Source organism: Alexandromys fortis, unplaced genomic scaffold, assembly GCF_014885135.2.
Source record: "Alexandromys fortis isolate MF-2015 unplaced genomic scaffold, M_Fortis_MF-2015_v1.1 scaffold_40, whole genome shotgun sequence".
In the NCBI taxonomy this organism is placed as follows: Eukaryota; Metazoa; Chordata; class Mammalia; order Rodentia; family Cricetidae; genus Alexandromys; species Alexandromys fortis.
This window is the reverse complement of record NW_026067966.1, coordinates 7,062,209-7,134,297: the sequence shown is the minus strand read 5'-3', so window position 1 is coordinate 7,134,297 and position 72,089 is coordinate 7,062,209. Positions and strand designations below refer to the sequence as shown.

General features: G+C 44.1%; 1 protein-coding gene across 3 annotated transcripts; it reads right to left on the bottom strand.

Annotated features, from left to right (window-relative positions):
* Positions 1-18,542: 18,542 nt before the first annotated feature.
* Lancl1 (LanC like glutathione S-transferase 1) lies at positions 18,543-56,518 on the bottom strand. Of its 3 annotated transcripts, none has more exons than XM_050154240.1 (10): positions 56,398-56,518; positions 56,108-56,204; positions 51,567-51,684; positions 38,137-38,344; positions 28,293-28,428; positions 27,582-27,728; positions 25,293-25,475; positions 23,317-23,493; positions 22,867-22,939; positions 18,543-22,160 (listed from the first exon to the last, which is right to left on the bottom strand). In XM_050154240.1, the coding sequence occupies exons 2-10, from the start codon at positions 56,186-56,188 to the stop codon at positions 22,084-22,086; spliced, it is 1,200 nt and encodes a 399-aa protein (XP_050010197.1). In that variant the 5' UTR covers positions 56,189-56,204; positions 56,398-56,518; the 3' UTR covers positions 18,543-22,083. The 3 variants fall into 3 exon arrangements, with proteins under 3 accessions (XP_050010197.1, XP_050010196.1, XP_050010195.1); XM_050154239.1 differs by having other exon boundaries at positions 56,335-56,500; XM_050154238.1 differs by having other exon boundaries at positions 56,108-56,500.
* Between the last annotated feature and the right edge of the window lie 15,571 nt (positions 56,519-72,089).

Here is a 72,089-nt window from a genome sequence, read left to right as displayed (position 1 = left end):
CAGCTAGAGGAGGCTTCCTAATAAGCTCAGAATAAGATCTTTGGCAGCTATTGTGGTTATGGGATGTCTTCTGCCAGTAGAGGGATATCTACAGGGAAGTAAAAAAAGAGAGAGCCGAACCAGTTATCTGAAGATAATATTTGCTTCAGTCATGCAAAATTGCAGCACATGTGGGTCAAAGTCAGTTTACAGTCAGAAAAATAGTAAGACTTAGATAGATAGCAAGTGCTGCATTGGAAAAAAATATGACTTGTGGAGTCCTTATCTTTGGAGTTGATGTTACATATTTTTCTTTAACTCTAAGTCCTATGCTGTTTCTATAAGTGAATAAGTTTTTATTTACGTAAGTTTTTAAGTCCTGTTATATTTAGGGCCTTTTATGCTACTAACGTTCACTTATCTTACTCTCTGGGATAATTCCTCTATCTCCTCCCTCCCTCCCTCCCTCCCTCCCTCCCTCCCTCCCTCCCTCCCTCCCTCCTTCCTTTCTTCCTTCCTTCCTTTTCTTTTTATCTTTTCTTGAGGAAGAGTCTTACTGTATGGTCTTGGCTTGTTAGCTGGCCTTGAACTTGGTATTTAAACCAGGCTGGGCTCCAAATCAGAGAGATCGTCCAACATCCGCCTCCCAAATGCTGGGATCAAAGCCCCATGAGAACCCATATCCTTTTGAAGGAGAGTGGGATGAAGCATGTCCAGTGAGACAAAGAGGTGGCCTTTGAGAGAGCAAAGTGCAGCTGTCAAGGGGTCTGCTGGAAATAGTGCATGTCAAGATGGCTAAGACATGTGATGCTTTTGCTTGAGGAAGCTTTTTCTGTGATAAAGCAGTGTGGCCTCCACAGTGAGAAAATGCCAGCCTTGAAATGGGAGCAAAGGGACTTGGGGACGAAAATAAAGCTAAACCAAATGGTGGAAACATGCTCGACTCCTTAATTCAACTGATTAGAGCCAACAGGCGCCACCGTGTAGAACATTTGCTCCTGTCCCAGATGCCATTAAGGCAGCGGCAGAGCTATTTCTAGGCTTGGCTCCAGACTGATGGGGGATGAACTCACAGTGGAGTCAGTTTCAGCCTGGAGCCACCGTGTAATGGTGCAGACTGCAGTCACTGCAAAGTCTTCAGGCATCGAGTGTTCTCGGGAGCACATGCCTGCTTCGAAGAGTTGTCCTAGCCCTGAGGGAACATTACTTCAACCCAATACCAACAGAGTCCGAGTTCCTACCTATATCTCTCTGCCTTACTCTGCAATAAGCATGATTGCTTAGACTTAAAAGCTCTTAGAAACTGTTTATGTATACCAAGCTGGGATAGTATTAATCATTGTCCTTTTAAAAATTACACTCATTACTGTATTATGTATACAGAAGGAAAAAGCTTTCTGTTGCTATTCTAGGCTCTGGAACAGTAGTTGCCAATAAGAAAAAAAAAAGATTAAAAAAGTTTTATTCTAGGTCAGTGTATAGACCATCTGATAACCCTCCACTGACCTATTCCAAATAGGTCAGACACTCTGCCTGAGTTCCAGTCCTTAATTATTCTGCCTCCTAGAAATGAATTCTTAAATTTTAGATGTGTCTTACCTCATAAAGGGAGATGACATCCTGATAAACGCAGTGTAAGTTAAAACTATTCTAAGTAAAGAATGCATTCACTCCATCTGACAGAGCTCCGTCACTACTTGACAACACAGGACACTATAGAGTACGTGTGGTGTGCTCTCCTGACTGACAGCTGGATGCCCTCACGGCAGTTCCCCAGCACCAGGAGAGAGTATGGTGCAAGGAGTGGTTCATTGGCTCAGGCAACGAGCCAGACTCAAAACATAAAACATGGTTTCTGCTGAATGGGTATCAGTGGGACTACATGGTAAAGCCCCAAAGTCCTATGCAACAATGTCAAAACCCAAGGGTCATTGCCTGAGAAGAGGGAGTGTGTGGAAGGTCTCCAAGAGTCCTGAGTGCCAACAACATCCTTTCTGTAGATGTGGAGAGAACACTTACGTATTAAAGGTGCCATTGATAGAACCGTCCCAAAATTAGCATGGTCAAACTCTGCTGTTTGTGACTAAAGAGTCTCAACCCTGTTTTAGAGTCTGGAATGGTTTTTCTAGCAATTTCACTGAAACTTTTGTTGAACATTGTGCTCAGTTCTGCAGGTGAGATGGACACTAATCTGTACAGTTCTGAGTGGGGGCCCTTTAGAAAATAATTGCAAATGTAAAACCAAGGGCAAAGAGAACAGTTAGCAAATATATCTTGAATGGAAAAGGAAGTAACAAATGACTGGAGGCTTAGAGATTTAAATCCATTCTTATCAGAATGGTTGACATAAACACGTTTCCCTTCATAACCTGGCTTCTCCTCACAGAGGCAGACCATTCTATAGTTCCCAGCAGCTTTCACCATTCAGTGGGGACCATAAAAGGGGGACAACTCTGAACCTCACGCTTCATAGATCTTTAATATAAATGTCTCTCTTCAAGTTCTTTAGAGAATCAAGATGCATACAGAACAATTCCAAGACCCAAGTGAATTATAATAATGGTGGTCACTAGATCACCCACTAGAAGCAGTTGCGTGGAAGCAGGACGTTTCCTATGATGATGATTGATTTCTTTTGAAATTTTATTCTGAAATGAAATTACGCTTATAGAAAAACATCAAAAAATATTTATTCAAAGTGTCTCTACTTTACGCAGCTTGCCATAATGTCATCACCTACCAATGTATATCACCGATGCGTAGAGATGAGCATGCTTACACCACTATTAATTATATCACAGTCTTTATTTCACATTTCCTGCAGCTGTTACAGGTAATGAATAGGGTTCTATTCTTAGTGCCCGGACTTCATCAGTGATAGAAATCATCTGCACTTGTGTACCATGCTCCAGTTTATTTCAAGGTGCTGGAGAGCTGGCTCAGAGCAGCACTTGCTGCTCCTGCCGAGGACCCAGGTTTGGTTTCACATGGCAGCTCACCACCATTTTTTACTCCAGTGCCAGGGCTTCCGGTGCCCTTTTCTGGCATCCATGGTACTGCACACACGGCGCATATACGTTTACCCCTACACATACATACACATAAAATAGAACAAATACTTGAAACATTATTTCAAAATGACAATAGTTACAAAACACACTATTATATTTTGGTATTAGATAAACAAGTAAGAGGCACATATACTTTATCACATTTGTCTGAAATTTCAACAAAGGTATTTTACATTTCTACATGTTAAAGATGTTATGTGTTTGTCGAAAACAAAAGTCATGTGCATTTTATTTTGCGAGTTTAAAATATTGTTCCCAAAGGGGTCCACGAGTTCAGTGTGATCTGTAACACTAGGCTCTCCTCTTAGAATACAAAGTTAAGGCAGAATTTACTCTGTAATATAAATTTGGGAGGAGAATTTTTTAGAAGAAGTTGAAAACTATCCAAGCTGTATTTTATTTAAAGAGCTCATGAAATAACAAGGTGGCTACTGAACTGCATCAGAACATTTGCTTCTCCCGTTGTGTACAAACTGCAAAGGAAGCATGCTTTTGTTCTGTGGGCTACATGCTCCCCGTGCTGCAATGGTTAAATTCATTTCTAATGTGTCTCATCTCATTATGGATCTGTGCAACAGTCTCTTTCAATTTTAAATTGAGCTTCAGGGAAGATTAAATACTTAGGCATCCAAGTTTATATAAAATTTCTAGATCCATACAAATTAAACTTCCCCTGTCTAAATGACCCTAATCATTCTAATTTAACTAGATGCAGCTTATTTCCTTGTGACAGTGCTTGTCATGTTCAGTCGTAGCCGTGGAGACGGACGGCATGCCACATGGGGAGTCAGCATTCCAGGTGTTGCCTTGCCGCTTTCCAGCAGTGTTATTAATAAAAGTCGGCTACTTCTAGTCTTCTTTGTAACCCTGTAACATTACTGAGTACAAACGTTCTTTCTCCCCTTTATCATACAGCAGTGGTGATGTAAAAGCACAGCAAATGTCTGCTCCAGAGGGAGATGAACTTTGGGAAAATACTGTGCACTGCGCAAGGTGCACCAGGGACTCCTGGCTGCTCCGTGGCCCTTGCAGCCAGGTGAGACTGTGGCTGTGGAGAACTTAGGAAGGCATGAAGATTGGGTCAGATTTCTGAGTCTTTGTGTTTGTGTGTGTGTGCACGTGCATGTGTGCGTGCATGTGTGCATGTGTGTGTGCGTGTGTGTGTGTAAATTTCCTCTCAATTGAAAAAAGTTAGGCTTCCCTTTTACTTTGTGCTCTCTTCTTTTTTAACTTAAGATTGTGGAGAGGCCTTTGAACCTCTAAACATAAAGGATATTATTCTAGAGCAGTGGTTCTCAACCTTCCTAATGCTGCGGCCCTTTAATATAGTTCTTCATGTTGTGGTGACCCCAACCATAAAATGATTTTGTTGCTATTTCATAACTGTAATTCTGCTACTGTTATGAATCATAATGTATCTTGTTTTCTAATGGTCGTAGGCGACCCCTGTGAAAGGATCATCTGACCCCAAAAGGGTCGTGATTCACAGGTTGAAAACCACTGCTCTAGAAAAAAAACATTAAAAAATTGGTAAAGTAATATTGTGGCCTCCAGAAAATTGTCTAAGAAGCTGGGCGAATGTTTTAGTGCATAAAATGTTTTGCCATATAAACATGACATGTAACTAGAGGTTTCTTTCCCGCCTGCCAGTATCCAAATAAATACTCAGAGGCTTATCTTCATTATAAAAGTTGGCTGATGGCTCAGGCTTATTATTTACTAGCTCTGACTTTTAAATAACTCATTTCTATTATTTTATATTTTACCAAGCAGCTTGTGGCTTCTTACCTCACATCTTGCTTCTCCGGCAGCTGCTGGCAATTCCTTTGACTCCACTTTCTTTCTCCCTGTATTCAATTTGACTCTCCTGCCTAGCTATATTCTGCCCTTCCATTGGTCAAAGCAGCTTCTTTATTAACCAATGGCAATAAAGCATATTCACAGCATACAGCATGGCATCCCACACCAACTCCTCTTTACTGTCTAATCAAAAAGGAAGGTTTTAACTTTAATATAGTAAAATTACATATAACAAAACGGTTATCAAGCAAGAATTACAGTTATGATATTTGGCAAAATTAAAGAAAATACTCTATCATCTATTCTATCTTTGTAAGTTTAAAGTTTTATATATAATTTATCTTTTATCATGACCAAAGCAAACAATTATAACTATCTAGTCTTCTACTCCAGCAAAGGCTTCAGAAGAATATACTATTATCTAAGTAAACAGGAAGTGCCTTGTAAGAAACTTCCAAAACTCTAGAAATAACAGAAATCCCTGGCTGCCTGGATAGTCGCCCAAAGTTCTGTAACATTGGGGCATCCATATTCAGCCTACAGGCCTAGAGTATCTTGCAGACTGCTCAGTGAAGCAGGAAATTTGAAGGACTGTTTCACCTATTTTGGCAAAATTCTTCAACTGCTTTCTACTGTGTTCTGTAGAATGCCTGGCAGACTCTTTCATGAAGCAGGAACCCTGAAGGATTGTCTCACCTTGTTTGGGCAAGTTCAGCAGTCATTTTCCTGTGGCTCCTGCATGTACAGTTTATAGAGCATATTGTCAAGCAGTCCAGGCAAGAGCAGTTTCTTGCCCAAAAAGTAGTCTTGCTACATTGAAAGCAAACTCCATAAGGAGCTTCTTTGCTCATTATCCTCTTGAAATAATTAGTGTTGCCAGGAGCAGATGTGTCTCACTGTAGAGAAAAGTCTAAGTTCTTAAAACATTTTAAAATGTTATATTCTTTATGTCTTTGAAGTGTTTGAAGATTACTTATCTATTTGAAATGTATCTCTGCATATCTAGAAAACCTAACATGACTATAAGTTTGACTATCATAAATGACTATTAATTTGTATTTCTTAACTATATGTTACATTTTAAATGAACTGCATAAACATAATACCCTAAACAAGAGCAGAAATATACGTATATATATAAAATAATAATAAAATTTATCTTACATTTGTATCAATAAACCAAAATCCATACCAATGTAAAATATTTTGAGATTAACCTGTTTTTTTGGATTAGATTTAATAATCTACCTTCTTTTCATCATTTCTATATCATAGCTCCCCTTTTTCTTTAGAAAGGGATTGACTATGACCATTAGCCATTCAAAACAAATCTCCTTTAAATGAAAGTGAACATTTACAAACAGAATTTTGGGAATGTGGATGTAGTTTTCTATATTACTTCCTGCTGATTGGAGGTTCTGGCAATCTTATAAGGATCCTTATAAGGAGAAAATTTAGAATTATGTTAAATCTTGGCTGCAGCAGTCTGTGAGGCCACATCATCTCAGTCAGTTGCCTTCAAGGATCACCTGGGCCATCCCTCCTATTGAGACCTCTGAGGGGGTCTTACTTGATCAAACCATATTAACCTAGGAGGAGTCTACAGCTTCTCATCTTCTGTGGAAACAAAGAAGAGTTTTCTAAAGCAACAGATCCTTAGACCCAAAGTTTGAAGTCAAGATTCCTTTATGTTGATTTAACTTAGCAGTCCCCACAATCAAATATCTCTCTGCAGTTAGCTCATTAGCAGTCAAAAATTCAAAGAAAACACAATAGTCTACATAATCCAGACTCTGTGTATTTTCCAATTTTATGTGGCTATTTATACTTTCTTTACTTTAGTTTTCTTTAAGTCCCTCACCTTATTATTTTTAAACTACTCTTTTAACCTATGACTGTCTCTATCCCTTCTCCTTTTTCTCTCTCAAGCCTATGCACATTAAAAAAATCTATCTATCTATCTATCTATCTATCTATCTATCTATCTATCTATCTATCTCGTATACAACATTCTGCTTCCATGGATGCCCACATGACAAAAGAGGGCACCAGACCCCATTACAGATGGTTGTGAATCATCATGTGGTTGCTGGGAATTGAACTCAGGACCTCTGGAAGAGCAGCCAGTGCTCTTAACCACTGAGCCATCTCTCAGATTGAGAGGTTTTTTTCCCCCTCAATCTGTCTTTACTGCATATCTGTAATCATTTTTTGATCACTGTTTTAAACTGGTAAGTGGGTGTGGCTAGGACCAAAGCAGACGCTTTGGCTGTTTGTTATGCCTGTTTGGCTTTCTAACATGGCAGAGGTAGCAACAAGTGTCACACTTACTCCCCCAGGGCTGCCATCGGCAGCATGCAGTTGGCCCACAAACTTCTTTTTTGTCTGTATGAGTAAAGGGTAAAAGCTAAGTTAGTCACACAGCCTGTGGCTGATTAGCCTCTCTGTACCGAGGCCTGTGTAAGACTGTGGAAACCACCACACAGCTTAGTTCATGGTGGCCGGTGGCCAGCTGCAACTTGCAGGCAGTTGTTGGGAGACATATCTCTGTGCTGCCACTGGTATGAGACTGTGAGACTAGGAAGCCCAGGGTGGCTCCGTTTTTGTGCGTTTAGAACCTTTTAAAAAATGTTTTCAACTTTTATGTGGATCCATGCCAGACATTAGGTGCTATTTGTAACTGGAGATTTCTCTCCTGAATACCAGTTTCCGAATAAACACTCTTGATTATAAAAGTTTGGCCAATGGCTCAGGCTTATTACTAACTAGTTATTACTTTTAAGCTAAAAGTAATATGTCTATTATTTTATATTTTACCACGAGGCTTATGGCTTCTCACCTCATATCGTGCTTCTCTAGCGGTTGCTGGAAATTCCCTGGACTCCATCTTCCTTCTCCCTGTATTCAATTTGGCTTTCCCAGCTAGCTCTATTCTGTCCTGCCATAGGTCAAAGCAGCTTTTTTATTAACCAATGGTAATAAAACATATTCACAGCCTACAGAAGGGCATCCCACATCAATGACAACCTGATTTCAAATCCCCAAAACGCCATAAAAAGCTGGATGTGACGGTCCACTCCTGTAACCCCAATTCAAGGGCATGGTGGCAGAAGAATCTTCCTTGGTTTAGCTAAACGTGAGTGCTAGGTCCAGTGAGAGACTGTCTCAAGGGAGAATAAGGTGGGGGATGACAGAGGAAGATTCCGGATTCAACCTCAGGCTGTGTGTACTCTTCCTCTGTCTCTGTATGTCTGTCTGTCTGTCCCCCCCACACACGATAATAGCTTCCCCCGGCATCATAGCTCACATCCTTAGCTTTTTACTTTCTTCATCAGTCGTGACCTGTATGGACTCTGGTTAATTACCTGACTTCGAGTGAAACCACTTCGAACTTTTTTAAGCGGCAGACATTAGTACCAAAACTGTATTCATTATAGTCAATCCTGCAGTGTTTCCAACATGCCTAATTATGTAGATTTGCAGACCATGCCACTTCCTCAAACCAAAATGAAATAAAATGCTATTCTTGGTGCAAGTAATTTCCCTCCCGTTATCTCCCTTGGTTTGTCAAGTTCATTAACAAACAGACAAACAAAAAAAATTAATGAACTGAGTTCTACTGACATCTGGTGGACAAAACCTGTGTTTGTGACTTCATGATTAGCTCAGGGACAAAGCTCCATCAAGTGAAATAGAAAATAGAGCTAAGCCAAGCATGTGACTCGAATTAGTACATAATAAGTCTTCGAGCTCTTCCCAAGTCCCCCCTTCTATCTGCAAGGCTGCGCTTCAGCTTAGTGCTTTAGCCTTGCTTTCTGTGCCTCCCCCACCTTAGCGTCTGTGCAACTGACCTGGTCCAGGGACAGCAGGATCTCCTCTGAAAGGAGGCTGGTTCATCTGGTGAGGACATTCATATGCAGAGGTCTTTCAGGAAGAGTTCTGTCCACACGGGACCTCTTGGCTGCACAAGGTAGTGCTGTCCGCATCAGGACGTCTTTGTGGAGGAAACTGCAAAGATGTAATGTCTGGCATTTAAGCTATTTTTTCATGGGCTTAAAGGTATAGATGGAAGTTCTAAAATACAATAATAGCAGATGCAACATCACTAGCTTTTATATTAACTTTTCATTGTTGCTTGGGGTATTTTTTTTTAAAGGAGACCCCTGCCATAGTTTTGTTTTTATTTTTGTTTTTTTTTGTTTTTTTTCTTCTTCACAGTCTAGGTTCTGATGAAACACTCAATCCCAACTTGGGGCTGGCTGGGCCATCTTTGTGGAACCTCATTAAAGAAAATACGGTGTGGAGAGATGTATCCGTGGGCAAGAGCGCTTGCTATTCAAGTCTGAGGATCTGCATTTGAATCCCCAGCAGCAAGCATAGCTGTGAATGTTTGTGACCCCAGCATGGGGAACAGAGACAGGCAGATTCTGAGAGCCTGGCAACCAGGTACCTCAGCCAAACAAGGTAAGTTTCAGGTTTAGTGCGATGCTATCTCAGGCAGAGAGTATGGTAGAAAGCAATAGATGAAAACACACTCTCTTTTCTTCTGGCTTCTACATATTTGTACACTTACACACACATGTGTACCCCCTTCCACAGACTCCATCAAAATGAGAAGTTCTATATTTTATGTAAGATCCCTCTGTTTCTTAGAAATACTTGGATAGTGATGAGTTCTAAAAAAGAAACACAAGCTATTTGCTAAATGTATTAAATTAGTTTCAGAAACTGATAGATATAAAATTTTCTTTAAAATTTATTATAACATTATAAATAAAATTAAAGTGTACTCTGCATACAGTTGGCTTTATTTGTGATTATGTGATAGTTTATGATTGCTTAGTGATCCCACAATGGAGCTAATACAGAACCAAGCCCAGAAGAGTTGGGTGAACATGCAATCAAGGGAAGATCTGGTGGCAGGGAAGAGGGCGTGTGCTTTTCCTTTTCATTTCTTCTCTGATCTACTAATTCAGAAGTATGTTAATTTTTATGTATTTTGAATTTTCCAGCTTCCCTTTTGGCATTAATCTTTACTTTCATTTCATCGTGGCTGGTAAGAGCTCACATTTTCAGGGTGAGTTTTGTACCTAGCACGTGGAGAATATCCTGGAGAATCTCAAGTGTTTCAACACTGGAGTAGGTAGTCTCTTTCTAGTTCGCTGAGGTGTGTACGGTACTGTGTTAGAATCCTCTGCTTTTTCATCCTTATAAAATTCCTCTGAGTACTACTTCTGCAGCATCTAATAAATTTGATTCTTCAGCATCTAATAAATTTGATTCTGATGTTTTAATTTGATCTTGTCTTCATTAAAAGTGGGACACTGAAACCTATCATTATATTTCATCTCTTTCTTCCTCCATTCTTGCAGTGTTTGCTTTATAGATTTGGTCACGTTGGATGCATATTTATATTTATATCACTGGGGAGTTGATCATTTTATCACTATATTGTCTTTTGTTGACCCATTTTGACGTAGTCAATGTTGGGTGATATTGTAAATGTGAATGTAGTGGAATTTCAATTGTATTTTAATAAATAAAGACTGCCTGAAGATCTCAAAGTAAAATGGTTCCACTGGTCAGCCTTACAGACCAGGTTATGGTAACACACACCTTTAATCCCAGTAGCTACACTAGTTGCCATAGAAATCGGCCTTAATTGCCTTAATACCTGTAGTGCACGCCTTTGATCCTAGCCCTAGAGAGAGGAATATAAGACAGGGCAAGACAGCTCTCACACACAGTCTCATTCTGGGATTCCTGGAGGCAAGATAGTTCAAAACTATCTTGATCTACAGAAGGAGTTCCACATCAGCTAGGGCTACACAGAGAAACCCTGTCTTAAAAAATCAAAAAGAAAAAAAAAAGAAAGAAAAATAATAACCATTTACATAGAATCTCTTCCTTCTCATTTTTGGGGGGCTGTCTACGTGTGCCCTTAAACCTAAAATGAATCTTTCATAGCCAGCACATCATTGGATCGTGTTTTGAAAAGCCTTGTTCAGCAATGCTATGTCTTTTGGTTGCGATGTTAAATCCCCACACATCTAGGAGCCATTCTCGTGTACAATGGCTCTGCCTTTCTGTTCACTGGGTCTGTCCCCTGCTGCTTTTCTCTCAGTGTCTCTTTTCGTGCCTTACTGACTGGGATAGTGATACGATTTCTTATTTTCTCGTGTGTGTCTTCTGTAGGTGTATATGTTTTTCAGTAGTACGATTATCTAAAGCACTTTATTGCTGTGATAATTGTGTAAGTCTGTAACAACTTAATGTCAATTTCCTAGAAATATTCTGGACATTTACTTTGCCCACATTTTTATTACCAGAAACCACACCCCTCTATATTATGTATCAGCGTTCTATATTTAATTTTTATGTCAAAATTAGAATCACTCCGAGGTCACCTTGTTCTTGTCTCCATATTTATCTCTTTCTGTAGTTTTCTGTGCATAAATGCTTCTTGACTGGGAGGAACTTTTGCTTCCCATTGCTTCGCCTTGCTTAGCACTTTGGATCATCACAGTGGCTGGTAAGGTTGCTGCAGACAGTGACGTCCCTTGTGAGTGAAAACCCGCTTTTGCTATTTTCAGAAGTCTCGCCTACGCTTTTGATGACTTACTTGTTCATAACATGTCTCAGGACAGATTGGTTTGTGTCCAGCCTGGATGTCAGTTTTCTTTCTCAGTGTTGGGCATTTTAAGCCATTTTTTCTTTAACTATGTTCTCTTCTCCCCTGTATTGTTGGCAAGTTCCCATAGTGCATATCGTGACTTTCCTGAAAGTAACACACACGCCCTTTGAGCCATCCTCTCTCCTTCACTCATTACGATTATTTTCTCTTGGACTGGAAGGTTTCTAAAGATTTATATTTCAACTCAACGATTCTTCCACTTTATTGAACCCTTTCACTGGTTTTCTGTCACTCTTAGTCAGTGTGGCTTTTATTCCCAAATCGTCTGGCTCTTCTTCCTATTCTTCGCCTGTTTGCTAGCACCCTCATTTTTTCTATCTGTTCTATTGTCCGCAGAAGCAAGTAATCACCATCGCTTATTCTTTGGGGTTGCTCTACGGATACACTTTGCTTTTAGGCTTCTCTTGTAACTCATAACTCTGGGTTAGGACTGAAGCATTTAAAGTAGAGGTAGTGAAAGACACAGAGAGACGGAGAGAGGGAGGATGGGGTAAAGTTCAGTAAGGCTAAACAGAGATGAGTAGCCACTTCTGGTTTGCCCAGCACAGTCAACAGCTATGATATATTTTTAATTAATTAACTAATTAGTTAATTAATTTTACACCCCTGCTGCAGTTTCCCCTCCCTCCTCTTCTCCTGGTTCCTTCCTGGATACCCCCTCTGTTCCCACCTCCCACCCCAATCCACTCTTCCTCTGCTTCTGTTTAGGGAGGACAGGTCTCTCATGAGTATCAACAAAACATGGCTTATCAAGTCGCAGTAAGACTTAGCATCTCTCCATATATTAAGGCTGGGCAAGGCGACCCAGTATGCGGAGGAGGGTCTGAAAAGCCAGTAAGGGTCGGAGATAGCCCGTTCCCACTGTAAGGAGTCTGACAGAGGACCAAACTACACAACTAAAGCATATATGCAGTGTCTATCTAGGTCAGTCCCATGCAGGCTCCCTGGTTGTCGGTCCAGTCTCTCTGAGTCCCTGTGAGTCCAGGCTAGTTGATTCTGTGAGTTTTATTGGGGTGTCCTTGAACCCTCTGCCTCCTATAATCCTTTCTTCCCCTCTTCAGCAAGATCCCCCAAACTCTGCCTGAAGTTTGGTTGTGGGTCTACATCTGTTTCCATCAGTGGCCAGAGAAACCTCTCTGACAGCAATTAGGCTAGGCACCAATCTGGTCACAGGAGAAAGTCAGTTAAGGCTATATATCCGCTATTGCTAGGCTGGCAAGATGACTCAGCTGTTAAAAGCTAGGCTCACAACCAAAAATATGTATTTTTAAGTGACTGGAAGAGTATGAATTTATCAATACAAGATAATGGCTAAAGAGACAGAAACGCCAGTTGCTCTGTGATTATCACACACGGCATACTTGAATTATAATAAAGCATAGATGTTGCTCGTTATATAGTAAGAAGAAAGCGTCTACTCTCATCCCAGTGTTTGCAAGTGGGTTTTCTACATGGAATACGCTCAGTGTTAAACCCAGCTAGATACTAAGGGGAGGGCTGTGAACCGTTGGCTTAGGGGAACATAACTTCTCTGTGACTTAATGTCTCAATTAGACATGCCTGCCAGGTTCCTTTTTCAGGAATTTTGTAGTATCTTGCTCCCTCTGGTGTCTGTCTTCTGCATTGTTACATGGTTTTGATCCTGTTTTTACTGTTTTGGAACAATATCTCACACAATGCTGAGTTGGTCTTGGATTTGTTACATACCCGGGGATAACCTTGCCTCCTGGTTCTCTGCCATCTGAGTGCTGGGGCTATAGGTGTAAGCCACCATGCACAGATGTGTGGTGTGTTCTTGGGTTCTACAATAGCAATCTGTCCCATTTGCCCTTTTTCTAAGGTAAGCCAGCTTCCTGCCTGTGCTGTCTTGGGGCAAACAACAGAACAACAGCTTCTCAGGAGATCCTCCTGAGGCCGGGGTGTCACCCACACGGTCCGCGTTCCTGTTCCTTCCTGTGGAGCATTTTTATTTACCTGGTGCACTCCACCTTCTAGACTCTGGAGTTCTCAGAAACTGTACTAGGAAATCCGACTTTCTGCAAGTGAACAAGGGATGGGATTGTCATTTTACCACTGTACATCACCAGTATGTCAAATTCAGTTTTTGTTTCTTCAGAGTGAGGTTGGGTATTTATTTAGTAGGTTATGGAAGAAAAGGGGAAAGGGGGGAGGGAGAGAGAAGGGGGATGAGAAGAAAGAGGCAGAGTGAGAGAGAAAGGAGAGAAAAACAGAGAGAGAGAGCGGGGCGGAGGAGCCATGGCAGCAGCTACCTCTTTGGGAGAGAGACGGAAAGGGAAGGACTCAGACTGGAAGCAGAAGGAAGATCCGCCTGCCTGCCTAGGTGGACAGGGGAGGGAGTGGGCGAGGCTCTTCTCTTAAAGGGACAGGACAGACCATTACAGTGGTCACCATGAACTTATCCTTGCTCGTGACCTAAGGTGGCCATCATGAACTTGTCCTGGCTGGTGTCTGAGGTGGCCACCATGGACTTATCCTTGCTGGTGTCTGAGGCAGTCACCATTACTTGTCCTTGCTGGTGTCTGAGATGGCCACCATGAACTTGTCCTTGGCGGTTGGTGTCTGAGGTGGCCACCATGAACTTGTCCTTGGCGGTTGGTGTCTGAGGTGGCCACCAAGAACTTGTCCTTGCTGGTGTCTGAGGCGGTCACCATGAACTTGACAAATTCAGTTTTAACTCAGCTGATGAAGGCTTGTAAAAATGAAAACCAAACATGCTGAGCAATCACTATTAGTTGTGAGTCATCCCAACAGTTCTTACAGCCAAACGTCCAGGGAACATGCTCACATTGACTGAAGTAAGGGATAGTGATGATCATATTCATTTGTATCAGGCTTTTAATTTAGGAGAAAATAAAGCATGGCCACTTCCCCACTGCCCATTTCTAATTAGGCTTCCAAGTCTCCTAGATTCAATTGTTTTAGGTTCTTATTCAGCCCTGGATGGATGGCATCTGAAACCACACAAGCCCACACCCCTTTATGAAGTTCCGACACTGAGTCAGATGGCAGGCGGCCAGCAGCACCTGTATCTGACATTTACTACTTAGAACACTGGGACAGGCTTTGGAAGAAGAAAGTGACTGATCTGTGTTTAATAGTGTTTTTACGGATGGTGCATTCTGGCTCCTTATACGCTGAATAAAGGGCAGAGGACTCTAAGTTGTCCCCATGAGCTCCTGATTCCAGATGACTCATGTTAACCCTTTGCTCTGGGTATCTTTTTGTGATACTTTAATCAAACAAACAAACAAAAAAATTCTTGACGTTCCCATCTAAGTGGAATGTTTTCTCTAAATCCGTTGCTTTCACCTGCTGCAAACACCACTACAAAATATGCTGGTCACAAGACCATATCCTTCACCTTCCATCCTATATGACCATGACAGAAACTCCTGCTGGCTCACGCTCTTCACGTGTGGTCATTTCTTTTTATCTATCTATCTATCTATCTATCTATCTATTTATTTTTGTTGTGTTTTTTGAGACAGGGTTTCTCTGTTAACAATCCTGGCTGTCCTGGAACTTGCTTTGCAGCCCAGGCTGGCCCCGAACTCACAGAAATGCATCTGCCCCTGCCTCCCGAGTGCTGGGATTAAAGGCGTCTGCCACCATCACCTGGCTGCGGTCAATTCTTGAAAACCACCAGCCCACTTCTGACTCATTTTTCTCCACTTGAGATCCATGACAGATGACTGAACTCATTTAGGAGCACCTGACAGTGATCCCTACACAATTTGCGTGCACAGTGGACAGAGCAAAGCCGTGACTGTTTTCACCACCAGTTTTCTTGACTTGCACACACCTCTCACTTCATCTCTGCTCACTATAGGTTCCTCCCAGTCCCATTTCACACTGAGATCATTTGTTCATAGATACAGTGACGGCAGAAGTCTTCTGCAAGCAGCTGTCACCCCAGTCCTCATGGGATGCTATGGCTGGTGCATGCTAGCAGTGGCCTTCACATTTCCAAGTCTGGTAGTAACCTGTGCCATGAGCCAGTTACTAAAAGGCATGGAAGGATCTGTGAAGTGTGGCGATATCTTGTTTGCACTCTAACAAAGTTTTCTGGAAGATCAGAGGGCAGAACTAGGCACGAGTTAACCATAGAGGTGATGTGGGAGTGTCATATCAATCTGTTGATTTCATTGGCTGAGCAATAAAGAAACTGCTTGGCTGGCCCTGATAGGTTAAAGCATTGGTGGGAGGAGTAAACAGAATAGAATTCTGGGCGGAAGAGGAAGTGAGGTCAGACTCTGCTCTGCTCCCAGACAGACCCAACAGCTCTGCTCTCTGGAGCAGAGACGCCATGCTCAGCTCTCCCAGGCAACTCCAACCCAGGATGGACACAGGCTAGAATCTTCCCGATAAGCGCACCTTGGGGTGCTTACACACATCATTAGAAATGGGCTAGTCCAGGTGCGAGAATTAGCCTGTAAAGGCTAGAGTTCATGGGCCAAGCAGTTCTTAAATGAATACAGTTTGTGTGTTGTTATTTCGGGCATGAGCTAGCCAAGCGGCCGGGGTGTTGGGGACGCAGCCCCGCCGCTCGTATTTCAACAATAGAGGTCTGTACAGACAGAAAGGAAGTGATATGGCTGGGTGGAGAGAGAAATATAAGGCTGGTTGGCAAGGAAAGAGTTGGCTGTGGCTTGCTCCTTTATCTTTCAGCATTTGTCCTGACTTATAGTTCTGGATTTTTATTCATAAGACCAAGTAGAACTCGTGCAACAGTTAAGGACTTCTAAAGTATGTGCATCTGGAATTTAACCTTATTTTAAATATTTTTACTGAGAGTGTCATGTGCACAATCTATTTTGATCATATTCAAAAAACTACTGGCTGATCCCTCTCCTTCCTCCCTCTGCTGTTGTTTTTTCTACTAGCCCAACTCGAGCTGCCCGTAACTGCATGGGTGTAGCACCACTCTTAGAGGAAGCTCTCTCTGCAGCAGTCATTTCGTGCTGGGATGTTGACTTATTTATCATGTGCAAAATCTAAGGGGATTTCCTAGAATTTGACTAAATGGAGGATTTGGAGCAGTAAGTAGCTTTGTCTTCAGATTTCTCTCCACCCGCCCATCACCAGGGCTGTCCAAATGTACTAACGGCAGATGCTTCTGGGCTGTGTGTCTTCTCCCCACAAAGGCACATGACTTCAGTATTTCCATAAATACAGTGAATCCACAGAGCACACGAGAGCCAGACTTACGTCAGGCTTCACGAAGCAACGGAGAGAACAGTTGGCACCAGGGCAAATATCAGAACATTTTGCAACTGCTTGGCTAATCACTGTTCTTCAGTGTAGAGTTGCCAGAACAGGGGCTGTTCTGTGTATGTAGAACCTACCTTACATACATGCAAGCGATCAAGAAAACCCACTGCTCAGAGCACGATGGCACAGGCATGCCTGGCAGTACTAACAGTGCAAAGTGTACCCGTGAGAGTGCACGGGAAACTGCTAAACGCCAGTTCCTGAGCCAGTGTTAGCCATACGCCTAAGCGAGCCCCTATCAGCTCTTTTAGATCAAATACTTCCCTTCATTCCCAGGTCCACCAGAGAAATTAGGCAATTTTGATAGTACTTTGCAAACTGACTCGTAAGTTCTCCTCCTCTTCCCCCCATAACCATTAAATGCCGCACAATGGCTTTCTCCGACGTTTATCTGCGGAGTGACAGAACATGAGCTGCAGACTTAATGTCACCATGGCTGCAGTTTGCATGTTGATGGAGAGTTAACGTGATACGGAGATGTGAAATGAAGCTGGCTGGCGATGCCAAGTGGCCCTGCTCAGATCCATTTCTCTGTCCTCGTTAGTCCACGTTCTGGCTTCCTGTTTGTGCTTTCTCTCATTACTAACGAAACTGTAAAATATGTCCCCAAGGACGCATTTCACAGGCTCCTGGAATATTGTTTACCAGTTCACAGAATGGAACTGTGAAGCCAGTGTATTCTCCATTGCAAGAAAGCCAGTATCCTGCTTCAACTGACCACAGCTTTGGCCAGGAGAGTGTGTGGATGCAAAAGAGAATGAAGCAGACAATTCTCCAGGGACATTTACAGGGTAAGTTTACACGAACTTTGTAAGGACAGAACATATGAGGCCTTTGGGGTCCTGAGTCCACAGTGGGGATTATTGTGGGAAAAGAAAAACTGACATAAATTACCATTTTCTAATGATCAGAGAGTATGGGAGGGACAAAGGATCTTTAAAACATACGAACAAACAAGTTATAGGTAAGTGGAAAGGGTCAAATGACTTTTATTATTTTTAATACAATGATAATTGTGTAGTTTTACTTTCTAGGAAGAGGTAAACAGAGAAGAGGGTCACTATGGAATCTGGTGACCTCTGGAGGCTCTGTCCCTCCATGCCTCACTGCCAGCATCTGCAGACCTGACACCACCATGCACACCTTCATTTCACTTGAAGGGAGGAAAATGATCACGCCTATCCCTGGTGTTGAGTTGAGTTACTCAGCCAACAGCGGGGAGAGATGGCGGTCATGTTAGTATCTGTAGCTCAGAGATGAAAACACATGTTTCATGAGAACACTGGCAAACTTCTGATGTGCTAGTTTGCTGTGTCATGAGAAATGGCAGTCTCCCAGGTGACCGGGCAGATCTTTCCCACGATTAAGCCTCATTCGTTGACATCAATTCACAGCTCCTTACAACTGTGAGCAGGGAAAATTCCCAGAGCAGGGCTGTTAGTCACTGACTACAGGCAGACTCAGAGAAGCACAGGAGGGTAATGCACGGCTCACTTCAAAACCTGGGAGTCTTCCTGTTTCATGATCAGATGCGATAACATTTTCTTTCTATAAATGCATTACTAGGAAGGGGTGAACCATCAAGTAAAGACAGGAACAAATCCCAGGGAGTGAGCAAGTTTATACAAAAAAAGAAAAGCCACTACCTACCCTTACGGTGAAATAATTTTCAGGTTCAAACGGAAGTAAAGAACAGCAGGCAATCCTCAGGCCTAGTAACATTTTATTGAAGGTCAGTCAGTCAATACAGATACGATCCCAGCCCTTCCCAGTAAGTGGCAATGTAACCTTGGGGTGAACCCTGAATGTCCCCAAGACTGATTCCAGCTTACTGGATGTAAACAGGTCTCCTACAGCCCAGTGGTACAGAGGACTCAGAAACTTGCTCTGACATGTTTCAGGGAAGCAGAAAAGGAATTGGATGCAGTAATATTTCATTTGTATTTTAATAAATAAAGCTTGCCTAAACATCAGAACACAAAGCAGCCACATTAGTCAGTGACACAGTCCAGGCAGTGGTTGTGCACGCCTTTAACCCCAGCACTAGAGAGGAATATAAGGCGGGGTGAGACAGGAACTCTCTCTTTCAGCCTGAAGATTTCATAGAGGTAAGAGCTCTCTAGTGGCTTTGCTGCTTTGCTTTCCTGGTCTTCAGGCTGAACCCCAATATTTGTCCCTGGGTTTTTATTATTCGTGCAAGAACTGGAGTTCAGAATGAGTAAGTAGGGGCTACACCTATTTCTAGGAGCCTAAGAAGTATGTAAATCAATGTTCCCACTCACACTGTTTATTTCAGAACTAGGCAGGAGAAGGCAACAGCAGACACAAACTGACCTGAGGACACAGGAGCAGAATGTTGCAGTTCAATCACTCATGGAAATGGGAAGAAGGAGAAAAAAATATCCTTAGCCCCCCCCCCCCCCTTTAGCTAACTCTAGCTTCATGGAGACTTCTGATGTCAAGCGGATGTGACGTGACTTATGAAAAAGGAGCCAGATGAATCTAAGCACGAAAGACGGACAGATGGGATGAGATGAAGGCCTGGCAGGAACTACGGAACCAGTCACGGTCAGGCTGCCATGGTGAAAAGCTAAGCACAGAAGTGTACAATGGAAGAAACGCACGGGCGAACAGGCTCTGGATGAAGATTAGCAATGCCGCTGGGTTCTCGGGAACTAACCTCCGTAAGGCTTTTAAACATCTCTTACAGTCTCTTCCTCAGAGGGGTGGTATTGCTTGGGGCTTTGTACTGTGTCTGAGTTAAAAAGCCCCAGAAAACCCCTGTAGCTCTTATGTACAAAAGCAGCACAGATACTCTGCCGGTGCAGTAAGTTTTAAAAGCTACAGAGAAGGTGGGAAGCTGAATTGCTCACGTTGAGGGGTCTGTGAATGGATGGCAATATGCAGAAGACAGCTCAGACAGTAACAAGGCTGTTACTCAAGACACTGCCTACTTGGAGTTTTCTCTGGGGCTGCATTCATCAGGATGCCTGGGAAGCACTGTGATCCAGTCTCTACTGACCAAAACACTGGTTCTTTTTGTTTTAATAAGTAACCACAGTAGCTTAAAGTACAGGCAGATTATAATACACCATGTAACTAAACCAAGTGGGCTTTCTCCTCTAAAGCCTGCTGGATGGGCGCGCTCTGCTGCTGATGGCTCTTCCTTACAAACACCTACACCACCAGGCAGTCTGCACACAGCTTCCACAGCACTTCACAGGGTGACGTCACACAAGCCCTGATGGACAGGGGCCACAGAAGAAGCAGTCCAACCCTAGAAATTGAGAACTGAGCTGCTCTTTGAATACTACTGTAGGTAGCCTTTAAAGGGACAGAAAATTTCTCATAATATTAGCAATTTTGGTATCAACTGGAAAATAACAGATATTCCTCACAGCAACCAGCACACACTCCGTGGGGATTTGATTCACATTAAATATTCTCAGACCCTGTAGTATTAAAGCCAGCAAACATTCCAGGTTAGTTACAAAGGGCCTGGGTTGTGAGGAGGGAGGGAGGAGCCAAGGAGTCTGAAAGCATTTGTTCAGAGTTTGAAGCACCAAGGAGTCTTCAGGGACTCCATGGTCTCAGACTCTGACGGGCTATTGCACTTGGGACACGCAAGACTCGTGTGTTCCAAGCATGGAGGCTGTAGCATCAGAAGCTTCCTAAGAACAAGCATGCTTGTCCAAAGTTCTGTTCTCTTAGAAGCTCTTGGTCATAGTGTCTCCCTTCCCACCCTCTTCGTAAGCATAAGCAGAAAAGACCAACGTTCAGACCAATTGACAGAAGGGTGACAGTTGGCTCTCGGGCACAGTCTGAGCAAGGAGAACCTAAGCCAAACTTTTAAAGGAGCTGAAGGTCAGGCTGGAAACCATATGAACACTGGAGGACAAACTCTTTTAAAGTAAACATTTCCAGGTATTAGCAGAAAACAAGGAACTGTTGTGGTGAATTAGCTTTCAGGTCAGGACACACATCAGAACCACTTTTAAATTTTGGTAACATTGCTACAATACAGTGTATTTCTAGTTCAGACAGGAAACTAGAAGATTAAAAAAATGGCACAGACATAGTTCCAAGCCTAATCTGCAATTCTTAAGTTTTTCTTCCAGAAGCATGTGTTATATTTTTGTCCCTTTTTAGCCATTTGGAGAAAACCAAGTTATAAAACTACTCTCTGTAGGAGGAAAAATATCCAACAGAAGAGATAGAAGGCAATGTTCATCAATGGCTATTTACATACAATCCCTGTCTACCTGCACTGAGTGTGTGTGTGTGAGCACGTGTGTGTGTGAGCACGTGTGTATGTGCGCCTGTGTGCTGGGACAGAACCTAGCGCTTCTTATGCGCTAAGAAAGTGTCTACCTCTCAGCTATACCATAGACCTCTCTCTCCTCTCTGCTTTGAAACATGGGCCCACTAAGCCACTCAGGTTGGCCGTTACTTGTAATCCTGCTGCCACAGTCTCCTCAGTAGATGGGACAGCATGCTACCAGGCATGGTTTACTGAGTTGTTAGAAAACAGTTTAAGGAATGGTGCTGTGGGAACTCCTTGACGGGCACACTTTGGGCGTGGTTTCATGTACTATAAATGCAGACAAAAAGCATGCATGACCCTTTATTCTGCTGGATTCAGTTGTAGTTTCCAGCACACACAGAGGACTGTGGATCGCTACCCTTCCTCTGAGTTTATCCTCAAATAAATAAACCTTTGTTAAACGCCATTCATGGCTCTTGTAGAACTCTTTTGTACGCCAACAGAGCACTGGTGCATAGTTACATTCATAAAATTAAGTAAGAGTAAGGTTTCCTCCAATACATGTATATCACAATAAAATACTACACCTGTCAATCATCCTTCCATTTGGAAGAAAATTAAGATGGCTTTTAACTTACTTTTTTTTTTTTTTTTTGGTTTTTCAAGACAGGGTTTTTCTGTGTAGCTTTGGAGCCCGTCTTGGAACTCCTCTGTAGACCAGGCTGGCCTTGAAGAGATCTGCCTGCCTCTGCCTCCTGAGTGCTAGGATTAAAGGTGTGTGCCACCACCGCCTGGCTTCACTTATACTTTTAGATAAAAGTAAATAAAAAAAGGAAGGCGCTGAAATGCTGAAGACAAATTATGGAAATAAAAACCCAACTACATCAAGTACACAGTTTCATTCTGCTCTTCAGAAGCAACAGAAACACTTAGCCCAGGCTGGAAGACACAAGGGGTCATGCTGCAGGGGACACACTTTCTGTTCAGAGTTCAAATGCAGGGAACTTGGCCTTGGTGGGGACTAGTAGGTCAGCCAAGAAATAGATTGTTCCAGCCATCCCTAGAGGAAGAGAAAAAGGCACAAGTTATTACACCAAATGGCTTCATTTTATAAAGTGACTTTATTTTTTTCTGTTTTAGTATCAACATTATGCTAAGGCATGCAGTGCATGTCTACATCAGAGACCCCTAGAGGGGTTCTTAGAACAGACGGAGTGGAGGCAGACAAGTTCAAGCCACTGGCCACGTGGGAGTTCCTTCACCACAGCACTGTGGCCACTGCCCTCTCTGAGGCTCCGCATCCATGACTTAGCATAGACCTCCTGGCTTCATAAACGGTGGTCAACATTACAGCTATGAATGTTAAAGTCTGAGGTGGCATGCCTGCTAATTAATTAATAATTTTTGACACAGGGTTTCAAAATGGCTAAATGGTAGATGATGACCTTGAATTGCTGATCCTCCTGCCTGTACTGTCTCCATCCCGAGTGCTGGGATTGTAGCTGAGATTATAGGTGTGTGCCAACATGCCCCATCTATGCAGTGTGGAGGAGGAATTCAGGCTCACGGACACTAAGCAAACGCTCTAACAGGTGAGCTACATCCCAGCCTTGCTAACTGATCTGACCTATCAGGAAATAAGGAAGTATATGTTTTACAATAAACTATAAAAACCAGTTTGTTGGTACAACTGGAATTCAAACACATTACCACCGAGCAGAGTAGTAGTTGATGATGTAAGAAGGTAAGGTATGTGTGAAAAATACCTTCAAAGAGGGAGAAGGGGGTATCCGGTGTCCTGCATCCGTGTTCTCCGTAATCCAAGCACCACTCAGCAAACTGAAAATGAGATAAAGTTCAATAACTGAAGTGATTTCCTCAGAAACCCTGGAAACTCATGAAAACTCTGGGTTACTTTGACAAATTCCAAAACTACCAAGTCAGAGACAAGGGGCTGATTTTGAGAAACTGGTGATTTCAAGGCAGGTGCACAGCTTGGGAGGAGTTCAGCGGCAGGGAGAGCCACCGCTGTCGATGGTAACCATCAGCAAAATGCCTCCTCGTCTTTCCCCCCACAGACGTCCCAGCAGGATCTGCCCTTTACAGGAATGTGAACATAGCCGAATCCTTCCTGGAGGCCTTTCTTAAAGAACATGCGTGTTACCTCTAAGCTCATGGACATAATATAAAGGAACTGACTCAGTCCCAACCCTTACCTTACAGGCCCTGTACAGGAACTTCACATCTTGTGTGAGGTTGAAGAGAGCCAGGAAGGCATAAGCATTCCCTGCAGCGCCATGGCACAGCCCATAGCCCTTCTTCAGCAGTCCGTACTGCCAGACCACATCAGCACACCGGTAGGCATCGCAGAGGTACTGCTCCTCTTTGAACACCTGCAGAGTCAAGGGACACACATGAGTCCCATCATCTGGGGCATAAAGGAAAACCCTCCAGGTAGCCCTTTCTGAAGGAACAGCAAGGCGGGAACCCAAAGAAGGAGGCGAGGCAACAAGAAAACAGGAATGCAGTGACAGAAGGTGTGGTACTGCCAGAGACAAATTCTTAACATTGGCTGGTTTCACATTGAGGTTTCTGTCACTTCACACGAGCCTAGGCACACGTGGGAAGAGGAGGGACTGTCCAAATCAGATGGCCTGTGGGGCATGTCTGTAGGGTGCTTCCTTGACTGCTGACCACTGTGGGTGGTACCATCCTGGCAGGTAGTCTTGGGTTGTATAGAGAGCAGGCTGAGCCAGCTAGGGGAGGGGAACTAGTAAACAGCGTCCCTCAGGGACTCCGCTTCAGTTCCGCCTCCAGGTTTCTACCTTGGTTTCCCTTATGGTGGACCAACCTATAAGCCACACAAATCTTTCCCTGCTCCAAGTTCCTTGTAGTCGGTGTTTTAGCACAAAGACAGAAAAGCAAACTAACACAACAACTAGCTGCTTTTAAACACACCTGGGTCTGATCTGTGTGTGTGACGTTCAAACACACCTGGGTCTGATCTGTGTGTGTGACGTTCAAACACACCTGGGTCTGATCTGTGTGTGACTGACGCAGCAGCTGTACTCACCGGCCACCTGTTCTCATCACCAGTCCCTCTCCAAAGAACGCACGGCAGCTGCAGCTGCTGAGGGACTGTGACACTCTCCACCATTAGGGAAGAATCTATGAGCTATTATACGTGTGTGTGTGTTATATGAGTGCATGTGTGGGTACCGATGAAGGCCAAAGGTCAACATCAGGTGTTTTCTCTTAATTGCTCCCTACCTTAATTTTTGAGATAGGGTCTCTTGCTCACCCTGGAGGTCAAGGACTGGGCAATACTAGCTGGTCCTTAAGCCCTAGGAACCTTTCTGTCTCCAACCTCCCAGCACCAGGATTGCATTTTATGCACACAATTCAGTGGCATTAATTACAGTCATGAAGTTGTGCACACAGCATCACTTCCATCTTAATCACTAGACTTCAAGCAATAGCCCTCTTTCCCTGCTCGCTACTTCCGGACCCTGATACCTTCTACTTCCTGTCTCTATAAATTTTCCTACTGGTCATCACTCCATATAAGTCTAATTTCCTCTTTCCATTGCATCTTTGAGTGTCTATTTTGTTTGTTGAGAGTATTGTAGTGTAGATTCCACTGTCCTTTCAGCGGACACTGCTCCCCAGTGCACATGCTGGACTTTATCTGTACATTTGTCTCCTCATGGATGACGGATGTTTTGATATTTTCACGTTCTGGCCCTAAAGGAGCTGTTAGGAACAGCAGCTGCATGTCTCTCTTTCAATTATTTTGAATTTTTTTTCTTTTGGCATAAGCCTGGAAGAGGAATGTCTAGGTTACAGGTTCAGAACTTGATCTCTGAAGGGTCAACAATCTATCTGCTCAGCAGTTGGAACATTTCACTCTTGCAGCACAGTGTAAGAATATTCTGTTTATGGCCACGCTTCTGGGGCAGTGATCCAGGCTCTGCCACTTCTGCTGTCACCTTGGTTACTGTGGTAGTGAAGTGTTAGGAGATGGTGCCCACTATGGTGGGACGGACGCTGAGAATGGATGCCAACCCATTCAGCACAATGACCTTAGACTTAGCAGCTGATTCATAATCCTTTAACGATTATGAGGATTGTGTTAACTTACAAAACCGTCTGGTATGTATCTTCAGTTCCTGTTAAATAAGGCATGAGGTACCTTGTAGGCCTGGATGAGCATGTAGATGACCCCAGGAGCACCGTGGCACCAGTGGACAAGCAGGTCTCTGGTATCATCCAAACATGGAGGGTAATTGCCAGAAGGGAACTTCAGCTGACAGACAAAGTCTACACTGGGCTTCACCAAACTATGTAACTTGGCTTGGCTCACATGAAGGCTGGGCTAAACATGAGAAACAGAATTATTAGTTCTGCTGAAGAAAAATACATTCCCAGACCTCAAAATGAGTTTTAAACTAGAAAAAAACAAAACAAAACATGACTAATAGGAAATCTGAAGTCATTAAAAGGCTTTATATCTCTCCCACTATTTTTCAGTTGCTGGATATTGTTTACATTTTCTGTTTTATAATTTTAAAGTAATGGAACAAACCACGATTGGGCTGCTAATTAAGTCTTAAAGCCTTCTGCACACACCATTTCCAGGGTCCGCTGTTATGGACATAGGCACACGTACTTTTCCTAGGCCAATGTTTGCGAACAGAAGGGAAACAGATGTTTGTCAAGTGCAGAGAAGCACTGACCACCAACTCTGGCTCCCTCTTTCTGACAGAGAGGTGGTGGGTGCTGCCTACAACAGGGAAGGGCATGGGGCTGAGACCCGATGCAGAACTGCAGTGTGGCTCAACACCAAATTGGAAATGACTTGTATATGGCTCATTCTACTATGATGATATATAGGCTTATATGGCAGTGTGATGCAGGGCACATAGACATCACTGGGGATACTGTTATTTCTCTTTTTGATCCTGTTCTTGATTCAATGCCTTGCTCATTCTTTAAAAGAGACATTCAAAGTACTGCACTCCAGGCACGGGGTGGGGTGTATAGGGTGAGGGTACACAGCAATGGATGCTCCTCTCTGGGTACGGTACTAGAATACATGATGCAGTGTGTTCTCGGGGCTCTGTGTTCTTCAAGATATCTAAGAATAGTACTGGACATAAAGAATAGTATTCAACAGAAAGTATTAAAAGCAGAGTAAATCACTCTCCAGGAATTATCCAACATGGCCTAGAAGTAATACTGTCCAATTTTACATTGCTATCTAGCACGTTCACAAATGGATTTTCATTACTAAAAACTTCATCTTTTCGAAAAGATAACAACCTGGAAATTGAAAAATCAATACTGTAGTTTTCAGATTTCTTATTAGAGCTAATAAAAAGAGGCAGGGCAGATATCTCTTGACTATCAGATTTAATTAATGACAGGTCAACAAGGCCACCCATTCACTGTCATGACGACTTTAAAACTCAGCCTGAATGTCAGGAGACACAGCCTGCCTTTCACAAAAGCTTCTTAAAAGATTAATCTACGTGTAGTTCTAGAAATAAGAGTCACTGAGGGAGCAGTTCAGAAAAAGATGCTAACTATACAACTTCTAATGGAAAACAGAATAAACACATAAATAAATAAATAAATAAATAAATAAGTAAGTAAGTAAGTAAGTAAGTAAGTAAGTACAGGTTCTCCTCCGATCGCCGCTCCCAAACTGTGACTGTATTTAAAAGCAATCGTGGGCTGAGCACGGGTCGTATTCTTCCAGCGAGACCGCACCGTGCACGCCCACACATGCATGCTGCATGTACGAGTGCAGCACCTCCCTATGTGACGCTGCTCTTTGTCAAGGGGAGCCACAGACCTCTGCTGCCATCAAGAATCCATTTTCTTCTGCCACAAATTCTCATTTGTAAATGCCAATTGTTCCCTTAAAATGGCACCCTCTGAGTTACCTTTCTGACCTCTTAAGTTCCATTTTTCTTCAGTCTTTCTAAGTTTGGTTGATGTCTCCCAAGACTGTCAGAACGTAAGAACTATGGGGCACAGCACATTCCGCTTTTTTCAGGCAAATCAGACAAAATCTACCAGAAAGTCTTCTTGGCTTCACTCCCGTGGTGAACCTTAGGCAGTGTGTGCTCATTTGGTTACTCCTAGAACTTCTTTCATTAGGTTGTTCTTTATAATAATAGGGAATTACACTTGTAATTCAAGGCGTTTTCTGAGAGCGGAGCAAAGGGCACTCATATGGAATTAGAGGCTGAGATACTGCTCCAGGGGCCCTCAGTAAGTTCATCTGGGAACCTGGTACCTCCCACAGGATGGTGTCTTTATGCTTCCACAACTGAAGGTGCACCCTGGCTACAGCACCTTTGCTGAGGTCAGGTGACTGTGAGGGGTGTGACAGTGACTAGGACCCGCTCCCTACCCAACACAGTGCACGTGTGGGTTACAGTACTAGGATCGTCTCTCCTTAGGCATCCCTTACCTGCATTAGGTAGTAATAGATTCCTGCCAGGCCATGAGCAGCTCCCACGTAATATTCCTGGTACCACTCATACATCAGTGGAGACTTTGCTGTGAAGTTTCTCTTTCTAGCTAGGTTTTCTCCAGAACTTAAGATTGTTTCACAAATCTGCAGGGAGAACGCCAAACAAAATAACAAGACAATAAGACAAAAAGTGTGCTTGGCAGAGGCAAGAAACTTTTTGTTAAGAAGTACCGAATTACTGGTAGGGAATAAGACAGCATCTTCCACCAGAAAGGATACAGCTCCCTTCTGAGAAGTGTGAATGCATATTCTGCCTATAAGATGGTTCAGGAGGATCCTCAGCTCTTTTTACTATCATTTTAAAAAACCTACATGTTTTTCAAAACAAAAAAACAAAAAAAAAAAACAAAAAAAAAAGCACAAACTCCTCTAGACACCAAAGGAGATCCTTGCATCTGAGAGATGAGATCTGCCCTCTATCTCCCCCAGAAAGGGCCTCTGAAGTATCAAATGGAGCAGGACAGCCTTCTGACTCCTACTGCTCCTGACAGGGCTTCCCACATACTGACTATAGCTGTTGGCTCTGTGTGCCTGACCTACAGAGGTCAAGACACATGGTCTTTCTACATGGGCTGTGCTATCTGGAGAGACAGAGTGTGTAAGAAGATGCCTAAACAACACCCCCTAAAGCCCACGAAGCTGTATTACCTGCTGAATATGGCTCTGAGGGATCTTCTCCTCTCCAAAGTTCTTATTGACAAAAAGCAGAGCGAAGATGTAGCCTATGCGGCCATAGAGCATTTCGTTTGGTGCATGGGGATCAATCTTATTTAGGTGCATGAGCCTAGGAAGAGAAACACGTGGCTGTGATCATCTGACAGGGATCAGACATTAGCACGCAAAACGGTCCACTAAAAAATATGTACACCGAAACATAAACATACACATCTAAAATCAGTTTAGCCCTACATTAAGTTCACAATGGAAGTGGTAAAACATAACGAGAAAGCACAAGTAGCCTGAGGCTATCTGAATTTGCCTAGCTTCTCCCGTAGGCAGACTTGTACTTAAGCAGTGGGGACGGAGGAGCTAGGGGCGGCTGCCATCCCAGCATGCAGCCTAGACTAACTGACATTTAAGAGTGCCACCGGCTTTAATCAGACACTTGCCGTGTCCCACTCATCTACACTGCAGCCTGATCTGCCACAAGGAGACTGCGCGAGCCGGCACAGAGCCCTTTAGCTCTTATTCTTAGAAACGACCTTGACCACCAAGTTGTATAGATATGAGAATGTATGTATCTCTAGATTTGTGTTCATACAAGCACAAACACATGTATGTATCAACATAAATGTAACCCAGCAATGTTCTGCAACACCCTTCGTAGTCCTTCCCTGTTGAGCACACAAAGAGTGGTTTCATTCCTTAAAAGTTGTAATATCATTTATTTGGTTCTTATTGACGGACTCAGTTCAGCTTCTCAGTTTTAATGGGTTCTGTTCCCAGTTAAGGAGCGGCAAGTAGACTCTACCCTTCCTTCTCTCATTAAACATAACTCCAAAAACCTAGACAAAATCCACATGGCAGCTTAGAGACTTTAAAAGGAAATAGCGGCAGATGCCTGGGGCAGAATCTGGGATAACAGATCGGGGGTGTATTTCCCCTGTCAGTATTCCCTTGGCCTGAACTCCGTACAGCCAAACACACAGAAGTAGGCACACAGAAGTGGGTAGCAGTGGGCGAGAGCGAGCCCAGAGGAGTTTTGTCTGGACAGGAAGGGAGGGTCATCAATAAAGGATTAGAATGGGCAAGGCCTTGTTTCTCTCTCTGGTTGTCTTACAGCCCAGAAAATAGGCATCTTAAGTACCAAGGTGAAGCAACAGCATCGGGAACCCATAGGAGTTGAAACTCAGACTAGAGGCACTGTGGTTCCAGGAGAGGGTTAAGCCCCACTCACCTCTAACTTCTGTGTACTTAGCCCAGAAGCAGGCTCAGTGAGGAAACATGTACAGCTGGTCAACCATACTCCAGGCAACCAGGAAGTAGGGGAAGACCCCAGGGGAAATACGCTTGGAAGACGCCACAGATTACAGACAGCTTCAACTCTGAGAATGAACCTTTATATGAGTTGTGGGGTTTTTAGTTGTTTTTGTTTTTTAATTTTTAAGTTTTGATACAGGGGTTCTTTGTATAGTCCTGGCTGTCCTGGAACTTGTCCTGTAGACCAGGTAGGCCCCACAGAGATCTGCCTGCCTCTGCCTCCCCAGTGCTAGGACTAAAGATATGAACCACCACTGTCTGGCTGGTTTAAACTTTTTAATCACATGGAGTTTTGAAACTATAACTCAATTTTCTCTAAATTAGTCTATGAATTTCAATGTTATCCCACACATTTAATAAAATGTTATTCAAATGTTTAAATTTTTGTCAAAACTCGGCAAAGTGATATTACTGTGAAACACCAGGGATTTTCTGGAAAATCAAATAATATCTGGTATTTTATGATATACTAAGCACATTTCATCTTTGTTCCTCTAGTCTCATCTCTAAAAATGAGTCTCTTATCTGTGGTTGTGCTGGACTGTGAGCTTAGTGTGTGTGCCTAACTTGATTTTACACTCAAATGTTTGAACAAGTGTCTAGTATTATGAGTCACAAGGAGCGAATGGTTGTATATGAAATATTGTAACCAGGGATCAACAGTCATAGGGACGCAACCCTTTCTATCAAAATCCACAGAACTGGTTAACAAAAGCAGTAAGAGTGTGAGAAAATGGCTTTCTTGGTGGAATGAGCTGACAAGGTGTAGGCTGTGTACAGCTTTCTTGTCTGCTAATACTTAGTCTAGAGGACACTGTGGCTTTCTCTGAGCTACAAAAGCAGGTCATGAAGCTACCATGTGCTCCTCTTCCTAATAAAGATTTGCCCATTCGGTAGAATGAGGCCCTTGCCTAGGCTTTTATTTTCACAGTCAGGAGTCAGGGTGCAGCTGAGGTGGTATACAGCCACGGCCTCTGGAGACTAATAATATACCCAGATCAAGACCACAAGAAATGCACACGAATCCCTGATAACTGCTTCTACGAGGCCAGATGCACACCAGGACATACAGTAAGGGACGATAGCTGTGCAGGACGATTGTTTGGGAGCAAATGTCTCCCTCACCTCCTTCTCTACCACTTCTATCATGAGCGGGGAGAGAGAGGCGCATGCTGCCTACAATGAGAAGGGCTTGTCCTGTAGTCAGAATGATAAGAGTTTGTGACTAAAACAGCCGACAGATACGGGAGAAAGGTTCAGGGAAGGCATAAAGGATTCGTGTTTTTTTTTTTAATATTTATTTATTTATTATGTATACAATATTCTGTCTGTGTGTATGTCTGCAGGCCAGAAGAGGGCACCAGACCTCATTACAGATGGTTGTGAGCCACCATGCGATTGCTGGGAATTGAACTCAGGACCTTTGGAAGAACAGGCAATGCTCTTAACCACTGAGCCATCTCTCCAGCCCAGGATTCGTGTTTTTAAAAATTAAGCAAAAACAAGATTTACTCATTTTCTAAGTGTTTCACTTGAATTATGCATGTGCACTACACCTGTGCCCGGTACCTGCAGTGGTCAGAGAAGGTATGGATCCCCTGGAGCTGGAATCATGAAGAGCGTGAGTCACCAGGTGACCTCTGGGGACTGAACCCAGGTCCTATGCAAGAGCAACAAGAGCTCGCTCTTCTCTTAACCACTGACCCATCTCTCCATTTCTGGTACTTTTTTTTTTTTTTAAAGTGAGCCCTTGCTCTTTGATACAAAAAAATGGGGCTTTGAAAGAACGGCATATCGCAAGAAATTGATGTACCTCAAATTAGCAAAACATAAATGCTAGCTTATATTTTCTCTTTATTCCTTTTCACAATTATAGGAAATAAAGTGACAGGGTTACCATGGCCAGAAGTTTCTATTTCCTTGTAATATACTGTAATACTGTCAAAGCTTTGATCAATGCTAACAGGGTTGTCTGAGTGGTGGAACAGCAGATATGTTGTTTTAGACTTCTCACCACCCCCAAACCCCCACCACCTTATTGTTGCAGTGCTAGGGACACACCCAGTGTCTTGGGCATCATCCTGAGTTACATCCTCAGCCTCCAATTTTACTTATACTCAAAAGAAAATACAAATGGCAGTGTGTGTGTGTGTGATGTGTGTGTGGTGTGTATATGTATATGTGTATGTGTGTGTGTGGTGTGTATATGTGTGTATGTGTGTGTAGTGTGTATATGTGAATGTGTGTGTGTGGTGTGTATATGTGTATGTGTGTGGTGTGTGTATGTGGTGTGTGTATGTCAAGGTCAATCCTGGTAGTAACAAACTAAAAGAAAAATTGACAGCATTTTTGCACTACTGAATAAGGTTACTACTACAAATACTGGTGTTGGCTAGGCTGCATGGTATATACATGTATGTATGTATGTATATACGTATGTATGTATGTACGCATGTATGTATGCTTGTCTGTCTTCGTTTCTTGGGGGTGAGCTATTTCTAGATGACTGTCTAAGGTGTCTTATGTGTCTTGTGACCCAACAATCTCGTTCCCGGGGTCTCTCAATATATATCCATGCAGACCTCTGAGCAACAAATGACTGGCACATTTACTCCACATCACCCTCCAGTGATCCTACAAAGGTTGCCATGCAGATTCCTAGGCCTCGTTCTTCTGTTATGACACATCCTAGCAGTCAGGCAATCAAGGCTCTCCCAGGAGCCAGCACACACTGCAGCACTAGCCCAGCAGTCGGGGGAGGCGGTGTCATCCACTGTCATCCGGCTACACACATGGCCTTAGGCAGAGGAGCTCAGCCAGCCCCTCAATCTCAAAAGAACTTAAAAGCATTTGCCAAGAAAACCATTATTTTTTCCCTTCCAAAAGAAACTGTACCCGAATAACACTGGGGCCAAATAACCAAATCTGTCTGCTACAGACAAAATCTGCTGCTGCAGTGGCCAGAACAGGTGCCTCAAGGTCAGAGCGGAATACTTCATCAACTTCTAATACAAAGGCATCAATCCTATAGACTTTGGAAATAAAAACCAACTTGATTTACTTTTTTGCAAAGGGACTGAAGAAACTATTCAAAAGGGAAAACTTTGGTGTCATTTCTGCTCTAGGAAGTATTGTGAGATTACTGCATTCACCAATGATCCTACTAAAACAGAAATTGAACTCTGAATTCCAAAACTGCCAGTGTTCTCACCCACACTACCACTAGGCGGCAATATACAATTAACATTGTAAAACCAGATTCATTTGCACGAGGCAAATGCTACTACAGTGTAAATGGTTACAGACAACACCCTGTTCCGAGCCAACATCGCCTAAAATTAGCGTTGAGGCTAACAAAGGACATGGTGCATTTCTTTTCTGGACCTGAAAGCAGATCATCAGCACGTATTAGCTGGTTCTGGTTACTAAAGGTAGGGCTTAAAGCTGTGCGCATCACATGCTACATTCTAAGATAAAATAATGAGGTCATCTGAAAATCGTAATGGTTATTTTATGTCTTTTTCGAAACTCTCAAGCCCACAAGTGTATCGCTGAGGCTCCGGTTATTTGTTTGGATAAGCTGATAATAATTTCTGATTTATCACACTACGACACACATCTCCTCCTCTGTCCAAAAAGTCAGTTCTCACCATCCTAGGGACCGGCCTCAGCATACTAAGATCTGCCAGGCTGGTGACTCACTATGAAACAGGCGAGGCTCTCTACTGTGCTCCAGACACCCACTGTGTACAAAAGGACCTACAGGGTATTTACCAGACAGCGGAGAACCAGGAGAGCTGCTGTCTCACCCAGGCCATTGGCAAGACAACAGGACTGTCTGTAGTCAGTGCTTGCCAGTCATCCCCTCCAACCCCTCCATCCTCCTCCATTCTGGAAGCCAAAGATCCTCAGAGGCAAGTTTAAGAACTAAAACCTAATGGAACTACTTCTTTGGCCTCCAGTTTCTTTGTCGAAACATTACTTTTGTATATTAAAGGCGTCCTGATTTTGAGAGCTCATTACACCAAGAAAATGCTGGAAAGGAAAAAGGATGGTACAGTCAATGGAACACAAGAAAGACATTGCTGAAGAAATGTGATACCCCCCGAAGACGTGACACCAGGAAAAAGGCTCACTAAAAAGCAAGTAAGAAGGCATGCGGATTCAATACCTGACTGACAGTATAAAATAATTCTGGACGAGAAACTCAAGCGGAGGAATTTTTGCCACCCAGAGGAAGGGAGGAGATGTAGAAAGTGGTCAAGCACTGCAAGTCCAGAGAGATCATGCAGTACGAAGCCAGGCAGTCAAAGCTGTGGCCACAAACTGTCACAGTCTTCCCTTCAGTCACATCTGTATACGTTGTGTGAGTACAGAAGTAACCACAGACAGACAGACAGACAGACAGACACATTTTCTTTTGTTTTCAGACAATCTTAGGCTGTAGACGAGGCTAACCTGAACTTACTATATGGCCCAGAGTGGCCTTCAACTTGTAGAAATCCTCGGTCCTCAACTTTCTAAGTGCTAGGGATTATGAATGAGACCCACCACGCCTGATCTCACATTCTGTATTTTAATTCTATGTAATGAGTTTGCTGGCCATAAATAAAATATTCTTAAAATGTCGTAATTTTTTTAAGAATATGTAAATCACAAAGGGTGCTTATAACCAAGGAATCAAATAAGCAATAAACAAGTCTTAGTTTACTCATCTAGCAAGGCTGTTTCATACTACTAGCAAACAAAACACCCCAGCCTAGAGTTGGAGGGCTTTCCCTACACATGAGCTCCTGAGGACTGCAGGCAGAGAGAGGTATTTCATTTTGTGTAACCAGGACTGAGCACAAACTCCAATCTGTTTCAACACCTGTTTCCACTGAATGCAATTAAAGTTCTTACAGCAGATTCCTACTTGGCCACTGTATTTCAGGGAAGATGACTGTGTGTGACACATTGGAGCCACTATAATGTTATCTGATGTCAAGTCACAGTGATACTCAAGAACATGATCTCAGGGACCTCACATGCCTAATGGATTTCAACTGGCTGTGCAAAAACTAATAAATAAAAAAGACAGTGTCTGTGTTTCAGACAGAAGAAGCATCTAACAGTTTTGCACCAGCTAGTCATACATCAGTAAACAGCCCTGGAAGGAACACACTTTACTTCAACTTTTAGGAGAAATTATTGCTTTGTATCACCTATCCGTCTGGTAACGACAGTTTTTTTTAAATTCATATTTTATTTTTTGCGAACCCAGGAGTTTAATGACGGTTACCCTCAGGAATGTGGGTGTGGCCCTTCACAAGCGCACTGGCATCTTACCAGTTGCCGCACCACTGAAAAGCTGTCCCTGCCCTCCACAGCCACTGACCGCTGAGAAGATGCTCAGGGCTAGTGGGGCCACTAAAGGGGAGGTAGAGCCGCTGCTCTGCAGGGGTCTCGGAGGCAATCACAGCTGCTGAGAGTTAAAGAGAGCAACGGTCGCTTCACACCCACTAGGCAAAATTCCACAGCACTCCAGCCTGTCCTGGGGCTCTCACATTCTGACCAGCTCTTTTGGTAGTCTCTGAGATTGGAGGGGTGACATGATGGCCCATTTAGGGCTCAGTGCTCAACAGGAACTGTGTTCAATGTATATTTAGAAGTCAAGTGACAGATATTCCATGTCCTTAGCAAATAACAGCAGTAGCTTCCCCAAAAGGACGTACGACCTTCCTGGTCATGGGCTTCTGACTAGGCTTATAGTACCAGATAAGAATTTCCTCCTGGTGAGGAGGGCTCAAGTCCATCAGAAAACAGTTTGTTACCCCTATTGGAGTCATGCCTCTATTGCACCAGTGGGTCAGGAGTACAACACACAGGGTTGAGTATGGCTATAATGTCATTACTCTAGCAGCCTGTGCAGCATCTTCCAGCGCTATGACGGCCAGCCAGCATGGAGACGATTTTAGCTGGGGACCAGCCCGAGATGTCTCTAAGTCTTGTATAGTTTTATATTAAATGATTCTTTGCTATAGCTTTTTTTCTATTCATACTAGATAATGTCATTTTTCATTTGAAGCGGGACTATATCATTCGTAGCTTTTGATAGCTATAAGCATAATTATGTATTAAAATGTCAATGCAGAAAATTATTTACTATATTGATTCATACAATGCTATAGTAGAGCAAAAGATTCTTTGGCTTCCCTATTGTGCATATAATTTCAAATAGAAAAAAAATTGCTATAAACAGAAAGTATCATTGTATAGGGCGTTTGGGGAGAATGGAAAACTTCTGTGTGTGATCGCCTACACAAGTTATACGTACATTAAAAGTGGAGAACTTCTACGTGTGATCGCCTACACAAGTTATACATACATCAACCAACAGAGGTATGAATAATTCCTTCTTTGTGACACAATCGTAACTTGAACAGTTCAAAAAGCCTGCTGAGGAATTATACACACAGACCAGTAATTGCTAGGCATCCATGAAACTGGTTCTGGCACCCCCAAAAGATACTATACTGACACTCTCATCCTTCATGTAACATGGGGATTAGCATACAACCCATGGACATCTTCACTTATACTTTGAACATCTGTTATAAATAAAGCACTCTGTAAAGAGCCACACTGTTTAGGGAATTGTTGCATTAGGAGCGGCAGGGCTGCGTCCCCGGCAGAAATATGCCCAGAAATAATTACACGGAAACTGTATTCTTTCAAACACTGCCTGGCCCGGCTAGTTCCAGCTTCAATATTGGCTAGCTCTTACATATTGTTCTAACCCATTTCTAATATTCTGTGTAGCCCACAAGCTGGCTTACCAGGGAAGATCTTAACCTGCGTCTGTCTGGAGCAGGAGAATCATGGCGACTCCCTTATTCAGCTTCTTTTTCCCAGAATTCTCTTCTGTTTTCTCCACCCACCTAAGGGTGGGCCTATCAAGGGGCCTAGGCAGTTTCTTTATTAATAAGAAATCACTCCCACATCATTTCCCCTTTTTCTGTTTAAACAAAAAAGAAATAGTTCCAGCTTCTTATTGGCTAGCTCTTACATATTGTTCTAACCCATTTCTAATATTCTATGTAGTCCACGAGCTGGCTTACCAGGGAGGATCTTAACCTGCGTCTGTCTGGAGCGGGAGAATCATGGCGACTCCCTTATTCAGCTTCTTTTTCCCAGAATTCTCTTCTGTTTTCTCCACCCACCTAAGGGTGGGCCTATCAAGGGGCCTAGGCAGTTTCTTTATTAATAAGAAATCACTCCCACATCATTTCCCCTTTTTCTGTTTAAACAAAAAAGAAATAGTTCCAGCTTCTTATTGGCTAGCTCTTACATATTGTTCTAACCCATTTCTAATATTCTATGTAGTCCACGAGCTGGCTTACCAGGGAGGATCTTAACCTGCGTCTGTCTGGAGCGGGAGAATCATGGCGACTCCCTTACTCAGCTTCTTTTTCCCAGAATTCTCTTCTGTTTTCTCCACCCACCTAAGGGTTGGCCTATCAAGGGGCCTAGGCAGTTTCTTTATTAATAAGAAATCACTCCCACATCAGAGAATAACAACATAAACTTTTTGCCCAACACTTTTGAGCCATGGTTGGCTGAGCTTATGGAGGTAAACCCACTGATACAGAAGGACAATATATGTTAATATAGGGATTCCTCAACAAACTAAATCAATAATTATGCCTGTCTAGTAGCAATTATAAGAAAGAACAGTGGGCATATAAAAGCCACAGCTGACTCTGGGATGATCACACTGTCAGAAACGCAACTCTCCATGCTGACTTTCATTTGCTCAGTGAGAGACCAAGAGTCATACATGGAGCTGCATGCCAGCCACATTTCTCCAGAGTTCAAAAGAGTGCTCAATTACTTTTTACAAAGACAATAATGTTGTCTATTTGCAGAAAAGTTTAACAATCCTTTAAAAGTCACCAGTGCATAGTTTGCCATGAATTATATTCAAAGGGATGATGATGATAATGATAATAATAATCTAGATTTGTATGTCATTGACCAAAAAAAGGCAGTCACCATCATGGTTGTTATTACTGTCATGGTCATCATCCTTATTATTATTGGATTTTGGAGATGGTCTAAGTACACAGCCTAGGTTGGCCTTAAATTCAGGATCTTCCCACCTTAGCTTTCTGAGTGCTGGGATTATAGATGTTTACACAACCCATTTAGAATGGCAGTCTGGAATTAGTTTTTGGTCCCTGGCATACAAGAAGAGATCCACTTCCTTTTCAGATGCCGATTTTGGGGAGCACAGTGAATTAGTCATCCCATGATCAGGGTTTTGATCTGGACCATGCTGGTGTCTTCTATCTTGTACTAAAATAGGGATTACAAGGCTATTCTTTAACTATAGCAGGAATATAAGAACTGACCAAATGCAGGAGGAAGATCTATCTGCTGAGAGACAAGTAAACTCAGAATTTTCTTTTGCTAACATATGTAGAATCCTAATGGTGTTTCAGCAACAATTCTCACAAACAAACATGATTACCGTGTGATACAATCCTCTGCCTGCTTCTCACTGTTCATCTTGTGATACAGCACAGCAGCCACAGCCAGGGGGCCGGCATCGCCACACAGGAAGGTGATGGAACGCTTGCTCAAACAGTTTAGGCTTTGCTTTACATAGCCGTGCGCCATCTGCAAGTAGGCAGGGTCCCCAAACACATCATAGAGATGTAAGTAAAGCACAGCGATGCCTGGAATGCAAGAGAAAGCACGTGGAGATGAGGACAGGCAACGCACTGTTATCTGCTGTGCTACTACTCATCTGGGTTGAACGGGATAAGCTATGTGAAAGCCTCTGCACGTCCAGGAGACTTGCTAGCCTCAGCTCTGTTTACTGTGGATCAGCTCTAAGAAAAATGCAGAGGGAATCACTTGTCTTTGGATTCCTCACTGTTAGATTCTATTAAGAAATGAAGATTTCTAAGACTTCTCCAAGACAGACACATAGACACAGTGACCATTATTAACCTTTTTTGGTCGATGGCTTATGAATTAACAAAGTTAATTAATAATGAACAAGAAATATGTTCATTGCGACATAAAGCAATTTAGAGCAAGGGATGAAAAAGCCAACTTCTCATTAAACAAAAGGAAATTCTTTTGTGTGTGACAAGCCAGTTTGTGTCACCAAATCCTACACTCTGGTTTCCTTGTAGAAAGGCCTTGGACACTGGCAAAAATATACTCAAGTCTTGTAATATTTTTCCTGTCAAGGGTTGTCTCCTCTGCCACCATGCTACTTTGGAGACTAATGTAAGGGTGCCAATAACTTTGTTGTGGTCCCCATTTCTTCGTTCCTGTGCACCCCTAGAGCCTACAGAGTAACTGAGGCAATGTCTGTGTGTCCTTGTCACAGGAGACAGAGCTCCCCCTCAGAAGCAGCTCAGTGAGAAGCAATCAGAGACATGGAGAAGGGGTCTGTCTGCCTAAAGCATTTCCAGAAACATTTTCCTGTAAAGTACATTTTCCATCTCATTTACCATTTTAGTAGACACACAGCCTATGTTTAAATCTAAATTAATAGAGCCAATCTTTTCATGGATTTCAGTGCAGTAAAAATGCAGTCTGCAGAATTACTTTTTACTGTACTGAGAACAATTTTAAATTCAGATCCTTCTCATTTTGCATGGGTAATCTCCAAAGCTTTGTGTTACAGACAATTCAATTTCACATGTATATTAAAGCCAAATTTTCAGCTCTTGCCAAAGTTAATAACCTTGTCTGCTCTCTCAAAGTGGTGCGGTGTTAGTAATTCCGAAGTTGATGAGCAGATGGAACGACGATGCTCAAGGTCTGTAGACAAGTGTACAGAACCACATATGTGGGAGGGAAAAAAAATCCCCCTTTCACAAATGATCAGCGTCAAGAGCTTCTTCCAGAATTACATCCTTAATGGGCTTCATCGCCACCCACATCACGCACCTGCTGGCAACCCACTTAAACTGTTGGCTTTTCACTTCCTCACTTATCCCACGGCTGCCTCAAGACCTCCCCTCCCTTGCCGCCTCCACTTAAGTGATGTAAGCACCAAAGCCAGGTAATAACATGAGAGAATAAGATGATTTAATACAAGTTCAGAAACTGTTTTCCTTTTTGGATTCTTGTCTCATGATCATTAGTTCCTTTTGTCTTAAGCAGTTAACAAACAAAACCTACTATGCCTCACAAGTGAAAGACATGATACACTCCTCGTGAAAATCCGGCAATCTTTTGGACGGTTCTTTTCTGATGAGCATAGAATTATTTCTTTAGCTTCTTGGATTCCATGGCCCCAGGTTCCATTTCCCTCTTCCCCCTGTTCTGGGTGGGCCCTGGTGTCATATTTCGATTAGCAATCTGTTTGCAGAGTGTGTGGTTTCTTCTTACACAAAGCGCCATGGATGGAGAGGGCTTTTTGTGCTGAATACTGCTAATGTCTTGGGCCTGCTTGTGAACTGACTCGGTCAGATATATTTCATTTCTCCTCAAGGTTTTTAAATTTAGTAATAGGAAAAGTGGGCAAATGAACTCTCTGGAGCTAAATGTCTTGAGCCTGATCCTCAGACAGTAGGCACAGGTGATTGCAGATAGCAAAGACTCAAAGATAGCAGGCAAAGTGGATGGTTTGCCCCAAGACGCAACCTGCGGCCCTGATGATAAACAGTCACAGGTCTGGCCTTGGCTGAGGCCTTAAGCCTCCCTCTCAAAGTGCAAATGCTGTTCCGGAAGTCCTAGATCACCGCAAGGCTGAGCATACAAACTCCGGTCCCTTCCGTGGTGCCCCACTCCTGCCTTCCAGAGGCAGCTACCTTCAATGACTTCACCTGCTTGTTTGACTCTCTGCCTCCAAATTTCTGAGAAAGCCTACGTGTTATTTGTTTGTTAATTCTTTCCATTTCAGAAAACTGTTTTTTTTTTTTTTTTTTTTTTTTTTTTTTTTAAATTTCCCCTTGGAACAGGGAGATTTACCTCTTGTAACAGAGGGGCAGAGTGGTTCTTTAATGTATACCCATTTCCGCTCAACAACCATACACTAGATTTCAAGGTAGCAGAAGTGTACAGCAGGGGATGGCCTCTGGCTAGGCTCTCACCAGTATCCATCCTTCCTTCTACCTTCTTCCTGTATGGAATGCAGATGTGATGGCATGGTCAATGCAGGAACTGTAGATGAGTTGGAAATTGTGTTAGGATGCTGGAGATGCACAGAGATGGTGGCTTACTGCCCTGAGAGCTAAAACCTGACCACGCCAGACAGACCCTATTCTGTCTCGTAACACAAGAGGGAAAACGTCTGTCTTATTAAAGCCACTATTATTTAAGTGTACTGCCACAAGTTTGTAAGACTAGTTCTAAAGAACAGAGTCCTTTTTCAAAGCTAGAGAGGTAGCAAAGCTGTATCTCACGTTTACCCAGTGATGACTGTTTAATTTGAAATGCATCATTTTAAACACAACAGCTTAATGTTATTTTAAAAAACAAATCATTATAGCTGCCCAGTAGGGTGTGGAACAGAGGATATCCAAGTGTAGCTAGGAGGATGGTACATGAGTAGGGGTGAGACAGATGTGCAGTGAGAACGAACCTGACTGGGAAGTAAAAGCAGCAACTTCACAGGGGATGAGTGACAAGCAGATTCCACGACGGCTCCCTAACGTCCTAGTTCCATACCCGCGTGGGCACCACCAGCATGGTCGCACATGCAAGATTACCACTGTGTCCATGGAGAAACACACCTTCAAACACTTAACATCATGAGGAAAACTACCTCTATGATCACAGCATGTACTGACTGGTTTGGGGAGCTTCAGTTGAGAAATGCCTCAGTGAGATGCAGCTGTAAGGCATTTTTTTATTTAGTGATCAATGGGGAAGGACCCAGGTCACAGTGGGTAGTGCCAACCCTGGACAAGTGGTCCTGGGTTCTGTAAGGAAGTAGGCTGAGCAAGTCATGGGAAGCAAGGCAGTAAGCAGCCCTCCTCCATGGCCTCTGAATCAGCTCCTGCCTCCAGGATCCTGCCTGTTTGAGTTCCTGTCCTGACTTCCTTCACTGATGAACAGCAATGTAAGCCTAATAAACTGTTTCCTCCCCAACTTGCTTTCTGGTCATGTGTTATCGCTGCAGCATTGGAGATCCTAACTAAGACACACCACAACTGTCAAGAGTCTCAGCATGGAGCTGCATCTGTCAATGTGTGCATCTATCACGACACGCAAGGTCTTTAGAGGAGACAGCGGTCATTTATAATCAACTGCATCCTTCAATTTACACCTCAACACCAGATGCAAAGACCAGAGAGATAGAGATAGGCTTCCTTTTCCTATCTTTGAAGTTTCTGTACTAGTCCAGAAAATATTTAGTTATAATTTAAGTTTTGAACATACTTAGTTGTTAGAATAAGTGCTATCTATTTTTTCTACTTTACAAGTATTTTATTTAAAAATATAAGCCTCCTTCTCATGAACCCGAGTAAATTTTGACATGCTCATGAACACTAAACTTTAAAATAAATCTTTAAAATTTTCCTTTAAACATCACATTTTATTTGTCTGCAAGGCTGTGCGTGCCATGACACACATGTGGAGGACAGAGGATGACTGGCGGGCGTAGGTTCTCTCCTGCTACCCCGCATGGGTCCAGGGACGGAACTCAAGGTGTAAGGCTCGGCAGCAAACCTTTGCTCCCGGCACCTCTGCATCACTGGCCCAACATTAATGTTAGCATTTAGGTTCAGAGTTATTCATTTCCTGTCTTGTGTGGTCTACTCCATGAAAACTAGTGTCATTAAGCTGTCCAAGTTAAGGCTTCGGCTTTGCTCATACACAGAGCTAGAGTGTGGACACCTTAAAGGAGAGCATGATCTAAGAGAAGTGGGTAAAGCAAAATCTAGTGAGACAACATTTGTTTATAAATCTACAGTCAGAATCTAGAGTAAGATCTGGGGATCATCCGTGTAACTGGAAAGCAGTGATGGTTCTCAATGTGTGTCAGGAGCAGCTGGAGGGTAATGGGCAAAGCAAAGGAAAGCAAGCTGACTTGCCAGTCTGTAGTCTGGAGGCCATGAGGAACTGAAGCAGGTGACATCAGTGCTCGGGTCCCGCAGCAGATGGAGCCAGCCTCTGCTCTAACCATAGACACTTTAGCCCATTAAACAGGAAACACGCTTCTAGTCACTCCGCCACATTCACTGGGTCAGCAGCTGCCGTGGTGACACCACACTACCATTTCCACTGAAGCAAACTGGTCTAACGCGACTACTCTAACGAGCAGGGCTAAGTGTGCCATGGCATCAGGGACTGAGGAAGCTAGAGCCACCTCAGACTCACCCTGTAAATGTGGCCTTGAAATGTTCATAATGAATTTTCCTTTTTTATATAATTTTTAATTTTTTTTTAAAATTATCTTTTTTACTTTACATACCAATCCCAGTTTTCTCTTCCTCCTCTTCTTCCTTTGCTCTCCCACCTTCCACTCACTCCACCCAGCTATCAGAAGGTGAGGCCTCCCAAGGGGAGTCAACAAAGTCTGTCACCTGAGGCGGGACCAAGGCCCTCCCCCTGTATTTAGGATGAGCAAGGTTTCCCTGCCTGGGGAATGGGCTCCACAAGCCAGTTCATGCACTCGGGATAAATATTGGTTCCACTGTCAGTGGCCCCACTGCCCACGCCACTCAACTGTCACCCACATTCAGAGGGCCTAGTTTGTTCCTATGCAGGTTCCCCAGCTGTCAGTCCAGGAGCCAATGAGTGCCCACTAGCAATTCTATAATTTTTTATAATTAATTACTGTTTCTATAATTACTATAATGAAGAAGAAAAAAGAATACCCTGTGAGGTCAAAAAAGACTGCTATATGAGGCATCAATGCTGGCTACTCTGCTGTTTCTTCCCAGAGCTGCCACTCTGGGGGTGAGGGGAGGGCCTCAGCTACTGACCCTCAGCAGTGCTGTAAGGACAGCCAGCTGCTGGGAAATAACTAACACTAAGCCTTTGCGTTTCTGAGGGATCATTAGTTCTATTCTCTTGACCACTTAAGACCTTAGTGTATCTCAGATGTATACAGAAATGATAAAATCTCCAGACACACGAGTCTCCCAAACATGGCTCTGTAATGCTAGAGATTACCTCTTAAAAGTTTTCATTTATTCAACAACCAGTCGGCAGCGGTACCTTTGCCAGGGTATGTCAGTTCCCTTCAGGCCAGGGGCTCTGAAAGATACAGGCAGTTATGGCAGGAATGTGTGGCTAAAAGTGCAGATCTTTAGGGAGCGGTCGGCTAGCACTCAGGAGTTTGAAAGGTCAGGTAACTACTGAAGGAGAGGCAAGGGAGAATTCCAAACTAACTGAAGGTGTTCACTGAAACGTTGAAGTCCACCATCAATCGCTATGTCTTCTTCCTTTCAGATTTGGGTAACATAAGTGAGAACCCCAATGAACTCCCATTACCCATAACCACTTGGCTTTGTGTATCAAGTTGGTGCTTTCTACTATGATTTCAGAACTGTTCCCACTGAACTTCTGTGTCAATGACTGGGCGTGCACACAGGCTTCACCAACAAAATTAGCTGCCGTCAGGGCAGCAGTTTCTTTCTGTTGACTTTAGTGTGCACAGCTGTACCCATAAACCTGGGTGTCAGTAGAGAGCCCCGTGGGATCTGCTCAGTTGTGAGACCAGGGTTGCCCACTGTGCACTCTTGGCTGCATAAATTCCCCAGTTTTTCACACAGGCCATCCGGGAAGAAAACAGGCATGGTTCTGCACCTTTCACTTACTATTACCCCAAACAGAGTAGTGAGCAGGTCAAATGGGCCCTTCACACAAGGTCTTTTCTCCTCTTAGCTACTCCCACAGCTGCCTTACAGGATTGAAGAACAAAGGAAACATTACACATCCTTCCTTCCAGGGTCCAGCAGCGCTCTGCATCACAAAGGTCAGATACAGAAGCACTGCTAGCCTTTCATCAGACTGGCGTGACAGGTGAGGAGCAAGTAAGCTAAAGTGCTAAGAACACGGGCTCTCCCGTCCTCGCTGTGAAACGCAGCCCGTTTACTATGCCTCAGTACTCTTCTGAAAATGGACACAGCAGCAGCATCTCTACAGAACAGCTTCGTCCTGGCATCCACCGCCTCGTGTCCAGTCCCATTAGGTAGTGACCTCACAGGATGTGGAGTCACTGTAGCCTATGGCTGACCTCTCACCTGAAGGACAGAGTGCAGAGGAGGTACGGTCTCCCTCCTCCCACATTTCAGCATCACTCCTCCCGTTCTGACCTCTGAGGGCAGAGAACTGTTCTATACAGAAGCCACCTGGCCTTGCACGAGCCTTCTCGAGTCCTCTGGCCTCATCTGTTCACCTCCTGTTCACCAGGCAAGCATGCTAACCTAGGACTATCAGGTGCTCTGTGAGTCTGGGGGGAAGTTCAGGCCAAGGGTGAGAGAAGCCAAGGTCTCAGTGATCAGCAGAGCAGACATGGTAAAACTTGTCAGCTAATTCCTGAATTCTTGTCTCAACTTGACCCGACCCTGGGGCTGTGATGAACTGAAACACATTCTAAGAGATACGAGCAGAACTGAATTTTCACTCTTTCTCCCTTGCACCTAGTTCAAGTAGTCAGTTTGGGTTACACAGTGGCAGAGAGTGTTGCTGGAGCTGCACTCCCTACAGGCATTTTTAATAAACACTGACTATGGGCACGGCGCTATGCTGAGTGGAGTTCCCTGCAATGCGAATGGCAGGCCCAGCTGCAGCCTTTTCAGTGTTGTCTGCAATGGTCATTGCTTACGTCAGCCTGATTTCCTATCTACCAGCCCCCCACCCCCCTGTGTGTGTGTGTGTGTGTGTGTGTGTGTGTGTGTACACATGTGTAGGCTCAAGGCTGAGGTCAGAGAACTACTCTCTACCTTATTCACTGAGTCAGAGCCTCTTAACTGAACCCATAAGATGAGTTTCCCAGACTGCTCTGGGAATCTGTGCCCACACTGAGAATGCTAGAATTACAGGCGGCTGTCACACCAACCTAGAATTTACGTGAGCACTAGGAATCTGAACTCTGCTTCCCATCCTTGTATGGCAAGCACTTTTTCCATCCAACTGAGCCATCTCCTCAGTTCCCTGTCTACCATGCACTCTGATTTGCTTATGAACCCTGTCCCCGCTCTCTGTGCTCCACTTTAGCGCCCTCTGGACATCTAACCCTACACTCGTTTCCAATGTGTGCCTTAGTAACATAACCTGCAGTACAATGGCATCAGCATCATAAACTTCGATGTGTAACTCGGAAAGGCAACAGACCATGCGCCTGGCACAGTTACCTAGCCAGTGCTTGGTGGGAAGGGCTCTAGTGAACCCAGTGCCCACCCATAACCAATGGCACTCACTGGCTTAGAGATGGGCACTTCTCATGAAGGTGAAGGGACATCCGCTTAGGGCTCAGACGCTGAATTGCTGGCTCTGGTACGAAGTGTCTAATAAAGAGAGATCAATTTGCAAAGAGAAGACAACTGGCCAGAATGAGTTCTTTCAAGTAAATCTCGTGTCAGCGGTAACTGAGAGCCACATGCTAATGTGGCAGCTAACAGCTCTGCACTTGGCAGATCAGAGGAACGGCATCTTGAAATACTAATGACCTGCGTTTAGAGCCCAAGTTAATCTTACTCTAGGGATCGCGCTGCAGCTCTTCGTAGTTAAACGTTATCTAATGCTTGAGAAGAGGACATACATGCCAACTGCAGCCTCATTAACTGGCTGAGCTGGCTAACAGGAGCTTAGCCCATGGCTTTCAGAGCTGAAGCCCCTCGAGTCCTCTGTGCAAATGGCTTTTCTCCTTTAAAGTGTAAGTTGATCACTATTTCTCTGAGGAATCACCACAGTAAAGAGTGGGGAAAAGTGACTTCTCATGAAGGCTGGCACTTTTTGCCATGTTTCCTAAAAGACATCAGTGAAATCAGCCCTCCCTTGGGTTTACTTAACTCTCTGCTGCATCTGTCAGAGAAATAGGGTTTCCTAGTCAATGCCTACTTTTAACAGAGACTTGTCCCTGTCCATTAACCCTTCATAACAGTAACACTCTACTAGTCTTTTGTGACTTCTAAGATCTACAGTCTTCCCTGGAACAAACGGCAGCTCAGCCCAGAGACATGTATTGTAGTGCTATGTCCTCTGCGGTGTCCTACACATCGCTGGGCCCATCACAGAGCCAGCAGCTGGCTATGGTTCTCCTCCTGTTGTTTTCTGTATCTAAGTAACCTACATGCTTCCCAAACAGTCGGTGTGCTGGGAGGGGACGGTGACTGTACACACACCTGCTGACCTCAATCACTGTGCACTAGCCTTCAGTGTAATACTTTATAAAGGGGGCCCGGTGGAACAACTGAGGCTGTTCCCTTGAAACACCGCTTCTTAGCAGCGGCCACCTGACTTCAGATGGGTGAGCACTCACTTGAGAAGATTCCAACAACCATTTCCAAATACAAGCCATAATGAGAAGAATCTTCTTTGGATCAATTAATGTTTTATTCTGAATCTACACTAAGTAAGTGTACCCGTAGGGTCTAGAAATAGGAAAACACATTTATACAAAAGAATGCCAGAGACTACAGAATTTTTTGCTGCAAAGGCTGAGAAGAAACAACTTCCAGGATTTACTTTATGTCTAATCATCAGTTATGTACTTGCATGCTTAATAGTAATTACCCTTCCCTCTGCTGCCTTGGTAACAAGGCTTGTTTCTCAAATTATTTTCATATTTTCTAAAAATAAAATACTGAACTCTGATTGGTCATAAGCAATTCTCAAATATTGTACAGTACAGGTATCAGGTTGTCATGGCTCAAACTATTCTGTCTCAGACATCTTAGGAAAATCTCACTGGGCAATGTTGGCACACGCCTTTAATCCCAGGACTCGGGAGGCAGAGGCAGACGGATATCTGTGAGTTCAAGACCAGCCTGCAGAGCAAGTACCAGGACAGGCTCCAAAGTTACAGAGAAACCCTGTCTCAAAAGAAAAATTAAAAAAATAAAAATGACGAAGAAGAAGAAGAAGGAGAAGGAGAAGGAGAAGGAGAAGGAGAAGAAGAAGAAGAAGAAGAAGAAGAAGAAGAAGAAGAAGAAGAAGAAGAAGAAGGAAAGAATCTCCCCTTACAAATGCACACAATGAATACAAATGTAGTAGCTGGTAGGAAACATGTGCACAGACTCACTCAAAAGGCAGAGGACATGACTCATGAAGTCGCCTGCTGGTTCTGTAACCCAAGAACTTTGCCTTGCTCTGCTTCCATTTTTCAGCTCTGACATGGAGGCCCTCTATGGACTCCACACTGGAGATACACACAGGCAGAGCAGAGGATTAAAGGATGGGATGGGATCTGCCCTCCCCACTGGGCACTGATGGTTGTGCACTTTCTCACTCCCGTCATGTGAATGTCACAGTGACTGACACTAGTAGCAGTGCTCTGACTTTTACTCTTTTCCCCCAGGGTCATGGAATTTTGCTTCTCTACCACAAGTGTAGAAGAATAAATGCCAGGGGTGTGAGGCTTATTTGCTGAGAGAGGGTTTCTTGCTAAACCTACAGCTGGTAGGTTTGGGTAGTCTAGCTAGTCACTGTGCCTAAGAATACCATCTCTACCTTCCAAGTGCTAGAATTACAAGAGAGTGCTGGGTTTGGGATGATTACCAGCAGGCCGCTATGCTCTCTCGGTTTATACTGGGAGCCGGGGAACTCCAGTCCCCACGCTTGGGAAGACGCCCTTTACCCTGAGCCATCTAGCCAGCCCCTTATTTACTTCAAGTTTTGTTTAACCAAGGACACAGTAACTCCTACTAATAACTTATTTTGTACACATGTGGATACTCCAAAGTTTACTCTTGGGCGAGCCAGCATTGACTATCAGACGGCACTATTAGGCAGGATCAGATGGAAAGCTCGTAATTAATTATAATGGTTATCTTCCAAAGCATGCATCACACAGAGGTGTCCTGGCAGAAAGCTGAAGTACCACGTCCTTCTTTTTTTAAGTCTCAAGTTTCACTGAGAACTAAGCAGTACTTAGGACTTCACACTCTGAAATATTTCTCTATAATAGGCTTTATGGAAAAAACACTTTATGGAAAAAACATGGGCTGGAGAGATGGCTCAGAGGTTAAGAGCACTGCCTGCTCTTCCAAAGGTCCTGAGTTCAATTCCCAGCAACCACATGGTGGCTCACAACCATTTGTAATGGGGTCTTGTGCCCTCTTCTGGCCTTCAGGCATACACACAGAAAGACTATTGTATACATAATAAATAAATGTAAAAAAAAAAAAAAAAACTACAAGTGGAATGAAGACTTTTTTTCCAAAAGAAGAAAATTGTTTTGAGTTCCTTTGTAAATGAAGAGGGGAAAAATATTGCGTACCTGATTTAAAAATATTTTGAGACATACGTACATTCACTCTTACAAAATTCCTGACCAAAGTAGACAGACCTTAGAGAGAATTTGCAGATGGAAAAATAAAAGGTAGGACCAGGTCCGACTGGCTATATGACACATAACTAAGACAGTTTTGTTCTAAGATACTCTGCCTATCTTTTATCTTCTCTAAGGAAATCCAGCTAGCAGACCACAGGAGCCACACCTTCTTTGTAACAGCAGTGATCCCGAGACGTGTGCACCAACCTACAAACACTGCACAGGATTTGAGCCCTGAGCAGAGTAGCCAGGAAATCTTTTTAAGGGAAGGGAATGCATTTTCCTTTTCCTCCCTTTCCTTGTAGCAGCCAGAGAAGCTGAAGTACCATGTGGCTGTGAGCAGCCATGGTGACCAAGAGGTGGACCTAGTGGCTGAGGACTGACAAAGCAGCAGAGGAACAAGGCCTGTTAACACCCTAGGCTACTGTCTCAGCCTTCAACTTCCCTCATGACCTCTCCACGGGACAAACAGAAACACAGTGTTTAAACTGATGAATCTAATCCATTCCAAATCCCCACTCCACCTGAATCAGAACTGGGTACCGGCCATATTTCCACTAGAGAGTAAGATAGTAACTTAAAGTTCTAATTAATTATAATCACTCTTGACCCACATAAACAACACTGTAACATAAAGACAACTTTTAAGAACTTTCCCTGTCCACTGACAACAGATGTTCAATAAAAGTCAGTGGTAAAGAAATTTGTGGATAACTTAGCAAAACAAGCAGCAATAAGGTAGTGTTTATAAGGTCCTAAGTTGCAAATTTCTTGCTGAGCAAAGCCAAAATGAAGTACCTTGTTTTTTAAAAAACATCATTTTTAGAAAAATACCTGGGCACACACAAGTCACATACAAGGGTGCATGCCATCAGGTAGTCACTGCTGCGACACACAGTACCACGTTGTTCATCAATGCAGCGCTCAGGAAGAAACTAGCTGTCACGAGACAGTAGCCCATAAACTGTAAGGTTATAGAAGGCTTAGACGATTTCCTGTGGTCAGATCGGCATTCTAACTTAATCAACTCAGACTGAATTCCGGCACAGGACAGCCTTTTATGTATCAGAACGCTGGAGATGATTTATTTTATGCGGGATAATGGCACTGTAACAGCGTTCGATGAGGGGATACTAGGAACCTTGCCTCAAAAGCCATTAGCAAATTTATCTACAAGATTTTATGCCTCCTCAGAAACCCACTAGCAGCTGAAGATATCCTCACTGCTCAGTGTGCCAATCTGACTCAGACGCTTGCCATGGAAGCTGCTTCCCTGAGTCAGCATGGAGAGTGGGCTGCTTGAGAGTAAGACAGTGACAAACAGCCAAAGATCTTAAACCAGGCCCATTTCACTTCGGAGAAAAAACTCTGAAGGAAGTGTGACTTCTAGCGTCTCAACTAACCCTGGAAATTTGGGTGTTTGATGGACGGCTTCTCCTGACCTTGTCAAGGAAGTGTGATTTTGAGTGTCTGAACTAACCCTGGAAATTCAGGGTGTTTGATGGACGGCTTCTCCTGACCTTGTCAAGGAAGTGTGACTTTGAGCATCTCAACTAACCCTGGAAATTCAGGGTGTTTGATGGATGGCTTCTCCTGACCTAGTCAAGGAAGTGTGATTTTGAGTGTCTGAACTAACCGTGGAGATTCAGGGTGTTTGATGGATGGCTTCTCCTGACCTAGTCAAGCTTGTCATTCAAACCAGAAACCAGTCAGCGACCATCTCTCCCCTCCCCTAAGCGAAGTTCTTTACAATGATATGTGCCCATGGGAATGGACTTAGGGATTTAAGTCCTCTTTTGTAAGCTGCCCTGGAACTATGTCTCTCTACACAGTGAGTTCCAGGACAGCCAGGACTGTTACACATGAGATGCTGTCTCCTTCCCTCTAATTTATATATTTCATCTGTCATCCCCACTTGCACGGAATCTTGTGAGTTTGCTGCTGGCAGTCTCTCAGACAGCAGCTTTAGGTAGCAGTCCACATCAGCTTCCACATGTGCTTGCAAAATGCACATTCCTAGCTTCAGCTATCAATCACTCAGATGCTCTGCTGTGGAGCCCAGGAACCTGCATTTCCAGAGCCAAAGTCCTAATGCTCAAAATGGAGCCTCCCTACTATTAAAAGTGCATGGAAGATGCTGTGCCCCCCAGACTGTGTCCTTCAATATTCTGAGAGTACCCTCCTGTCTGCAGCAGGGAGGTAGCCAAGGTCTCTTGGCTCTCCTTTGCTTTCTCTCTCACTTCCAGTTTTTCTCTTCACAAGAACAGTAAACATCCCAATGCCAGGCATGAATACCCACAGTGTGCTTGCCCCCCCCCACCGCTTAAAGAATGCTCACACAAAAGGTAACTGTGCGGTGGGGAGCACTGTACCCCCAGGACGCACACACAGGAGGGCCTGCAGGCTGTGCCCACACCTAACTGCTGAGGGCAGGGCCTGCTTTGGCTCTCACCAGTGTACATGCTGGCTTAGTCAGCGCTCTATACCTGCCCAGCCGGTGTAGCCAGTGCCATCCCGAGGATCTGCTGACTTTAGGCCTCTTTCCATTTGCTGAAGGAGCTCACGGATCTTGTTGGTTAAGCGCTGTGAGAACTCGGGAGTCAGCTGTAGAAATTAAAGAACAACATTTTTAAAAAGAGTAGAAATCAATCACATTAACAGAGTTAATGGTACCTTCATGATGACATTTTCTATTTATGGAAATAAAATATTATCATGTAAAACTTAAAGCAGCCCTATAGGTTTAGGTTTTCCAGAAACCACATAGGGGGCACATACTATTAAAACCAGTATGTTTAAAAGTTACCATGAGCCAGGTTAGGGCAGTGAATGTCTGCAAGCCCAGCATTTGGGAGACTGATGCAGAAGGTCAGCTACTTTGAGGATAGCCTAGGCTTTACAGTCAGACCCTGTGTCAAAAGAAAAGATCAGGCTAGCTTTGAGCTCAGAGATCCCCTTTCCACTGCCTCCTGAGTGCTCAGAAGATTAAAGGTGTGTTTCATTGTAGCAGGTAAAAGCCGTGTTCTTAACACAAGACATAGACATCCATTAAATCTCAGCTACTGAATTCTAGCTGTGACAATGTTAGTCCCCTTAGGAAATATTCTACTTGTTTCTATTACTTTTAAGGATGGATAAAGCTGCAGCATTTAAAAAGCAAAACACGTCAGTGATTATCAGAAACTGCAAGGACAAATGTCAAGGTATGAGGTCCTTGCCCAGCATGGAGTGTGACCAGAAGAGGCTTGGCTGTGTCCCTCCTCACCTGTTACTGGCTGACTGCCCTTGCTCAGCTCCTGGCTTCTTTATACAGCAGCTACGTTCCTGGAGTTGGGGGGACACACCTGCCCCATGGTTTCTTGCAGGCCACCCACTGTGCCAAGGGTGTACTCTAATGCTGGGGTCCTGGGGTTAGTGACACCATGTGAGGTTCACAAGTCATATTCCTAACGGCACGCTCTTTTTAATTTTATCAGATTTATTATTATTATATATGTATGGGTTTGTGATAGTTTGTGCAGTGTGTGTGTCTGGTGCCTTGGGAGGCCAAAGACGGTGTCTGGTCCCCTGGAACTGGAGTTACAGACAGTTGTAAGCTGCCATGTGGGTGCTGGAAATAGAACTCAGGTCCTATGAAGAACAACAAGTACTCTTAATTGTGGAGCCTCTCTTCTGCCCTCTTGCAAAGGCATATTCTTTATGAAGGACCTGGAAAGCATTTTCAAAGTACTGTAGACGCCAATGACCGAGTGCCTTAAAAAGTCATTTCAATGTATCAACTAGTTAGGAACTTGTAATGACTTCATATTGGGTTTCCACAAAACCAGTAAGATTTAAAACAGGGCTGAGGAACACTACACGTGGAGAAACATGCTTCATCATAGAGAGGTTGTAATATCAAACCTACACCAGGCACCACCAAAGTCTCCATTTTATTATTGAGTCTGGGTGTGTGTCCTGCTCATGCACACACATGACAAGCACATGGGTGGGCGGGAGGACAAGTGCAGGAGTCAGGTCTCTTCTGTTTGCGTCCTGACCTTGCCTGCAAGCGCTTCTCAGCAAAGCCACATCAAGGCCCTTACAAGCTCACTTCAAAAAAGAACATCTTGCATCTTGGATTCGGGAAAGGCTCTGATAGAAAAGTGCTTGCTTAACAAGCATGAAAGCCTGAATTTGACCTCTAGAACCAGTATACATAAGAGTGAGGCATGCTGGCACGTGCTTATAGCGGGGCATGCTGTTGCGTGTTTATAGTGGAACATGCTGTCATGTACTGACAGCTGGGCATGATGGCACATGCTTATAGCAGGACATGCTGGTATGTGCTTATAATCTCAGAGCTGGGGAGGAAGAAACAGGCTGATTCCTGGGGCTCACTGGACAACCAGTCATGGCCTACCTGGCAAGCTCCACGCCAGAGAGGCCCTATCTCAAAAAACAAACAACAACGAACAAAACAAAACAAAACAAAAAAACAGCTCACAGGGAGCAACAGACATTATTCTCTAACCCTGACACATGCATGCCTCCCTGCACACAGATGAACACACACTTTGGCAAAAGGTTAGCACTTCAACAAGACTTGAAACACATTCAGTAAGGTATAATGGACTTTAATGTTAATATAAAAAGGTCTGTAAGTCTCACAGAGGCCGAGGGGTAACTCGATGTGACCACAGCCATCTTCCGCACACAGACTATGTATAATTCATGGTCCTGGCCGGCCCGAAAGTAGGAGGCCATAGTGAGAACACGGTGGCCCCGGGACAGGAGTCATTTTCTCGTAGGCGCACACACACAGTTAAGGAGGTGACCTGCCTGAAGATACTGACTGTGGCCAAAACCCATCACAGAAACTGCAAATGTGAAGGGTCCGGGCAGATGACAGGAAGCTCCTCCCCCAACGCCGTGTAAACAGCAGGCAGCAAGGGCTCTGGGTTTGCCCTTTCGGAGTCAACATGAAAGAGTTTTTTTTTTTTTTTTTTTTTTTTAAAAAAAGAATGCCGCTTTCTTTGTAAGATTCCCAGACTATATTCTACTTATGTCACCTTGCTATTCGGGGTTGGAGTTGGATTTGTCTTTTGCGACACATCTCTTTAATCCTACTACTTAGGAGGCAATGGTAGATGGACCTGGCTGAGTGTGAGGCCATCCTAGACTTCACAGTAAGTTCTGGGGCAGCCAGTGCTACATAATGAGACACTTTAAGAAACAAAAGAACGATGTTAGTGTTGAGAGTTGAAGTGGTGGCTCACACCTATGATACTAGAACCCAGGAATCTGAGGCAGGAGGATCATTTTGAGTTAAAGACCAGCCAGTTCGGGCTACAAAGTAAGTTTTAGCTTAGCAGTTCAAAAATCTAAAGAAAATGGGCCAAGATGTTTCAGCGCACCCAAAGCATTAGCTATGGAAGCTTGACTAATCAGCATTTGATCTCAGCGTGAAAAGCTGAATGTAGCAACCCACACCTTAACCCCAGTATGCCTACAGCAAAACGGGGCGCAGGGACAAGAGACACCCAGAGGCCTGTGTTTCAGCTAGCCTGAAATACACTGCTCAGCAGCAGAAATAGTAGACCATGCCTCAACAAGGTGGAAGGTAAGAGCTGACTCTTCCCATCTTTACATGGCTGTAGCATGGATAAGCCTGCCCATCACACACACACACACACACACACACACACACACAACTAGATACATTCTTTTGAAGCAAAAAAAAAAAGTAAAACAAAACCAAAAAATTCACGAATAGAGGTCGTATAATGTATACAAGATATTGACATATAGAGCTACTCAAACCCACACAAATTAAATGAGTAAGAGCAGATTTATGAGCAGCCTAAGGCCTAGGAGTGGAGTTCCATTACTAGAATGCTCCCTCTACCAAGTCTACATGAAGCAGCACGTCTTCCTCCAACCAGACTGGACTAACTCACACCTTAGCAAAGAAGGCAGAACACAGGCCCAGGGTGACAGAGGAGTACACACAATTTTGTCCCAGCAGGCCAATCCAGTCCTCAAATAAGGGACCCCAGCTCCACACACCCGTTAGCACCCTCCCACACCGCATCTCCAATGTCTGCCCCTCCTATGGAATGGCTGACTGAGGTGTTTTCAGTGGTGAGGAGATAGAGCCTCGTAAACCAGACAGGTGTGAACCCCAATCAGCTACATAACAACACCTGACAATGTATCTTTGCAGCGTTGACAAGTTTCAAAGAAATAAGCTGGTAAAATTTTTAAAAATCCATGGCCACTGAATACAGCAGCATTCGCTTTTAATCCTAGTACTTGTGAGGCTGAGGTGGGAGGTCAGTGATTTCAAGGCCAGCCTGGGCTACACAGCGAGCGCACACTCTTCAGCCCCCTCTCTGGGACTTGCCAAAACTAGGTATTCCTTCCAATATTCCAATCGCCAGAAAGGCAGGAGGAAACAAGCCCCTGGTGCCGCACCCCAGGCTCTCTTCTCCAAGAGCCTCGTGATGCTCAAAGCAGTGTTAAGTACGAATGATCTTTCTAAAGTTTGGCTCCCCACTCTCGGCTTTAAAGATAGCTTCGAAAAAAACGTAAAATTACAAAAGATTTCAGGCCTGTCGGTGCGGTGACATTTCTCTCAGCACCCTCCCTTTATGGACATCCTCCCGACAGGCCCATTTACTCGAACTATTCCGTCCAGACTTGCGCACATTCACTAAGGAATAACATGGCACGGGGGAAGAAATACAACCAGGTCCCTCGCCTCCCTTAGCGCCACTTAGGGAGGGAACTTCGCGGACAATCTTTATAAACGACATTCCCATAAAAGAAATACCTGAGGCTATTTCTTCCACTGTTAATGAGGTTGACATCGGTTTTTATCCCCTACCCAGTACATCCTGACTTAGATCCTTATGTAAGCCTGCTCGGATCGCGCATCCCGGGCAGGGGATGGCTGAGCGCCCCCATCTCCCAGGCGGGAGTGAGGTCCTTAGAGCCCCTGGCGTGGGGAAGGGGTGGACGGCGAGGCAGGCAAGCCTCAACTCACCCTCCCGGTGGAATCGAAGTAGCCTTCGGCCAGGGACTTGTTGTAATCGGCATAAGGATTCGGAAAGGCCCTCTGAGCCATGACGCCGCTGGCGAACCTGCAGAAGAGGGGGAAGAGAGATCTCGAGTGGAGCCGGGGCTCGGCGCGGGGACGCGATCGCGACGGCGGGCACGCCGGCAGCCCCTTCCCCGCGGGCGGACCCCGGCCCACGGCGGCGCGGCACGCACGCGGGACGGCGGCGGCCGCGGCTCTCAGCCCCGCGGGAAGAAGGGGGCCCGTTTTCCACCCACGTCCCACGCCCACGAGTGGGGGGCACAGCAGACGATGTGGCCGGCGCTTCTCTTCTGCGGTCCTCGCCACCCGCGCAGCGCCGACAATAACAGACTCGGAGCGTTCACCGCCCACTTCCTGTAGGCCTGGCCAATCAGCATGCACGCTGAGGCGGAGGCCCGCCTCCCGACTTCAGCGTCTTAAAGACACAGCGTGCTCTCTGCCGCTTTTTCCCCCGCGTGGAAGAGGTGATGGGGCCCCCACGTTTCCTACGTTCACGTATAAACACGCTGTTAAAGAAAGCAAATTCAGTTTTAGATCCTAGGAGTTCGAAGCCCCGTTTACCTGCAGGAGGAAAGGATTGCTTTCAAATCGAAACACCCTCCCTCTGCAGACACCTTCTGACCTTTTAATTCCGCCAATTAAAAGGAGACCCAGAAGTGACCATGGAGGAAACAGCAACATGCAACCTGCACTATCACTGCAAAACAGGCTGAGTTAAATACTTTGGGGACACTTTTTCTTCGAGGCACTGTGGAGGCTGGGGACAAGGCACCAAGTGACAGGTGACAAAACATCAGGAAATTTATGCAAAAACTCAAATTTCTGCTCTTAGGAAATTTCGTCTGCTCCTTAGCCTAAATTAGACTCTAATGCTATTTTGAAGCCTTTAAAAAATAAGCACAAAGAATGGAGAGCCATCTCCAGCCTTAACACTGTGGTTGTTTGAAAAGTTTTTATTGGATGCATTGTGCCCCCTCTGTTCAAAGAATGTGGGAGTCAAGTTCAAATATCTGTCCCTGGCGTGACATATGCCCGGGGTTCAAGGGCTCTTGCAACTCTTGAGCACCAGAGTTTGGTCCCCAGCACCAATACTGGACTGCCTACAATCAACAGAACTCCCGAAGATTCAATGCCCTCTTCTGGCCTCAATGAACACCCACACACAAGCACCCCCAACACGAGGGGGGATATAATAAAAAGTTATAAATTGTCATTTCTTTCCTGTCTGTCTTGATTAGTGGGCCTCATACCCCCCACTGTTCGGAACCTCTTTCTTTTCTCATGTGGTCTCTGGTTCTTTGCTGTGAAGTGCCCCCACCCCCAAACTCTGCCTTAGACTAACTTAAACGTTCCAGAATTTTTTCTTCTAACTTGATCTCCCAGAAAACTCAGTTCCCTCAGCACATTCGTAGAGAGTTAGTGAATATTAAGCTGGACTATGGAGACTTGGAGGAAAATGTCTAAGAGAGGAAAGGAAAGGAGATTGAGGCTTTTTTATCAGCCCTTCTTTCAGTGATTAGGGCAAGCTCCGTCGTGATATCCCATCGCACGCTACATGAGCGACATTGAAACAAGCTAACAGCCTACAAAAGAAACAACTCAGGAAGAAGACGATGCATGAACAGATGACCGTGGACAGAAAGATGAGAGTAACGCAAGGAGGAAGGAAGTCTGAAAGATGAGTGTCGGTGAATGAAAGACCTGAGAAGCATACCCATCCGTGGACAGTATAATGAGATGCCCATTTCCTGCATCAGCTCCTGCATCAGCACCGTTGACTCTGGGAACAGAGGCACTGGTGTAGAGAAGCCAGAGGCAGCTGTGGTGTCCTTTGTCACTCTGCCTTTTTCCCCTTAGACAGAGTCTCACTGAGCCTGGAGATCCTTGGCTATGGTCAGTTCAGTCCCAGAGGTTCTCCTGTGTCCTCTCCCCCAAAGCTAGGATTGTGGGTCTGTACACTGACTTTTATGTGGTGCTGGGATCTGAATTCCCACCCTCATGGAAGTGCACTCTTACCCTGAAGATATCTCTTTAGGCCTAGGCACATGCTTCTTCTTCTCCTCCTTCTTTATTATTATTGTTATTATTAAATTATAACAATTCTATATATACCAGAAGTCAACTTCTAGATCATAGGACATTCTCAAAATTAATTTCCCCAACACTGCTATATTGCTTCCTAGAACCCCTGGACTAGTTTATTTTGTCTCTGTTGGGACCTATCAGTTTCTGCCATTTATACTTTTCCAGCATTTATTGTCTAATATTCTAAATTTACCATTTTAATGAATGGCATGGAATTCCATTGATATTGAGACCCTCAGGTTTTTGTTGTTGATGATAATAGTGTTGGACTTTTATTCATACACATGCCAGACAACTGAACTTTAGTTATGGATAGTCATTTCTGTGTTTGTTTTTGCCTTATTTTCTTGTCAGTCGACTGGTTTTCTTGGTCTCCTGGCAGGTAGATTTTAGTTACTAATCTCTGGCTTCAGATATTGTGAATATATTCTCCTGTCTCTTAACTTTCCTAGGCTATCAATTAAATAAAACTCAAGCAGCCTTGGCATCATGGTTTCACGCTCCCTGAGTCTTTATCCACTCACAGGCTGTGTTTTTATGCTCTCGGTGAGCACTTTGCCATGGAGCGCAAACAACACAAATTTATTATTATTATTATTATTATTATTATTATTATTATTATTATTATTATTTTAAAGTTGTGGAGGTTCAAAGTCTGAGATGTTAATAACACACACATACATACATGCATATATATGTATATATATGTATGTATATTACTGTTATTTGGTTTGCAGAAGACTTATCTCTCACCTCTGTTTTGACATGGTGTGATAGTCAGCCATAGTTGCTAGCTGGATTCCACCTAGAAACACCTGGGCAAGCTTGTGGGCAACGATCTTGGTTAGGTTAATTAACGTGTGAAGACCCTGCCGCTGCTTCCTGGGTGGGGGTCCTAAAATGTACATAAAAGGGGAAGTAAGCTGGGCAAAAGCCTTCATTTTCTTTGTTTCATTATGGAAAAATGGTGAAGACGTGGTAGGCTGTCAGTCTACGTTGTCTGTGTTCTGCCTCCCATGAGGACCCCATCATTTGTTAATTTTCATGACCGATTTAAATATTATGTCTAGGGCATCAGCCCGGGACAGGGAACTCAGAAGTTCCTCAACCCCCTATCCTTCCTGGGCTCTCTGCAGGGCCTCTACTCCCTGCATACTGCCTCTTTCTTCCTATCCCACCCAGCTTGCATCCAGAACCCTCTGCCCTCTTTGGGCACATAACATCACCCAGCTCAGCCTGTCTGGGTGCTGGGTCCGAATCCTCAGGGCAACCAGGTGGGCAGGAGTTCCTTTGATTCAATAGCCTGCCTGCACCAAGCAAGGTAGGCGCTTTGTTTACGAGCTACCCAAGCAGCACAGAGACCTGATCTTGGCGCCAGGAGAGCCAGCTTTGGGGAGAGCCATCACTGGGAAGGTACATCAGTAGGCAAGGAGACTTGATCCTGTTAAAGAAGATCCATAGGGGAGCATTTGGAGGAAGAGATGGGCAGGCGCCAATGCAAGAATTCACTCAACAATCTGAAAAGCAACGTGAAACCACCAGAAACCAGCGACCTCACAACAGGAGGACAGGAACACCTTAATCAAGAAGAAGTAGAAAAAATTGACTTTATGAAAGTGATTGACGCGACTTTGTGAATTCTTCTTGGTCTGCTCTGTATTGTCAATGTCTGTGTCTGAGGTCTCTTAGTCTGCTATCTTGGTCTTCTTTCTCTTGGTCTTGCTCTCTTGGTGCACTCTGAGCTGTCACAGCTTGTGCTTTACAGTTCCTCTCTTTGTCCTCTCTCTTGGTCCTCTCAGCAGGAAACTCTCCTGCAGGCTGGATAAGCTGATGCAGTTCCGGGAGGGCCTGGGGTTTTGCCCCACTATGGAGGGCCTAGTGACCCATTGCTGGTCACTCACCTCTTGGTCCTCTCAGTATTATAGCAAGCTGTGCTTCAGATTTCCACTGAGGTTGCCGGGGAATAGGTGAGTTTGGGGTCCCGATGTGGCTTCTAATTTGCGGGGGTCCAGTGGTTGAGAGTGGGTATTGGGGCAGCCTCTACCTGCAGGAAACTCCTGCTGATTGGCTAGAGAAATGGAGACAGTTGGGGGAGGGGCCGGGATTTTGCCCCACTATGGAGGTCCTAGAGAGTGGGGTGTCTTGCTGTGTGGCTGGTCACTCACCTCTTGGTCCCCTCTGTTGTGTTTCAGAGTTCCACTGAGGTTGCAGGAGGATAGGTGGGTTGCAAACTCCATTTTAAAGAGAGAGCTTCATCTTAAGATATATAATGATCTGGGGGGGGGGGGATCTCATCTTCAGAAATGTGCTGCCATAGTAGAAATTTGAACAGATACCCTAAAAATGGCCAATTAAGAAGACAGGGAGAGGGGGCCATAAAATTGAACAAGGTCTAGATGTTCTTGGGAGGCATCCTGTCCTTGAAGATACTTTGTCAGTAATTTGTGGCTCTTTGTTAGGTCCTTGTGCCCAAAAACTGACCAATGGGTTGAGAAGCTACTTTATCCTATGTACTCCTCACCCAATCCCAAGACGTGAACTCCCCTGATGACGGTGTTTCCCCTTTAAAAGTTTGCCCCTTCCCAGGGTTTGGGGAGCTGCTCTTCCCTCACCCATTGCATTGGTGAAAGTGTAGCCCAAACTCGAGTTTGAATATTATTAAAAAAAAAAAAACCTCATGTAATTTGCATTGGAAATCCGGCTCTGTGAATTCATTTGGGGACCAGAAACTTGAGCATAACAGGATCTCAGGCACGTCATGGAAGGAGAGAATGATGCACTTATCTTAGGTTTGTTGTGCGGACTCATTCTGCCAATAGCCTTGTTTGCTACCTGAGGACTGATAACTGGAAGGGAAAGTGTGCTGGATCTCTCGCTCTGGCTGGTGCTTGGTGTGGCTGGAGACCCAAGCGGCAGACAGACGGGATCAGAGGTGTTTTCAGCTCTACTCTGTAATTGTGAGTTTGTTCTTTTCATTGCACCCCTTAATACATCGGTTTACAATGTTTGTGAGTTCACACTCCGTTAGCTTGTTCCATGTCACCTTTCAGGGTTGTAGATTTCCACCTTGTTGTTCATCCCTCAGTGTGTTAGCCTTGCCTTAATGTCCATGGTGGTCAGAGGCTCATCTGTGTTCCAGACTGAGGGGAGGCCAGGCAAACCCAGGCATGTGCAGGCTGCTAGTGAAATCCGTTACCTCCTTCATGTCTCTACTGGTGAGCGTCAGGCCACATGGCTGTGTCTGCTACCCAGGGAGCTATGAAATGAGGTCATCTTTTGACCCACTCTGTGTCTAGTTTTGATGTACAAAGGAAATGCCTGGTTTGTGGATAGTGGTATCTTACGGACGGTGGAAGTAATAATTGATCGTACCTGTCTGCTAGCAAAAGGGCATCACAGTTGTGTTTCTGTGCCCTCCACCTTTGTCTCTGCTCTTGTTGAAGGCACCATGGCTGCCTATGGAGCATCCCCTTGTACTTTGTTAGTTCTGTCATTGACCTACAGGAGGAGAGTGAGATTGACATGAGACCCTACAACACACACACACACACACACACACACACACACACACACACACACACACACACACACACCAAAGCCAATGGCTTTTTATTCTTCCCCTTCTACCTGATTTCATCTTGTTGTGAGAATAGTCTATTTTCTTTCAGCTCCAAAAGTCCTAAAATAGCATCTATCTAAGTCTAACTGTACTAACAGGGTCCTGTCGGTTTAATATCCAGCTGGGGTTAAGTACAACTGCATCAGCTTCCTGATTCGCCCACGTACTGACCCCAGTGATGGGCAGTGCAGTTGGCCGCAGAGGAAACAGACATGTAAGATGTTCACCAAGCACACTGCGGTACACTTTCGGTTTCCCAGAGACAGTGTTTCCTATGGTACAGACAACTCTGCCTCATCAGGACTGTCACCAGCGTGCTGACAGGGTTCTTTGTGCCCGTAACTGCTGGGTGAGAGCCCCGTTATATGAAACCCAGGGTCGCGCGGGCTTCTCTGGGAGAAATAGTAAAATTAAAAGTATTATTATCAGTAAGAAGTTTTGTTGAAGATGTTTGAACATTTAGATAGTTTTCTCCACTTTGGATTAACCCTTTACAAGGGATCTTGATCAACCCACAGCTCCTGTCTTTAGAGCCGGAAGAGAGAGGTTTCCCTCTTGGGTTGAGGTTACACACCTTTGTTTTCTACATGTATGGCATATATAAGCAAGCCAGAGAAGAAAAACCATCATGGCCCTGGACTCGCACCTGCGATCCTTCTCACAATCCAAAAACATTACAGGTAACTTTTTATTACATTTATTTATATGTGTGTTTGTGCACGCACGCACGCACGTGCGTGTGTGCATGTTTGTGTGTAGGTTAGAGGATAATTTGACGGAGTTTGTTCTTTTTATTTTTTTCCTTTACTCCGCATGGGTCATGTGGACTGAACTTGGGTTGTTGGGCTTGGCAGCACGTACCTTTGCTCACTGAGCTGCATCTTCCAGAAACCACTAAGGAGATAAACTGCTTTGCTTCCTTCCATTCTCACGCAGCATGCTGTGAGGTGCTCCCTCTTCTCCCTCGGGTTGTTCCAGTTTGAGATGTGTCCTGTCCCACTGGCTGAGGTGGAGCCCGCAGTGTTCACAGTGCTTCATGTGAAATTACAGACTGACCTCACAGTGGGCAGTTCTCAGCCCTTAAAAGAAAACATTAAAAACTCCCAGCTTTCCCAATAGACATGTTATTTAAACTTTTTTCTCTTCTATTTGCTTTAAGAATCAAAAGGTCAGATGTCAAGGTAAGTAACTGGGCTCACATTAAGGTTTATGGTGAGAAGTCAAAGGAGCGGCCTCAGCAAGGCCATGTGTGCCTGGACATAGAGCTCACGGACCAGGGAGGAGACTTAAGAATCTGCTGGTCACTTTGTTACCTCATGTCATGCCAGTTCTGAATCATTTGTGTTGTAGGTCTGACTGACAGGCATCCATCAGGCCCGGCTGCAGTGAGGACCTTTCTCTTCATTAGCTCACTGCCTGGGCTGAGCCACAAAAGCCTGCTTTCAAGGCTGTGCTCTGGACTGGCCGAGAAAAGAAGAAAACTCCGATTCCAAAGGGTCTCACAGCACTTGCTCTTCTTGGGGATTGAAGCCCATAGATCGTCACCATTAAAACTTGTTTGTAACACAGGTTTTCCGACTTTCTGCCAGATAGGTTACTCTATTATGGGGGACTGAATTGACTCTGCACTAGGAAAATCTGTATACAAATCTCTTGTAGGCAAGAGCTAGAGATGAGACTAGGTAGTCATGTGATTCTCGTGCTGTCTAGAGTTTGACACGTTCTGGTTCTAGAAAAAGAGAGAAGAATGTCAAAGAGTATAGTCTGAATATTAAAAAAAAAACCATGGCTATAAATAACAGGCTGACGTTCTGTGAACGTGCAGGTTACGTCTGGCACATGATAATCCCTGAAGTATTCTCTAGCCTACAGGGAAGCAAGAGAACTAAAGAGTGGGAGGCACCGAGGGAGGGGAGAGGAAGGGGAAAGGAAGAGAAGGGAGGGAGAGAGAAAGAACAAAAGGAAGGAAGGAAGTGAGGGAACGTCTTGTGTCCTTCCTTTAACCTAAGCCAGCCTGTATTTCTAGGCAGTATTTTGGGTATTTTGCCTAGACACCTCAGAGAAGGGTCATTCCTAACTTTTTTTTTTTTTTTCTCGAAACAAGGTTTCTCTGTGTAGCCCTAGCCATCCTGAAACTTGCTTTGTAGACCAGGCTGGCCTTGGGCCTGCTCTGTCTAGGGTTAGAGGCTTAGGCACGTCCCAGCCAGCACCACCCATCTTTTTCTTGGCAGTTAATTAAGCTTCAACTCCACTCCCCTTTCCCCAGGATTTCTCTCTTCAGTGTAGCGTATCTCTCAACCACGCGTTCAAACACGTTGCTAGCTGGGTGGAGAAGCACGAGCCAGAGCAAGTCTTCCGGGAGTTCTGCGACTTTCCCCGGACCTCAGGCAGAACAGTTGGCTCCACACATTTCCATTGTGGGACTGAGGCTCCACGCCTCTCTGCTGCCAAGCCGGAGGCTTTTGAGGAGGCAGCGGAGGTTTGCTGTCAGTCTTTTTATCCAAACACTCCTAACCTTCACTGTGGTTGGCAGGCACATGAAAAGGTGAGCAGGGGAGACTGGCCCATGGTCCCTTCCTAATAACAGCAGCTTGTGGCCAAGGGCCTTGTCCTGTGCCAAGGACTCTATCTGCCTCCATCCATCATTAAAACCGCCCCGTGCGTAGCTATTTGAGATCCATTAAATCAACTACCCACTGGCGCAGTGGGGGTCATTACAATAGGAATTATTTAGAAGTCTTTAAGACCTAGTACAGGGTCTTGCAATAGAGCAATTACATCAGAATCTCTGGGGTATGACTTAACAAAGCTTCTGATACAAAAGAGTTCCTAAACCTTCTTCCAAGCTGGTCTCCTTATTGCCTTTCTCTCTGAACCTTAACTCTGAATATAGGACCCACCTCTGTTGCAGCAAGTGCTACCTGCTTTTGCATTTATTTCTGTTACTCTTAGATCCTAAACTTCTTGAGAGCAAGAGGCCATCTCACTTATCCTGTGACTACAGCGTGTAGCGCTGGTGCCCTTTCCTAAAGATTTAGGGAGAACAAAAATGCAAGAATAAAGCAGGGAAGAAGCCACACACTTAGGTTTCTTGGAGCCATTTTTTTTTTCTTTAGGTTCCAGGTTCTTTTTCATCTTCCTTCTGGTTTTGTCTTCTTCCTGTTTATATATGTAATATATTATAAATATACATACATATATGCAGTAAATAAGAGTGTTTTTATTTATTCTTTGAAGATTTCATGCATGTATTTAATCTGTCTTGATTATATCTACTATCTGTTACGCCTGGGCTTTCCCAAAAATATTTCCCTCATAATTGTGTGGCTCTTTGGTTATTTTAAAATAACTGCCTGCCTGAGTTTATTTAGTACAGCTCATTTGTGCTTGGGGTGTAGCTATCCACAGGGCATAGACAATTTACCCGAGGCCACACTCCCGAAGAAAAATGATTTCCTTTCCCCAAACAACCATCAACTGTCGACAACTCCTCTGATAGGAGTGGGGCCTTAAGACTTCCTCCTTATCTTTTCTGGAATTCTACCTGGTTTGATTTTGTATAGATACTTACAACTGCTTTGAGTTTATATGTACAATAGCCATGTCCAGTCCAGAAGACGGTATTTCATAGCATTTTTGCTACCTCTTCCTGAATGCTGGCTGAACCTGCAGGGATGTGATGCTGATAGAGATGCCCTATCTATGTTCAAGCACTCAGAGTCATGTATTCTCAGCACTCTGACCAGTTACTAGTCTACTTTTACTACTACCCATTGCAAAAAGAAGCTTCTCTGACATAAAATAGCTGCACAGATTTGTGTGTAATAGCATACAGATTATAAGGGAATCTGACCACATGGCCACTTAGCATAACAATGGTAGGTTCTCCACAGGGCCTATGATTAGGCAAGGGAGCAGGCCTCAGATCCAGTCAGAAGGCCATTGGTTACCCACACAACCATCATGTCATTATTGCACCAGTAGGCAGTCTTGCAGGTCAGTGGCGTAGCATACTTGGTTCAGCCCTGGGTAAGACCATTTTTGTCTTTTCTCCCAGCAGTCTGTGTAGCGTCTTTCAGCATTAGAAATCAAGTCAGCAGTGAGAGTTTCCTGGTCCATGCTGTTGATTTCTCTGTTCTACAACCAAAGTGCGTGGTGTTTTCAGTAGTATGATTTTCCATCTAGTTGTGGCAGGCAATGAAGAAGAATGGGGAATGCTGATTTGAGGGACTCTGGGGTCTCCTTGGTCGATGACTTACAAGAGATGACTTGTTCCTGGTACTGAGATTTTGATTTCGTGGACAGTCTCTTTATCTTCAGCCTACTTTTGTCACAGCATGATTGTCATCCACCCGTTCTCAGTTCCGTTCACTCTGCACTCCATTCTCTCCTTGGTGAACTCACCTACGCATGTGGCTTCTGGTCTTTCCTACCTGATGGAAGGGCTCCAAGCCACACTTTTCTGCATTTCAGACTTATTTTTTTTCTTCTTTTGGTAAAGAATCATGGTTGAGAGCTTAGATCTGGTGCCCCAGAAATAAGGGTGGATTTAGATCTTAGTTTAAACAATGTCTCTTCAATTTATTTAATTTTTGTGGTGGGAACATGTAGCAGAGCCAATTGCTTATGTCATGATGCCATGAATTAGAAGTCATAGGCAGGAAAAGTGAGATCCTGAAATACCTTGAACCTCTTCTAGGACACATTTCTAACAGCCAAAGGACTCCCACAAGACACTGCTCTGGATATCAAGATTTTTTTTTTCGAGACAGGGTTTCTCTGTAGCTTTGGACCCTGTCCTGGAGCTAGCTCTTGTAGACCAGGTTGGCCTCGAACTCACAAAGATCCACATGCCTCTGCCTCCCGAGGGCTGGGATTGAAGGCGTGCACCTCCACTGCCTGGCTGGGCATCAAGATTTTAACACATGGACTTTTAGGGAATGTGGAGCCCAAAAAATGTGATCTTATTTCTACCTTGTCTGAAGGCCAGACAGTTTGAGATTGTTCAAAGTTGTTGATAACCAGGGCTACACAACCTGACCCAGGATGTGGCTACTTGGTTCTTTTGACATTAAGGTGGCCCATACAGATAGATCTACCCCACCCTGACAGATGATCAGGATAAGCAAGCCTATGTCTGTTCCTTCTTCTGTAACAGGAGGTTTGACCTAGGGAATGGCTGCGCAGCTTCAGGATGTTTTGTTTAGGGTGACTTCACTGCCTAAACAGCAGAATGCTAATGAATGGATTAGTGGCTTGATGGCCCCAAAGTATTGAAGCAATTTACTCTTCGAGTTGTCTTTTGTATCATGTTAAAGAAGCCTTTTGTTGTGAGTCTGAGACCAGCCTGGTCTACAAGAGCTAGTTCCAGGACAGGCTCCAAAACCACAGAGAAACCCTGTCTCAAAAAACCAAAAAAAAAAAAAAAAAGAAGCCTTTTGCCTTCTTCCCCCTTTTGTATTGGGGTTAATTTAAGTTATAAGAACTAGTTAGGAACAAGCCTAAGGTAAGGCTGAGCTTTCATAATTTACAATAAGTCTCTGTGTTGATTTTCGAATTGGCAGTTCAATAACAACAACAAAAAGCCTGTGTAGTTTTTTCTACTGAGCCACATACTACAATTTTCCTCTGTTAGAACTTTAGCTATGGGACTCCCCACTCCCTGCTTCTTGCTAGTCTATAGACATACTCTCCTGTCCTCTGCCATTGAGGTGTTCAACAGTGTTCTAGTTTCCTTTGCTATTGCTGTGATACAACACTTGTCAGACACAAAGGGTACCCCATTATTTGCCTTCTCCCTCAAAAGGGAAGGCCTATTGGCTTGGTCCAAAATTGAGTCTAGGTTCAGCTCAAGCTGGACTATGGAAGGCAGCATTTCTCAGGGACTTATGGAAAGTATTCCCATCCACCTAAAGTAGCCATTTATCTTGCAGATACATCCCTGGCAGAAGGGATATATATATGACTCTATAGTGATATATATCTGTCATCATATCAACATATCAAAGCCCATGCTGGCCTCCAGGCTCCTTCACCTCCTATTCACACTTTCTCAGTGCTTGCTTTACATCTCAAAGTCCAGCCAGCATCCTGGCCCTTCTCACTTCCTCCTCCAGGAGGCTTGCTCTTAGGCTGTCGCAATTGACAGGCTTCTCTCCTCCTAGACTCCCCTTCATTCTCTACACAACAACAAGGTTTCCTCCCCCTGACCCCTGCTATTTTCACTATTCTCGTGCTTGCTATTTTAGCTTCCTTAACCACAACCATGTCCAGTCCGCTTCCTTTTCTCTCTGCTCTGGACACCACCAAATGCTTATGGCTGTTCTGTTATTCATAAAAAAACGATTCCCTGGCGGGTTGGTGGAGCCCGCCATGAGAAAGCGGCTACAGGAGGCCACGCTTCCTTGGCCCACGGTGGCGGCAGGTAACAGATACGTAAACACAGGAAATAGCCATAAGTATTTATTAAGGAAGAGGGAGAAAGACAGAGAAAAGAGATAAAAGGAGAGAGGAGAGACAAAAGAAGAGAGAGACAGAGAAAACACGTGCGCATGCGGCGACGGGCAGGTCAGAGGTTATGGGAGTGGGCGTGGCTAGGGCAGGGACTGAAAGAATAACACTCTCTTTACTTCCAAATAACCGAGTAGATCTTTTGGTGGCATATTTATTGCACCCTTGCTTACAACACTGGCCAAAAACAACTTGGAAGGGTTTATTTTGGCTTACATTTGCCGATCACACTTCGCTATTGAGGAAGGGCAGAGAAAGAACTCAAGGCAGCAACCTGAATCAGAAATCATGGAGGAAGACTGCATGATAGCTCATTCTCTGGCCACTCAGCCAGCGTTCTTACGTAGTCCAAACACTCCTGCGTACCGTGGTACTGCCTACAGTGGATGGGGTCCTCTCACGTCAATCATCACTCGCGATTCTTTTACAGACATGGACACAGTCTTTCTGATCTGGGCACTCCCTCAGGTGAGACTCCCACAGGTAAGTTAATAGCTGAAGCTAACTAGGGCAAGTAGGAAGACCAGCTTTCCTGTCTTATATCTAGATCGTCCAGGTGAGTGATGTGCCCTGTCACAGAGCAGACTCAATCTGAATCATCTGCATCTCATTTCAGCTTAGTAATTCACAAATATCTGTGGCTCCGGCAGCTGTTTTGGGGTGGAGTACAATAGGGTTCTCTGAACTTGTACATGAAAGCGATTTTATTAAGATAGAAAAAGTGTCTATTAGGGAAGGAGGGCAGGTGGTGATGAAATAGCTGGGTGACTCCATTGTCTGTTGACATCAACCTGATGGTTAAAGTGTCCTCGATTCTCTCTGAGTGCACTGTTTGTCACATCACTACTTATTCTCCTTTTAGTTTATATCCAGAGCTGATTTCTGCCTCTTACAAATTCCTTCCCCCAGCAGTTTGGCTTTCCTTGTTCAAGTGTTTGGATAGTAAATTTACCTTTACACATGTTTGTGCTCCAGCCATTCATATCAATTTGTAGAAAGGGAAATGGAGAACAAGTCAGCCTCAGTGAAATGTCAGAAAAATACCCAGAAGGCACCAAGGCAATACTTGAGTTTCAAATTTTGAGAATGGAATTAGGCCACTAAATCAGTTTTCCTGCCTGTGTTGTGGACCATGGGGACATGTCCCAGTTCTTCAGAAAAAGGGCATCTTCCGCTCACTCAGTACAGCTCACAGGTCTGTGCTGGGCACCTATGGGAAGCCTTTAGCTGGGAAACTAATTGAATCTGCATTGAAATGACCTTTTCCTTTCTTTATTAAATATCTGGTTTGCCCCATAACCTTTGTCTTTGGCTTGCTAGCATTATTCTTTTTAGCCACACAGTTTGGCTATCTTCCAAGGTTAAAGGAAAAGAAAATGGGAATGACTCATACTTTTCACATTCTGGGAATGATTTCACTTTTGGGCTGAAGATAAGAATGAACCTTTATCGCAGAGGGGAGATGAGCCGGTCGTCAGTACAAATTATCTCTAGTGCCATAACCAAGCTAGAGCATCTCTTTGTGTATGTGTGTGTGATTTTCAAGACAGGGTGTCAGGCAGTCCTGGTATACGCTCTGTAGACCAGGATGGCCTCAGATTTACAGAGCTCCATCTGCCTCTGCCTCCTGAGTGCTGAGATTAAAGGTGTGGGCCACCACTGCCCTGCTATGGTATCTATTATATTTCAAAAGTGAGCAAGGATAACATACACAAGGGTCCTGATTGTCATCAGACCCACAATGTAAGAGATCTAACTCTGAGTGTAGGTTTAGCGTGTTCACGGCCACATTTCTTCTCCCAGGTTAGGAAACTGCAGTTTGTCAATAGTCTCCTTATTAACATGCTGTCTGCCTCTTCTATTTGCTTCCGCTGTGCCTGCAGTGATAGTGATTGCTTTGTGTATTCAGGAACCATTGCCTTTGGAGATTAGGGAGACTTTGGGAGTAGAAATAAACCAAGAGCTCCCACCCATCTTATAGACAATAATAGGAAGATCTCTTGGGAAAGTTGGGTTAAAAACTTAGGTTTGTAACTATGTCTACCTTCCTCTTTTCATGACCCTTATTCTTGTAATTTGTCATTTATAATTGAATATCAAATCTAGAGAAATTAGTAAAATAATGAGCATTTTTTCTAGGCAATAAGAAAAAATCATGGAGAAGTTTTATCAATTGGGATTATTGAAAAATCTTTCTATCACGCTTAGGAAGTCTTAGTGGACTATAGAGTCACACTTTCCCAAATGTCCTTCTAATCTTTATTTTTCTTTTAAAAATAAAGCAAACAATCTTTTTTTCATTTTACATACCAATTCCAGTTCCCACTCCCTCTCCTCCTCCCATGCCTTCAAACTTCCCCATCTACTCCTCAGAGAGGGTAAGGCACATTGCTTTGGGGAAGGTCTAAGGCCTTCCCTACCATATCTAAGCCGAGCAATTCATCCACCCAAAGAGAATAGGTTCCAAAAAATCCAGTACAAGCACTATGGATGAATCGTGGTGCCACTGCCAGTGGCCTCACACTCTGCCCCAGCCATACAATTATGACCCTTATTCAGAGGGTCTGTTTGATCCTATGCTGGTTCCTTCCCTGTCCAGCTAGAGTTGGTGAGCTCCCATTAGTTCAGGTAAACTGTTTCAGTGTATGTCCCCATTATGGTCTTGACCTCTTTGCTCATATTCTCATTCCTTCCACTCTTCAACTGGACTTTGGCAGCTCAGTCCAGTGTTCCACTGAGGGTCTCTGCCTCCAATTCCATCAGTTGCTGGATAAAGTTTCTATGGTGCCATTTAAGATAGTCACAAAACTGACTACAGGGCAAGGTCAGTTATGGCACTCTCTCGTCTATTGCTTGGGGTTTTAGCTGGAGTCATCCTTGTGGATACCTGGGAATTTCTCTAGTGTCAGTTTTCTTGCTAGTCCCATAATGGCTTCCCCAATCAAAATATCTTTTTTTCTTGCTCTCATCTCTGTCCTTCCTCCATCTCTACTATCCTGTTCTCTCAAGTTCTCTTCCTTTCTCGCCTTCTCCCTCCTCTTTCCCCTTTGTCCTCCCTTCTCCCCCCACACCTGTGCCCCCAATTTTGTCAGATGATGTTGTCTATTTTCCCTTCTAGAAGGATCTATATATGTTTTTCTTAGGGTTCGCCTTGTTACTTAGCTTTTCTACAGTCATGAACTATAGACTTGTTATCCTTTGCTTTACAACTAGTATCCACTTATGAGTGAGTACATATTATGTTTATCTTTCTGGGTCAGGTTACCTCACTCAGGATAGTGTTTTCTAGTTCCATCCATTTACATGCAAATTTCAAGATGTCATTGTTTTTTACTGCTGAGTAGTAATCCATTGTGTAAATGTACATTTTCTTTATCCATTCTTTGGTTGAGGGGCATCTAGGTTGTTTCCAGGTTCTGGCTATTACAAATAATGCTGCTATGAACGTAGTTAATCAAATGTCCTTGTAGTATGATTGAGCATCATTTGGGTATATGCCCAAAAGTGCCATTGCTGGACCTTGAGGTAGGTTGATACCCATTTTTTTTTTTTATTTTGAGAAACCACCATACTGTTTTCTAGAGTGGTTATACAAGTTGCATTCCCACCCGCAATGGAGGAGAGTTCCCCTTACTCCACATTCTCTCCGGCATAAGCTATCATTGGTGCTTTGATCTTAGCCATTCTGACTGGTGAAAGATCAAATCTCAAAGT

What these genes read in the sequence shown, in the direction of transcription:
- Lancl1 (XM_050154240.1), bottom strand. Translation starts at nt 56,188, where the DNA reads ATGGCTCAGAGGGCCTTTCCGAATCCTTATGCCGATTACAACAAGTCC. An exon ending in CTCAGAGCCATATTCAGCAG is followed by an intron (nt 27,729 to 28,292) that starts GTAATACAGCTT and finishes TTCTCCCTGCAG; the next exon opens with ATTTGTGAAACAATCTTAAG. An exon ending in TGCTCATCCAGGCCTACAAG is followed by an intron (nt 23,494 to 25,292) that starts GTACCTCATGCC and finishes TTGACTCTGCAG; the next exon opens with GTGTTCAAAGAGGAGCAGTA.